At 41.1% G+C, this 59,709-nt stretch overlaps 1 protein-coding gene across 1 annotated transcript; it reads left to right on the forward strand.

The window, feature by feature from the left end:
* Positions 1-20,939: 20,939 nt before the first annotated feature.
* On the forward strand, positions 20,940-48,200 carry LIFR (leukemia inhibitory factor receptor alpha). Its single transcript, XM_010585821.1, has 19 exons — positions 20,940-21,021; positions 21,738-21,858; positions 23,896-24,047; positions 25,786-25,949; positions 26,789-26,963; positions 27,246-27,515; positions 29,611-29,740; positions 31,554-31,717; positions 33,180-33,325; positions 36,069-36,234; positions 36,390-36,460; positions 36,888-37,101; positions 39,966-40,145; positions 41,766-41,867; positions 43,489-43,656; positions 44,302-44,463; positions 45,507-45,600; positions 46,164-46,242; positions 46,924-48,200. The coding sequence occupies exons 1-19, from the start codon at positions 20,940-20,942 to the stop codon at positions 47,560-47,562; spliced, it is 3,279 nt and encodes a 1,092-aa protein (XP_010584123.1). The 3' UTR covers positions 47,563-48,200.
* The last annotated feature ends 11,509 nt before the right edge of the window (positions 48,201-59,709 follow it).

Below are 59,709 nucleotides of genomic sequence, written 5' to 3' on the forward strand. Positions count from 1 at the left end.
GACCGCGGCAGCAGCGTCCCCCGGGGGTACGGGGGAGAGACCGGCGGCTCCTCTCTGCCGCTGCCCGCAGCCTGCGGCTTAAAGAGAGGCTGTGTTTTGTCAACAGCTCGTTCTGCTGGCCGGCAGGTTGGTTGGTTCGTTCGGGCACTGAACAGCGGGTAAATAACGTTTATGCCTCTTTTTGCGCTTTTAATTTTTTTTTTTTTTTTTTTAATAAGTAGCACCCTTACAGAAAAGGGGAGCTTGGGAGGAGAATCCAGAGCCCCTTCTGCGGTTGGGGAGCATCCAGACACGCTGCGCGCCTCGCCGCACGCCGTCTGTGCAGGCACACAGGCGCAGTGGCAGCTTGCTGTGTCTATTTTGAGTGATTGAATTTCTAATGTGTTTAGGGAGTGTGTTTTAAAAAGATCCCTCTAAGCCTCTGAGGTGGTTGTGGAGAGAACGTCATTCCCTTGTTAAAATTCAGCGTGTGTAAAGTGAATTTGAACTGGGCATATTGTGCTGGCATGCTGTGTGTTGCTTCGGTAGGAATTGGTGACGTACGTGGTTTGTTTGTTTTTCAGTTGTAATCGGTGGTGGGTGCCTGGGAGTCTTGCTATAAATGGGAGTAAAGCTCTGGATAGGTGTTATAATCACCTAGTGCCGGGGAGGCTTAGGCTGTCAGCTGTTGTGTAGGAATTGTCACTTTGTTTCTTTTCCACAGACTTTCACACTTAACGTTTCCATTGCAAAAATAGTCAAATATTCATATTCTGTAACGAAGCTGACCATGTCCTGTCAAATTCCTTTCAGGGAAGCATGGGCATTGGGTAGCTTTCTGCTCTACTTGAAACCTAGCTTGTTACCTAAGTAAGGCAATGTGACTTACCTTTGACATCTCACCTGCAAGTCTGTTCTGACTTTTTTCCTTGCTGTGAAAGAATTATTTGAATTCTTCTTAAACCCTTCGTTCGACTCCACAGCATGAATCCAGACTGTTAATCAGACTTAGCAGGTTTAGTAGCTGTGGGGAAGATTGAAGTCCATGTCGTGCCATGTTTCATCTCAAATCAGCATGTGGCAATACCAGCTGAGACAGTATGTTTTTTAATGTAGATCTGTCAGTGCACATGTGCTTTATATATAAAGCTGTGTGCATGTGCTTTATATATAAACTTTGCACATCCTGTAGGGAAGAATGCGTGAATGCCTTGATCTGGAAAAAGCCTGTGCTGGTCCTTAACTTCTCAACCATTGTATGTGGTATGGTTTTGGTGGCAAAGATAAGCTTTGATTTCTGTAGGTTTTTGCTGATTAAGCATGGGCATAGAAGTCTCCCGGATTTGGCCCCAATATCAATCAAGAACAAAACAAAAAATATGATTGATGAGGGGAAGGATTAGGGTGTGGAAGAGACAGAAACAAATGCAGGGAGTGGATTCACAGAACGAGTAGTGCCGTATCTGCAGCTGGTTGGTATTGCTCGGTATGGGTTGCCTGTCATTAGCTGGATAGGGATCTGCAGCTTAGTTACTTCTGAGAAGCCTGCTGAGGCTACTAAGAAAAGACAGTCTAGTATCAGCAGGCTGCAGGACTATGTATCTAAACTGGAAAATATTGCAAAAGTCCACAAATGGAAAGCTTAAAAATCTAACTTGGAGCTGGTTTGGAGTATAGCTTTTAGGCAGTCAGCAGATCACCTGATTTTGTTTGATTTTGCTTTCTGTTTACTTAGTCTTCGCATCCTTTCATCTTATCACTGTTTCACCTATTCAAACTTTTATCAGCGTTATTAAGTGATAACAGTTTCCATTGTGCACTCTCCAAGCATACCTCTTTAGTCACTTAGAGCAACCAGTGGCAAGCACTATCTATGAGTTAGTTTGTGCAAAATCCCTTTACAGGTGTGCTGAGGAAAGGGAGAGACTTAACCTTCAGGTGAGGGCATTCTCATAGACTTGCCAAAGGCAAGTCAGGAATATGTGGGAACAGCCATATGGTTGGAGATGCTCTTCAGGAAAGAGAGAGAAACTTATTTTCACAGGTGGCAAAGCTGCTGCTACTGCTGTAGCAGGGAATTCATGGGGCTTTAACTTGCAAGTGCTTGATGAGTTATGAGCTATGGTATAAGGCTGCATCTGTCTCAACACTGTGCAGCTCAGGGCTTTAGTAAACATTCAAAAAAATCTCAATTTTTTAATATCCATAGGTAATGCTAGAATAGAGTCTGTAAATCTATTAGGAACAGCTCTCTCAGAGCATGAATATTAGATTTTTTAATCAGTGGGTGACTGACAGCAAGTTTTGTGCCGTATGAAAAGATGTGTTTAAACTCAGTACGTTAGTAAGAATTCATCTGAAAGATGAAATGGTACCTCAAGAAGAAAGTGTCTGGCAGTCTTAAACAATCTAGATGTTTATAAATACCGACTCTATCTTGGAGAGTGCAGTGTTTCACAAGGCTGATGCAGATGGATTATGTTTTTCTGCAAATGACCCAATAGATCATGTCCCCAGGTAAATGAGGTTCTTTTCCACTTACACTGTGTTCTGGTGCTCAGAGGAATGTAGAGGATGCTGAATTCAGCAGTTCCTGTTGTGTTGATACATTTGTTGGATGAAAGCAAAAATGATCTGATACAGTTTTAAATGATAGGTTACATTATCTTGTAATGAGCTTATTTGAGCTGTTGAAAGGCAGCTTTTGGATAAGGGAAGGGAAAACAGAAAAAAGAAATCAGGAAACTTCTTGGAGTTAGTTTTGTTCCATTTTCAATAATAGGTATTGATCTAGGACACAGTTATAATAGAAACACTGGATCTTGGATTCAGATTGATGTTGAAATACAGAGACGATTCAAGTGATGGGATGTTAATTAGCAGTAGAAGAAAAAGTCTGATGATGGAGGTTTAAAGATGCTCACATAGGTAGAAGGATTGAGAACTCGAATAAGATACTGGTGGCTCTTTGAGAGGGGATGGTGTTGCTCCGAGTTAGACATTGATGCATGTGCAGGGAGACACAGAGAGCAGGTATGAAAGTCAATTTTACTCCTGTTACCATAACTAGCTAGAATTAATTGAAATGATTCATGTTTTGGTGCATCTTTTCCCCTGAGATTTAGTTATTACTCCTTTTTGACTGTTAGGCGTCAAATTTCTGCCTATGAATAAGAAAATAAATTACTTCTAGATAAGGCTTGAGAGGTGATTGTGCTCTACGCCCCAAAACTGGTTGATGTATTTCATTCTATAACAGTTTAATGTAGAAGATACAAATAATCCTTGGGAGCAGGACCTGGAGCCTGTGGTCCCTTGCTTCCAGTGAGTGCCCTCTCACAAGGACACAGAGTCCCGCTCTAAGCCAGTCGTTACTTAAGCTGCAGAGAGAAATGCCATCTGCAGCAAGGCTGGAGAATTCTCCGTCCTGACCCATCTGTTACTTCGAGCAGTCTCTGGGGTGGTCGGAGGTGTTTCCTATACCCCAGCGAGTGCTGCAGTGGCTGGGCTGCCTTAGAAAAGGGAGCACCACTGCTTTCTTTTTCTATGTCTTTAAACAAAAGCAATGGCTCCTGCTTTTTCTGGGGAACATGATTCTGTGGTTCTGTGCACATTTTATCAGCAGACACAGGCGGGGAATAATTGCTTTGTGAGTCTTGAGTGTCTAAGCATCAGGCAAATGTTGTGGCACTGTCAAAGATGAGACTGTGCATCTGTGCATGCAGTTGAAATTTATCATCACCTCTCTTTTCTTTCCCCCCACACCCACTCCCCCGCCCCCCAGTACTTAGCTGCAGCTAAATGGGATTTTGGAACATTTTTCTTTCAGGTTTAAGCATAAGAAGTTCGTTTTTTATAGGTACTTAAATGTCTCCAGGGATCATCTTCCAGAATCTTATGGTTCTCTTCCAGACTCATTAGCACAGCAATGGTGGGGGCCATATAAATTCCTAGATGTCCAGAGCTGTTTTCTTACCTACCTTTGTGGGGTGCAGGGGCAGCTAGGATACCAATCACCAGCAAATGCAGAGGTTCCTGTGTTCTTTGCCTGCCTTACTTACTGATTTATAAACTAGCAGATGGTAATTAGAATGAATGATATGTGGAAGTTCTGATCTGACACTGAGAAGAATATCCAGGGACTGTTCTTTCCTGTGCACCATCAATTTTTTGCTGATCACTGCTGTCCTCCCTCCCCTGGAAAATTTGAAATCCCTAAATTTGCAGACTGTAGGAGACCTCCTGCTGTGTGTCTGTAAGGTCCTTGCACTTCCTGCAAGAACCAGAAACTCTCAGCAGAGGCTTTTGCCACTTCGCTGCTGTCTGCCTTTCCCTGCTGCCCTCTCTTGGAATCACTCCTAGTAGCAGGTTTCACTGCAGGCAGAAAGTGCTTAAACTAAAAATAACTCCTAACCCATCAGTATGAATGTTGGTCAGGGTGTAAGGTTTTGAAGGGCATATGCCTCCCCTCCTTTCCATGCATGGTCTGGAGCTGGCATTGGAGTGAGGTTGAAGACTGTTGCTACAACAGAAGCGGCTTTCCCTTATCCCACAGGCAGAGAACTGCTGAGTTGTCAGCTGTTGAGTCCAAATTATGCCTTTTACCTCAGGGAGCACAAGTTATAAAAGCATGTGTCATGGAAACAAGGACAGCACTGTAGCAATTCCCCGCTGCTTCTGCCTCGCTGCCTACCCTGCCAAAAATCAGACCCACAGCACAGCCTACAGCAGAGAATGGACAGCCCATGTTGCCAGCTTGGTGTTAGGGGAGCGCTTGGGAGCAGGATGGCTTCCCCCTCTCTTGGGCCATTTGTTGTCAGGGAGCACAGTCTCCTTTCTCACCTGTAAACCCAGCAATTTAGGGGCAGCTTCCTGCAAAACCAAAAAGCACAGCCTTTCAGCTCCTCCTGAAATTTCCTGAAGTCTTAACTAGATAAAGTAGTGCTTTCTTTGGGTTGCATTTATGCTGTGGCATTTTCCTTGCCAGCCAAATGATTTCACTGACACAGGAACACTGGTTAGAGAATTACTGTGGGGTTTTGATTTTTTTCTGGGATGTTTCTATATTGATAAGCAACATTATACCGGTGTTCTTTGCCAGTATAGCTTACTGCATTTTGATCATCAGTCAAAAGCACTTTCTTCTGGAATATACATATACTCCTAAAACAGAGGTATATATTTGTGCTTGCTCTGTATCTATAGCTGCACTGGTAATAGCTTTGTAATAATGACTGAAACTCGATAGCTTTGTATCAAGGTAGCCTAGTAGTTTGTAGTGCATAATCATGAAATTTAAGTAAAGCAATGTATTTGTACGATTTCTTTAGGTGATAAACACTGTCTGAAAAGTATACTGGAATGCTTCTTATGCTTGCATAATTCTGTCATTATTGCGCAAGTTGCTTAAAGGTATAATAAAAGTGCAAGTAACAGGGGTGGTTGAAGGTGGTTTACACTGTCAATCTGGCTCAGAAATGGTCCATGTTTTACTTTTGGGCCTCAGCCATCCATCTAAACTAGTTTTGCTCCCTAAATAAATCAATTACTTCCCTCCAAGAGGAAATGCAGGCTCAGTTGACTGGGTAGCATGGTTAATCATTTATTCTGGATGGCATGGATATGGCCCATGGCAAGCTTGGCTAGCACGGTGAGCAGAGCAAGCCAGCTCTATCCCAGCTGGCTTTATGCCCTCAAATGCCCCCCACGTTGTGCCTTGGGCATGCTACACATTTCAACCTAAAGATTTTAAAAATACTTTCTCTTCATTTCAAGCACTTAGAATGTTGAAGCATAGAAAAAGCTGTTTTGGAGTCAGATGATGACCTGGGCCACTTGCTGCAAAGTGGTCTAGCCCAGACTTGGACATGTTGGTCCCAAACAGTGTGATGGCAAGTCTGTCTGCAGCATTTAGCCTGGGGGTGAAGATACCCCCCCACTGCAATCCATGAGAGTGGTTTGAGCATCTCTGATATTCATGCTTTCTATAACTTTACAAGCTGCATTTCAAATTACTTACACGTTTGAAACACATCCCACATATCTTGGAGAGCCCAGAGCAGAGGGAGATTTGGACAAGTGGGAGATGAGGCATGGCTCTGCTCATTGTGGGGCTGGCCTGGGCAGGCAGTTGCCTTTTGGGGCTGTCTGGTGGTATCTGCCTTAGCCTGGCAGCCCTTCTCCCTTCCAAACAGGACTTAACATGGTCACCCAGAAGCTCTTGTGCCAAGACAGTAATGCTGCTCATCATGTGATGTAACCTTGTTTGTATGGCTGACCATGGATTTGCCCTTCTTGAACTGGGTGATCTAATGGCCTCTCTTAACTATAAAATCAGTGAGGACAGAGCTGCAAAATGTCTTTCTCAAATAATTGGTCTTAATATTACTGCAGGGCAAAAATGCTGCTTAAATCAAATGAACTTCAGAAGAAAATTATAGTGGTCAGTATTATAGGTGGGGCTTCTGCAGACTCTGAAGCCCAAAGGTGAGTGTAACTTATAAGTATTCCAACTACAACTAATTTTCACAATATTTCATGTTTTGGATCAAGTTCAGCACTTGTGGCAAAAGAGATGTTTGACCTCTGAGGTTTTACAGCTACTCTGGAGCTAAAACCAAGGAGATAAGCTTTTAATGTTTAATCCTAGGCAGAGAAAGAGGAGGAGAGAGAGAAAAAAAATACAAAACAAAAATGTGATTTATTTATATTGTAGACTTCACTGTTGTCTTGAGTTATGTGCAACAAGCACTGAAGTACTGTGTGTGTGAGGTATACATAAACATCAAACTCTTTTACTTCTGCTAGGGTTTCTGCTGGTTCAGAGGATAATAATATCAATTCCCTAGAGTCCACCTGTTCCTCTTCCTTTTCCGCTCCTTCCCCCTGCTCCATCTCTTCCAAAGGTCATGGCTATGAGAAGTCTTTAGTGTACAGGTCTCAAGACACGTAACTCGTAATTCATCTGCTAGAACAGCATTGTCATGATTCCCAATATAGAAGAGCCTTCTCCTCCAAATTAAATGTGATTGACCTGTTTCTTTTTCAAAATGCTAGGAAAGTTTTTAAAGAAGATATTTTTGACCAACTGGCCACATATTTCAAATGACAGGATCAGTCTGGATGTAAATCCGGCAAGCGGTCATGTGACCCTCATTTTAAATCTTATCTCAAAATCTGTAGTTTGTCCCCTGTATGTTGTCTTCCTTCACCATTAAAATGCTTATTCATGTGAGATCTGTGCAAGATTCGTGATAATCTAGTCTGATGTTGGTATAATGTGAACCAAAGGCTTTAATCTGGGAGGACTTGTATTGAGCCCGTATTAAGAATTTTTGGGGAATGCATCCAATCTTATTTTTTATTTAAAAAAATAAAACCCCATCCTTGAAGAGCTTTGCCAATACTTAATTATCTTTACTTTTCACAATGTGTACTTTTCAGTGGAGGTCTACTACATGGCATTGACTCCATATCTCATATATCATGGGTTATGTTCAAAATCCTTTCTCTGTGTATGTAATGGAGAACTGTGATCAAGTAACCTTGTTGAACTAAATAGTTGCATTGTTTTAGGCTTTTCAACAACAGACGATCTCTCAAACCTGAACTGCCCTAAGTAATCACTTGATCTTGTGTATAAATTGACTTTGTACTGGATTAAACCATTTCCACTGGTAATGAATGGCTAGTTTTTCTTTTGTGCTGTTGGATCAAGTGCTTTTGTAAGGTAGCCCCATCCATACAGAATAAGTTGTGAGGACTTTTATCTTCAGCATCTTTTATGTATTTGTTTGCTTGGGATCTGATAACTGATACTTTGAGAATTGAATGTTTTCCAGTTGCTTCCCCATATTTCAACTAATGAGTGGTGCAGCTGGTGTTAATATGTGCAGAATGTATCCTTGAAAACATTAGATTCTTGTCTATTATCCTTTTGCCCGGCTGTATGCATGCTTGCTAATCAGTACATAACTCTGGGTTGGAGTTTGGGCAGTGATTACTGCAGACAGAGATGGGAGCAAGAACTCTGTGTTACAATAGCTGCCTGTAGAATTAGGTCACTAACAGGCTTTCAGCAAAGTAGTATTACTTGCCCTCTCTACACACTCAAACACAGAAGGTATATTTATAATTCCACATCTTTTCTGAGTGATCCCCTAGTGTAGCATTCTTCTTGATGGTTTATATATGAATCTTTTAACTTCAGGTACCTAATGTGACTGCTCAGTTCAGCATTTAACTCTCCCATACCGAAGACTAAGGACTGAGCCTGTCACAGGCTCCTGCAGCTGGGCTCCTGCCAACAGTGCAAATGTAAGTTTATGCATGCCTTTATTCATAAGATAGAATTAGTCATATACTTATGTGTTTGTAAATTCAGGAGCTATATATGTATATATGTGGTTACTGAGGCTTATTATCTTGCATAAATCAGCAGTTAGTTAGTCACGAGCAGCACTCCATGGCTTTGAAATACCTTCTTGTCAGAGGGCACAGGTGATCTCTGATACCATTTAGCAACTTGTTTCATGGGACTTGAGAATTAAGATGAATAAGATGCTGCAATTTAAACCCAGATATCTGATGAACTGATCACTTTAATAAGAATTTAGCAAGTACTGGTAATAATTGCCTCCAATTGATCTCTTCTTTTGAAGTAACGTGCAGTAATTTTTACCTTCTTTAATGATAGTCAATTGTTGGGTTGATTTTTTTTTTTTATTATTTTCTTATTTGGAAAAAAGAGATACTCGTCACTTGCACTCCTAATGCGTATGTATACCTCTGATCTTTTTGATGGCTTCTACTGTAGCTCACAAAGACTTTCTGTATATATTATTCTAAAGTCAAATATATATGTTCCTGAGGCATACGCATTGTTATCTAAATATGTTTTGCAAATATGATCCTTGTACAGATCCAGTGTCTAGCTCTTTAATACGGAAAATTGCAGAAATGAGGAAAAACAGAGTACTCTTCAAAGATGTTTGAGGTGGTGTTATTTTTAAATGCTATGTGGGTTCTAGTGACTTGCTCTGTGGTGAGGTTGACACAAGCTTCTGTAGAAGAGGATTTCACAAAAGGAAGAAAAAGTGAGACATTGGTGTTTCATACCATAAAATTTACAGTAGAGGTTTTGCCGATCTCTGGATTTAGGCAGGTAAGCTTATAAGAACGTGCTTGGCTTTGTGAGTCATGCATTGTGTATCTGGATGGACCTGATTAGATGCATAAAGATCAGAAAAATTTTCCTAAGGAATAGATACTGGAAGAGAAACTAAAAATAAGCTGAAGCAGAACATGTCATTCATATAACTACACCAAAGGGCTGGCTGTTCAATTAACTCTCTCTTCTCTGCAGTTATGTTTCCCCTTGCCCCTGCCTTTGCGCCCCATGCCTGGGCACCGCAATCTGCAGCTGCCAGAGACACCACTGAGAATTGTCGCACATCTCTTGTTCCCACAGTTGGACTTGCTCAGCACTTTGGAAACAATAGCTACTTCATTGCTGAGTTGTGAAACAAAAAAGTTAAACATTTCAGCAACAATGCATGAAAAATGTGATGAACAGCCTTCCACAGGAAGAGATTTTTCCATGCCAGTGTGTAGGTATACAGGATGTATTGGTGACAGAAGCTAATAAGTAAGAAATCCTTCTCCTTTTGTACATCATCTGCCAGCTCAGTACTGAGAGAGAAGTAAACCATGAGATTTACTAATAATAGCAGGAAGGAAGAACCCTGTTAAACAGAGATAGCAAAGTTGGAATGACCTGTGTGTGTAAAATCCAAGGTTGTTTTTCCCTCTCCACAGCCCTTTTTTATAGTAACCCTTGAGAATAGAAAACCAAAAAACCCCCCAAAAAAAAGAGATCTTCAGGAGAAGAGTCTTGCTTTCAAGGAAGGATTGAGGGAGAAGAGGCAGATGCAAGTCACAGATGATGTAGTGATAGTCATATGAAAATTATGAGAAGAAGTGAGATGAAGTTCAGTTGTGGCTTTGAAAGTTTCTGTTTTGTATTCTAATTCTAAGCGTGAATCAGGTCAGGAGAGACTTGTGGAACTGACTCATTCTATGTCCTATTAGTAGTAGTCTCAATTTTCTATGAGCTGCTTTCAGTTTTAAATGAGGTGTGGCATCATTAGCCTTACAGACACTGCTGTCTCAGCACTTGCTGGTGGGTTATATACAGGGACTCAACTCACCACTCTTGCTAAGTTCTAAAAAGAATGACAGAAAAGCATTGCTTTATTTTACAGCAATAAAAATTATATATATGGGTTCTAGCCATCTTGCTTAATTTTTTAAAATATTCAGCCCTTCATTGCTTTGTTCCTTTTGCTATGCATTATTTTAATGATGGAGAGTTTGCTCAAGTGTTTTATCCCCCTGCAGAGTACTTTCTAGCAGCATTTTCCATTCTGAGACCTTCCATGAAACAGTTAAAGAGCTGCTAGTTTATTTACATCAAGAAAAATCAAGAAACCTAAAATAAATCCAACCGACAGACAAGATGTAAACTTCTAATTTGCAGTATTCTGAATAAACTTAGGAATTTTTTAGCATCTTTTTCACTATTGTGGACTGAGACATCTCAGTCTGTGTTTGAATTAGATTTGAAGTCATTTAGCAGAAATTGAAAACAAAATTTGAACTTTTTTGTATGTTTTGTTTTAAAACAATGTTCCGCCTAAACTGAATATTGAGCCTAAATTACTTGAAATGGAAAACCAGGTGTTAATTTAATTGTAAAACAGCTACATCTTGTGCCTTTGGCATTGCAGCCACATGATTTATTTCAGTTAGGGCAATACAGTTAAGGAAATGCCGCATGTTTGTAGAGCTGGGGATAACATGAAGGAGTACACTCAAACTGAGCTGAGGCTGCCTGTATTTTGGAGGTGTCAAAGAGAGGGGTAGAAAGGATGACATGAATGTATCAGTTCATGTTGAGGCACTAAGTTGCTAGCTGTGCTGCTATGAGAACTGATCCACAAGTGGACCATCAGTCCTTTGAGTCCTTTGCAGGGACCTGGAGACCTTTGTGAGAGGAACAGAGCGGACAAGGAGGAGTGCTATTAGCTGCAGACAGCTGGATTAGGTGTTCCTGCAAGTCTTTTGGGTCCATGGCTCCGTTGAAGGTTGTGAACAGCAAGAGAATGAGAGGTTACTGGTACCAAGAGCAGGCGTGTGTGTGGTGGGACAGTGAGTCTCAGTTTCCAGCAGCCATGTTTAAGTACATGCATGCACAAGTGCAAGGGTTAATATTTGTTCTTTATAGCCTGTGAATGGTCTCACTTGGGTCTATGACAGTTAATTAGGAAAGAGACCAACTCTGATGCATGTCAACTGTAGAAGTCAATATTTGTATTTCTGAGTACTTAATTCCTACACTTTGGCGCCTTAAAAGGAGGATATGCATGTATATGCATAAATTAAAAGGTGGAGGGGAATAAGGTGCAACTAAAACAGTATGTGAAAGAAATAAATGCCAACTGCTATGTAATTATGCATGGACAGACTTGTTCTGGTAAAGTCATACTAGACTGTAGACCTTCCTTCTTTGAAAAGGTTGGAAGGGGAATGGCAGCGCTTGAGTGCCCACTTGGGAGTGGAGCAAAGAGGAAAGCATTTCCTCACCCCAGTGGAACAGTAGCCTCCACATGATAACATGCTGTGGTACGTCTTCATGTGACACATCTGGTACTTACTAAGAGTGGAAATACAGCATGGCATGAGAGCTTTTAAAGTCTCAAAAAAGATTAATACAATGGGAATTTATCACAAAATATAGATCTATAGTTTCAGCAGTTGCCCATTCCCTCGATTACTAAAACCCCAATTTATTTCTCGTGACTCTCATTCCCTACATTCACTCTAAAAGGATATTGCATAACCGTTGCCCATTATTCTCAATATATTATTTAATGTGAAAGCTGCATTTCAGCATTTGATCTATTTATATACTGTTTGTACACATGAAGACAGGCTTTCTTTGGATTTGGTTCATTGTACCTTAAAAATAATTCTAATACTGCAGGTTTCATTGTAAACAATGAAGGATTCCAACCCTCAGGTCATTGCCAGTTGTTTAAAAAAAACACACTTGGAATTGCTTCAGTAATTATCAGTGTTCTCTTATAAAACTAAATAGGCTTTTCCTGTGATGGAAAGAAGATTAAAGGTCATATAGTTCAAAATAAGTTTTTGGACATTGCCAGATTAAGGAAAATAAACTCTTCCATTAATAAGGTCAACTTCTTTTGTGTTTATTAGATCATAAGGATGTATGAGCTGAAGAGAACCGGCAGGGACAGAATTATGTAGATAACATGACTCTTCTGAGGAGCAGCAACTTTTTTCTGCAGCCATCTTTGTAAAGTCTGAGTGACATGGTCTGGCCCTTGAACTACATTGAGTAAAGTGCAGTTGACAATGTGGGCAAATGGTGTTTTCCTCTGAAGATACGCTATCTTGAGAACTACACAGAGACTAACAGTACCCCTAAAAAACGAAATGTGCTCTTGAATATTTGGTTTGTGGTTTATTTCAGTTATTTATCAGTAAAATGCAGCAAGCATTGGAGAAGTGGGAAATCTCTGTGTATTTTCATTTCATTCTAGGCTTATACACTGCAAAAAAAGTGGGTACATTTGTTTCTGTGCTTTGTACCTGTATTAAGTATTGAAAAGGCATAATGGGTAGCCATAGCATTCATGATAAGAGTTGTTTTTTATATACGCAATCGGACTTGTGTGCCTTTGCTCAGTGTACTTGTTCCATGCTGCGTTGTGAAGCGCAAGAATTCAAGGAAGTGTGTCAACCATGAGGTCACTGAATTCAGGAATATCAGGAAATGTGTGTAGCTGTATCAGATTTATGCAAATACATAAGTTGAATCCTTCACCTTACTGCAATATTAATTTGCCAGTTGTAGTAAGTAGCAAGAAATTTTTTGAATGGGTTAAAATGTAAGTGTGCAAAGGACTCGGAGCCATTTCCTTCTCTTGCACAGCACAATAACCTAGAAGATCAAAATTTCTCTTTTGGCCAGTAGTGTCCCTTAACCTTCACCCCTTTGCTTTGTTCTTTGTTCAGATGATTAGGTGTTTTCCATCTGCACCTCTATGGAAGATGAATCTGTGCTTGTTAATTTGAGCTGACTTCCTAAGGAAGTCGGGCTTATCTGATAATGCTTTGTCCTCTTACCCTTGCAATAACCTTTGAACATGCTGCCCAGGTTCAGTTCACTCAGAACGAGGAGGTGAGGTCTCAGCATACTGCGTCCTTACAAGCTTGATGAAACTCTGCAGCTGGATAAAGAGACCCTGCTGAGGAAATAGCTGCAGAGCGAAGTCAGCCTTTACTGGACTGCACTCCAGGCCTCTCTGGTGTGTCTTCTCTGATGTCTAATAAGTCTTAGGGGGTAATCTATAATATCTGCCTAATACGTGACAACAAGAAATTGTGAACAAGCTTGCAGATATCACAAAACATATTTAGTCTACTTTTGGTAGTATTGGGATTCACTGTGTTTCTCAGAAGAGTTTGTGTTCTGTTGTTACCATCTGGAGAGCAGTGCTGTGTTCCTAGTAGTGATGGATGTGCTTGTATTTAACCACATGCTCAGTGGCTAATTGATATGGGCAAGGACTTCCAAACTCAGGAGTTAGACACCCAATTTTCTTTTGAAAGTGTCTTTGTTTTTCTGAAAATCTCACGCTAGGAACATCAAATGCAAATTGGGGACCACTCTTGCATGGTGTACACTGGGCAATGCATGGCAAATGACTCCAGTAGGACTAACAGTTTCCAAATTAGCATACAATTTAATTGAAAACAGGCATAATTCAGTAAGAACAAAAGGCGAAGCGTGCAAAAAGTATATTTAGCTTGAAAAAACAAAAAATGTCATCTAGTAAGTTCAGTCTTAGTGGTAAAAACAAACCATCAGTTCCTACAGTGTCTCTTGGGTTTGTTCTGCCCTTGCAGTCCACTGCTCTTCCAGACTACTCTGCCTCTTCAGTATCACTGCACTTTTTTCTCTCCAGCCTGACTGTCCCAGCAGTGATATTCTTCCCAATTCTCTCTGTAAGCCACCTGGCTTGTTCTTGTTAGGTGGGGTTTTTTTGGTTGATGTGAGTAACCTGAAGGAGTCTCCCACTGTACTTTCTAAATCCTTCTCAAAATTATATCTATTGCTATGACATCTGCTTCTTCTGTGTATTTTCCTTTCTTTCTAAAGGCAAGTCCTAAGGGTCTCAGTTTCTTTGTGTGTATGTGTGTTGTGCTGTCCAATGGGTACTAAATGCTTTCATAAAATCACCCTTGAATTGTTGTGCTTGTTCATGGATTTCTTAAGCAAATGACTTCAAACCTTTCTGATCCCTGTCCTGTATGTAGTTTTCATGCATCAGCCTCCCCAAGTCAGGAAATCCCATGCAAAGAGTTTTCTCTCATCTCTTTGCCAGGTAGGGGTGCGTCTCATGCTAATCACTACCTGGAAGTACCCACCACCTCTCCAGTCTGCATCTTGCTTATTTGTAGTTCCATAGTGTTTAACAGTCCTGGGACTGGAGGAAAGGAAGATACTGGAAAGCAGGTGCAGCTGTGCGTTGGCCTTAGACCCTGAGCCAGGTGAAATATTTACTCCAGCTGGGGTGCACCTTTACTCTTGCTGGTAAAATTTCTTGCCAGAATGCTTGCCTTTGTAGATGGTGCTTGTGACCAGGAGCTTTGAAAATGAATTGCTGAAGTGTTGATCCTTGTGTTGAGCTTGTGTGTTGCATCCTGACATCTCACATCACTTCATCTTGCAGAGCAGAAGCAGGCTGAAGTGGCTGCAAGGTAACTGTGGTAGCTTCCCAGCATCTCAGAGGTGATGCTGCTGTTTGGCAGCTAGAGGAAGCAGTGAGGAGGGAATTTTTCTCTTCATGCTTGACAGGAAAAAAACCAACAAAACAAAGTTTGTCTCAAAGGACTGAAAATTTGGCTTTGTGCACTGCAGCACATTTACTGTATAATATCTTAACACCCTGTCTTTGTTTCCTTTTCCTCCACTGCAGATTAGGAGAGTGCATTCGGTGCAGATAGGCAGCTTGAATTATTTTATCAGCTTTTGGAAAGCGAAATAGCAGATTCTTCAATTAATTCCTCAGAACTGGGGAAAGCCAGATTCCCAGATGGGATTCAGCCTTCATTTATAAATGAGTTTTAGTGATTCATGTCCTGCAAATCTTTTATAATGTGGAATACTGCCATGTTATAAAACAGAGATGGAAAGCCTGCATTTAGATTACTAAAGAGAGATTTTTGTCTCAACTTCGGGGAATTTTCTTAAGGAGGTGGAAGAATGTACTCTATTGAAAAACAGCCAAACCCCCTCAAATAAATCTTATTAATTCTACTTCCATTTTTCTTATTACTAAGCTAGCTTTAAAGTGAAAGACTGAAGGCTGTGGGATCAGCAAAGCTGTTCTAAAGAAAACCAGTTCATCTTCTGTTTCTGTGTTCATTGTCTTTACTGTCAGCTGTATTGGCAATTTGCTTGGTTTCCCAGAAATGTGTACTTCTGGCATGGTCTTTCAGATAGGGGAATTTTTTTGGAAGCTTTCTGTTGGCAATAGTAGGATATGTAATTTGATATATGCATTTTTATCTGGATATAGGCGTGTTTGCTTTCAGTTTGAAGATTAAATTAGTATCTTTGGGCAGAGACAAGTAAAATGAGTGTTCTCCATCTGCTAAGCAGAATAATTTTTCTTCTATCAATGAGGTTTTGATCTAGGCACATACTCAGCCACCTGCATTTCTGCCTGGCTGTATTTGGGATGATGGCTGTTCAGTATTGCCAAAAATGCAGCCTGCCATCAGGCACTACAATTTTTTGTTGATGTGCTATATAATAATTTTCCTTGAGAGTTTTTAATGTTCCATTTGTTGGTAAATTACAATGATACCTTTAACTGTGGAGAAAAAACAAATAAATTGCAACTTGAGAAAATTTATTGACAAAGAGATTTCTTCTATTATGTTTAATACATATGTTTTTACTGTTTGCGTGGTTTCGTCTAGTATTCTCCACTCACAGTTCCCCTAAACCTTTTGTATAAGCTGACTTTTTAACCGTTTCTTCTTAGGTGTCTGCTTGTGGAGCACAAAAATAGCCATAAAAAGTGTGGCCACTGAACATCAACTCACAGATTTTTTTTAAAACCAAATCTGGAGGGTTGTGACTGGCAGATCAAACTGCAGGCAGAAAGCAGGCCAGAAAGATTTTTATCTGTTTTGTTTGTTTTCAAAGTGGTTTCCAAGCACTTGACAATGAAAGAGATTTGGAGACCAGAAAACTCAAAAGTAGAACAAAGCTTTGGAGAACTTATGTGCTTAGAGAACTTATCTGTTACAACTGACTAAGAAAATACTTTTTGTTGTTGTTGTTGTTGTTCTTTAAAGAGAATCGAGCATTTGGTTAACTCTGCTTTAAAAAAAGATATGCAGAACCAGTTAAGCCAAGAAATAACATAATATGAAACACAGTCAGTAGGAGAGATACCAGTTATCTTCTGTTTTTCCCTTTGAGAGGTTAAGTCTAAAGAGGCTGGTAATGTCTTGGCATGTCAGTGTCAAACAGCCGGTGCTGCCCTAGTTTTCTCAGCTTGTCCCAGAAACTTTAACCTTCTTTACAGCTGACAAGGTTTTGAAGGAAAGCTGTCCACAGCTGCTTTTCTGAGGTGCACATTATTGACTTGGAGTCCTTTCCCTCTCTTTTCTATCTGGCCACCAGTAGGTGCACTGTATGGATCAAAACATCTTTAAAATTCATCTAAAAGTCCACAGTTGGTATTTAGCTGTTTCAAATAAGGGCCACCATCCACTGGCTTCAGTGATTAAGAATCTGAATCTAATTGTTCCTTCGTTATCATATCTGCATAAAAAGCAATTTAAAATGACTTCTTTCTGACCACAGGCACAAGGGTAGTTCCTCTGCACAACATAAAGCCCTGAGCAGAAGTCAGGACTTCTCCATGTACTGTAGCTTCCAACACTTATTGTGGAATCCTGCTTTTAGTAGCTGCTCTTAAATATGGGCAATTATATACTGAAGCCTGCCATGCCTTTGCTGTTGGTATGGCACGAATTTGCATGTGAATATGAGATGCAACACGATGTTGTTCCTTAGCATGGATTTATGTGAGGCTTTTTCCTTATTTTAAAATTTCAAAAGTGAAGACCTTTTCAGGCAAGGCCTTTAAGATGATTTTGCTGTGCAAATATACTCATGCTAAGCCAGGAGGTTTGCAGTCCATTTGAGGATGAGGTTGGAGTCTGAAGTACTAGATAAACAGCTATGTGGCAGCTTTATACAGTAGTATCCAGGGCTGGATCACATGCTGAAACTGAGTCAACAAGGTCTGAATGTTGAGAGAAAAGCAAATATGGCATGGGCTGTGTAAACAAATACTATGCATAGGGTTTGCCTTAGAAAAGTTCCTTCATTGTGCTTGATAATGCTCAGGCCTCAGGGGGCAGAAATATTTCAAAGCTGAGGATACAGCAGATTTGGTCCACAGAGAAATATTTTTTCCAGGAATGGTCAGAAATCTAGAAACTGAGACTGGGAAATGATGAAAAAAATTGGAGTTTTTAAGGGAGGAGCTAGTAGAGACCTGGTATCAGTCATCTTTGTAAGAGGTTGACTGCAAGATGGAGAATAAACTGTTCTTTGTCTGCTGGAGATAGGACAAAGTAATGTGCTTAAAATGGAGCAAGAGATAGTTGTGTAGCACATTGGGAGCACTAATGGTAGTGCCAGTGAAGTGACACAAATAGATTGCCCAAGGCAATGAGATTGTTGTGGGATGTGCTGTTGCTGATGTTTTTTGAGATGGACGTCTGTTAAAAATGGTTAGTTGCAGTTGCTCTTTCTGGTGGAGACAATGGGCTGACCACCTTCATCTTATTTTTTAAAAATGAAGATTTACAATATAAAGACATTTACACTTAGTGACAACTGCTCCTGTTGCACTCCAGCCGGCCCTGTTCAAGGTTTTGCCAACGTTGAGCTCTCTTGTTCTAAATAAATATCTCTGACTCTTATATTGTCCTATCCAGCTTTAGAGTATATCTGCCTGGAGGGTAACATGCTTTTCGTGTCTCTCCAGGGTACAGAAAAACCTCCATGCCTTTTTTGAATTAGTCTTGAACTGATGGAAGGCAGCTTTCATCCAAAGAAAGTGAATTTCCTATTTTTAAATTGCTTAAATTATTTTATAACTTTGTAATTAAAACAAGCCTATAAATGGGGATCTTTTCTCCTGACTAATGGCATTTAATTACGCGACATGAGGCTTCAAATTGCCAACTTTTCAGCAAGCTATAAAATGTGTATGAGAAGACAGGAGCCAGGGAGTCTACGCTTCTTACGAAAGATTGTGGTTTACAAGACACTCATCATGCTCTGCATGAAAGTGCATAGGTTCCCTTTGGTGCCTGACTCTGAAACAGATACAAAACTGTGCTTGAGTTAGGAGAATTTGGTATGACTCGAATTTCTTGTAATTCACTGCTATGATGTTACTCTTAAAAATTCGGCAGTAGAGGGACTACTCAGTAAGTGGTGTTTTAAAAGAATTTGCAGAAAATCAGAAGATTTTCTTGAACCACAGACACACACAGGTATAGTTGCTGAAATCTGCCTCATAAACCTGGCATGACCAAACAGGTTTTGCACAATCCTGTTCAGATAATGTGTTTAAAAAGTGAGAGGCTTGGGATTTAATTAACTCCACAATACAGTTTTCTCTCCTTCCAGTGGTATCAGTGCTTTCCCTTTTTTTCATTCTTTCCTTGGCTTTTGCTAACTGATAAGGGACTGTCAACAGATTTTGATGTAAAACTTGAAGTTCTGATTTTGGGCTTTCCTGCAAACCAGAAATGGCCTTTGAAGAAGTACTCACAAACAAAGAGATATAATTCACAGGTACATTGCAAATAGCAATCAGTCTTTTTATTCATGTAACACCCAGGTCTGTCTGAGTGCTTTTCACATTTTTGATGAAGTGAGAGGTTTGTGAACAAAGTTAAGCCTAGAGGTAACATCCCATATTTTCATTAGTAACATGGATAATTAGGACATGAAGACCCTGAAAAACACCAAAATGCAGTGGGGGACTTTTGGCACAGAGATTATTATATTTTATGTGCTGGTGGGTTCTTGATTCATCTTTACCTGAACATGGATTTGTCAAACTTCACTTTTGATTTGGCCTTTAACACCTTGCACGGCATGGATATTACAGTTTAGGAATATGTAAAAAGAAGAACTGAATGTGTCTAGGCGTAATATAGCTTAAATTATGTTTTTAGCGAGGTCTTCAGGTAACTTGAGAACACGGTGAAAATAAAATAATTGTTAATTTTTAAGGGTATTTCCTCCCTCCAGATGTAACGCTGGCCTTTATCATAGCATCTCTTTCAGCTCCTGTGCTGCCTAGGCCTTTCCCTTAGTCTGGTTATTGCAAATGAAGAGAAAAAAGAGAACTGACCCCTTGTGAACAGCTCTGGATTATTTGACATAGTGCTGATATGTTTCTTCTCACACAGTGCGGATTGGTGAGGGACAGAAGAGCATTTCAGACATTCCCAGCTGTCCTTTGAGGGAGAATTCCTTAAAAAAAAAAAGTAATAAAAAATATACAGTTGTATTGCAGGGATGAAGGAGCATACTCCTAGTGGCGCAGAGGACTTCAGTGAAGAGAGGTTTCTTTCAAAATTACAGAGCCTTTTAGGCAAAGTCTGTTATTCTGACAATGATGTACATCTAGCTTTGGAAGAGACTTCTAAGACAAGGTCAGGAGCCTTTCCACTTGAGACTTTCAAAAGAATTAGGGACAAAATGTGAGTTTTGGAAAACTACTCTGTAGGACAGGCTGGCTCAGCTATGTTCTTATGTGAAAGTGTCTGAGCTCCTGCTGTTGGTCACTGAGAGGAGGCCCCTTGCTACCTGGGAATTATGGTCTCTGGGAGGCTGCTCAAGTCTTCAGAGCTTTCAGATCACAGGGAAACAATGCATCAGGGATTGGGTGGGCTTCAGGATAAGCTTTTCCACAGTTTTCTCTTTGAGAACAAAAACTGACAGCAGCCAATGTGTGGGTGGAACTGAATGTGTACCCCTGATCCAGCTAAACAGTTGAGCTTCTCTTTGGAAAACATGCAGCCCATTAATCTTCAAAAAACTCATTAAATGTAATATTCTAGACAATTTTTACCTTAAGGTCAGTATTTACAGCAACAAGTATCTTCTAGTAGAGAAATGGCTCTCATTTTTTCCTTTTTTTTCCTCCAGACATTATTACTTAACACTGGATTGAACCAGTGATCCTGGGTGATCAGATCTGGTTCTGCAGTGTCTCAGGCATCCCATAGCTTTGAATAGCAGCGATATGAAAAGTGAGCAGCAGGGAGAGGAAAACAGATGGGTTCTCCTGTACCCTTAAACCCGTATCCGAAGCAGGGGACATTTCCATTCATGGTATACAAGACCCTTTGTGAATGTGACATTTCATCTAAGTTGAAGAGACCTGTTCTAGGGGAATATCTTGTCATGTCTATTCTGTTCTGGCCTGATAGTCCTGAAGGAGGCCTGTGGACACTTAGATTTTACATGTCTGTGATTCTTGAGGTTGTGTTTGAAATACCTCGCTGAAGACTTATGCATCAAAGAGTGGCTGGGACAGGGAAAAGGTTTGCTTGCTAGACAATGAAGAGAAGGGATTTGCTACATCTGGGTGCAGCACTGAAGAAGAAAAGTACGTGGAACAAAAGTGGTGTTTGTGGAGTACCAGCTTTGGAATTTCAAAGATTTTTTTGTTTTTAATTTTAGAACTGACCAGCTTGTTGGAAGATGATGTTTATTCCTGCTTGAAGCTGCTGTTCTGAAAACAAACAGTAGAAGAATGTGGAAGAATTCAAGCCTTCGCTGCCTTTTAGCCCTAGCTATTTTATGTTTGAGAAGCTTAATATATAGCCAAGAGATAGGTGAGTCTATTGCAATGTAATTCACGAATTATTTTTTCTTTGTAGGTTCTGTACTGACACCATTTAATTACATTGCTTTCCTACTATATGTATGTTCAAAAACTGTTGCCTCTGTGGTCCCACACCATCCTAGGGATGGAGGCGGTACCAGAGCTGGTCTCTGCTTTCCAGCACCCACTAGCATCTTGTAAACCAGTGCAGAATTTGGTGTTAAATTCTCCATAATGCAACTGTGATAGTCTGCATATGCAGTTCGTGTAAATGTCCGCATTGAGACCTTCTTGCTCTATATGTTGGCTGTCTGGGACAATTTCACACATTATCATTAATTGCCCTTCTGTCATTAATTGCCCTCCATGTGGGACAATGGAGGAAAGCAAAAAACTCATTAAGTTTATCATCAAAGCTTGCGGTTTTGCCATTGGCCCAAAGCCTGCTTATTAGGCTAGGCTAGGAACGTGTATTGTGGAAAGAAACAGCTGCCTGTGTCATTACACACAAGTACAAACCCAGATTTTAGGTACTTCTAGAAATCTGGCAGTCTGTGGCTGTCTGTAATCAGGCACACAAATCATTCAACAATTTTAAAATACTGGCTAGACATGCATGCAATAAAAACGTAAAAAGAATGGCTATAGGTGTGAACATTAGCGGTTGTTTCACAGTTGGTTAGTTTTGACCTGCAGTTTGTGACTGTATTTTTTATATGATTTCAGGTTCTCTGGGGCACCCCCAGAATTTGAAATGTGTAACGCACAATTTACGTAAAATGATCTGTACTTGGGATGTCTCTTCTAAAGGAAGACATGGACAAACTGACTTTTGCTACACTACCAAGTAAGTTGCCTGTATACCTGGTTGAAAACTATCAAATTATGATAAAAGCATAGTTATTCCTCAGTCACTGCCCACAGAATTTGTGACACTGTTGTTTCCCAGCATCTCCCCATCAGTTTTCCTTGGGTGGTGCTCCCTACAGGCACTGTTAACTGAGGCAATAGTGGGGTTTCTGGCAAAGTCTTGTTTCATGCTAACAATTCTCCTGCCAAAATCTCCTGATTGCTCTCTTCAAAGGACTGGAAGATGCTCTCATTTATTTAGACTTCTCTGTGTGTCTGCCTAGCCCTTGCTGAGAGTTTTCATGAGGGACATCTTTAAACCAGGATAAATCCAAAAGGAAATGATAGTTGGAAGAAGTGAATCCTGATGTTATGGGCCAAAGTGGTAGAATATATGACATAAGTGTTGAGATTCACATGTGGAAAAACATGAAAAATCTCTTGGTGGCTGTCTTATAACCTTTATAAATTTTAAGCTGTCTGGAGAGCATTCTATTAGAGGAAATGTAAAAATTATTCCACAATAGCTTTTCTGAAGTGAATGCAAGTTGAAAATTTTGAGAGACATTAAAACTTAAATCTTCAGTGTGTTTTTCACTAACGAGAACTACATGTGCAATTCCCCATGCTGTGGGTCTGCCAAATACTTATCATGTGCTAAGGATGAGTTCAAATCCTTTTTGCATCTTGATCCTGCCCCCAATCCAGATATTTGTACTGTCGTTTTTCCTGTAAATTCTGCAGGCAGCCCAGACTTGTCCTTGGGGTCCCTGGGCTTGGCTGCACTTCTTCCACCTAGTTGTTTGATTCTCTGTGTCTAGTTATTCCTCCTGTGTTGCCAGCAATCATTTCTACACAAAAAAACCCGCATATATGTGACATTGTGGCCCAAGTTCAGGAGTGTAGAGTTCATGAGGTACTGCCCTCTAAACAAGAACAGTCATGTAGCTGCTGCTGTTTCTCCTTAGCAAAGCAGAACAGGCTTGGGTCCCTTAAGCAAAGAGGCTGAGGGCTGAGCTTAGTGCAGACCTCCCTGAGGGAAAGAGATTTTGTTTTTCAGTTGCCCAAACATCCTTTAATAATATCTCAGTACAGAAGAGGAATAGCCTTTCTGAGCACTCAAGTCTCAGCTGGCCTTTGCTAGCCCAAGAGTCTTGCATGAATCTTAAAAGTTCAACCCAAGCTCTTGACTACAGCTGATGGGAGCTCCAGTGGGAGCTCCAGGGTCCTGTTCCAGTTCATAAGTGAGTAACAGTCCCTCAGCAGGAAGTCTGGCATTGTTCTCTTTGCTTTCCTTCCTCCCATCTTTCCCCCAAGAGGAAGGTCTGGATTTTTCCAAACTTTTTGCCTTTCTAGTTGCATATCAATGATAATGAGCAAAGGGACTTGACCCATCCATTATTGTTTCCTGTATGTATCTGCAGCCTCCAGACAAAGGCCAGATGACATTGTGCCAAGCACTGCACGAACATTATGCGCAGACTGTATTTCCATCTGGGATATTAGCAATTCTCTCCCCTACCCTCTGCTCTTTCCCCATGAGCTGAGCAGCAAAAGGGAGCTAAAAGATTTGTTCTAAGATGGGGACACAGATGGGTAAACTTGCTCTTTGCACCCGTATGCCATCACTTTGAGAAGAAGTGGAGGGAGAGGGGGAGGTACTGTTGGGGTTGGGGGGGGTTATTTTGCTTATTTTGAAATACTGATTCATGGTGACTGTAGGTTTCAGAAATGTGTTTTTTGGTTAAAAAGTCAGTTTTTCACTTTGAAGTGTTCTCTTAACAACTAGGTAGCTGCATTATACAAGTAGTGCACAGCCTTTCACTATGATAAAAGTGACTTGAAAGATGAGGGAATGCCTGTTAATCTGATACTAACCAAAGCCCATGAAAGTCTTACTCCTTCACAAACATAATATGGAGCGCTCTGTTATATTACAGAGAATTTGTGTTTTATTAGTGTCCTAGGAATAGGATTTAACTGCCTTAGCTTTCTATCAGCTGAAATACCTGCTTAATCCTCTCTGTCTTTTCAGTGACCTCCCTCCTCCAGTGTGTTTTAAAACTAAGGAGAAAAGGGTTGAGATTCCAGTCCCAGAGAGCTCCAGCATGGTGACAATAACCACAAACAGCATTTCTGGAACTGCTCTTGCTACCAAAGAATTTGAAATTCGCAAGGAAGACATCTGTAAGTATCAGGTCTTATGTGTGCACATAAGGCCTTTGTACTATGATTAACAATGCTCCAGAAGTGTATATGCTTGCACTTTTCTTTGGCAGTGTTCCTCTATGTAAAATGTTGACGTGCTGAGTCTATATGAATCTACCATACATAACAGGTTTTTTTCTCTCCCCCTTCAGGGGAAAGAAAACCACTCTTATCCATAGCTCAGAGCAATCAAGGGCAGAATGTGAGGAGGAAAACTACGTATAACACTGTTACATCCCCCTAAACACTCTTCACCTTTTTTTTTTTTCCTAATTATAAATTAGGAGGGATTTGTAAACAAGTTCATGGTCTACGTACTGAGGTACCTGCATGGGTCATAAAGTGCATTTGGTCAGACCTGGCTTGGGAAAGGCAGAATAAACTTCCTAGTGCCTGTTCTCCCATTTTAAATGCTGAAAAGCTACAGAATGAAGTAGTTTATTCCTGCCATTTTACAACATTTTAAGGGAAGTTATATAATATGTCACTCCTGGCAGGATCGTATTTTCTTAATATATGCCCAACTTACCCATTCTGTTCAAATGTATACCAAACTCAGCAAATACATTTATGCTTGGAAGGTAGGCTGCATCATGTTGGAGTCATAGATAAATTAGTTTCCTCCCAGAGGAGGAAGTTGTAAGCTGAAGATGGCATTGACACCATCTGTCACACTTGCTCATAATTTAGGCATTGGTTTTGGTTTGCCTGATTTTTCCTTTAGTGCAGTCAAAATCTAAAGTCAGTAGCGCTTCTTAGCCATGGCTCAGTTTTCTCTTCAGTTGAGAGCAGCTGAAGAACTGCAAGGAAACACACCTCAAAAATATGTGGGCAACACAGTGGGTTCTCCAGCATTTTGCTGATTCCAGGCAGGATGAGTCTCTCAGGTTCATCAGACTTTATCCCAAGTAGTGTGTTGACTGTGCCGAACACTTTGCAGGCTCTCAGAGCCTTGGCCAGGACCACAGCTGGATAAATCACACATTTGAGAAACAGGATTTATCCTGCACCAGGCCCAATGAACTGCCGTAACCCTTGTACTGCCATAATCCTTGCCTGCTTCTCAGCCTCTTGCTTCACCACCATCCATTCATAGAAGAGATGCTTCTGTTTAACCTCCCTGCCCTGTCCCCATCACTATGTCATGCCTTTAATATTTCTTCTGGTTTAAAATCACATTGCCCATGATCCTCTTCAGAGCCTCATGTGAGCTTCTTCTATCCTCTGCTTCTCCTCTCCTTTCTCCCTACTCTCACTTTTGTTGCAAGTCCCCTCTTCCCTGCTGGTCTCCAAATCCCACTTCTTCCTTTGGGGGATTTTCAATCATCCTCCCTAGATATGTTCTCATGTACACTTCAGAGACTGCCGCCATGTTTCCTTTATCTCTGTGGCGTTGAATGAAGGTTGTGAAAGATAGGATGTCTTCCTTACGGTGCATTATGAAGAGTCATATTCATGATCAGTTACTCATACATCTGCATGCTGAGATGTAAAAAGAAAATGCTACCTGGTGACTCATCAGCACCTGTGCTTTCCTGGGAACTTTCATGCTCAAGTAATGACAGAGCCCATCTTGTTCTAATTACAGAGGTTGAGTTACGTGTTTGTATGGCTACTAGCCAGTTCAGAGCAGAGAGATGTGGCTGTTAAACACCTGTAGGGCTGGTGTTGCTGACTAATGACTCAAATATGTTTTTTTCCTCCTCTCTTTTTCAAGGGTTTGTTCCTCTGACTCCACGCATTCTTAGTTTGACACCTGACTTTTCAACTTCTACATTAAATCTGAAGTGGAGTGATAATGGATCAGTCTTCCCATATGGACTGGGTGCCTTTTGGCAGATTCAGATACTCCGCAAAGAAGCAATGGAAAAAGTCACACAAGTAAGTCCTTTTCTTCCTTTATGAAAAATATATATACAGTTTTTGCCCTTGGTAATATCTGGGAGGTCATTTGAAGAAAGCTGAGAAGAATGAAAATTGTAGAGCTTTGCAGAACCTGAGTGTAGTCATGCTTCTGGTAGGTAACTTCTTGTTAAGTTTCAAAGTTATGAGGACACTGGCTACTATACTGTCAGTACTTATTCACAGTCACAGAATTTTTATTTTTTGTAATTTAGTACAGGGGGTTTTTTTAGTTAGAACTTGCTTATGAATTTGGCAGGTATTTTACACTGTTATCTCTGCTTTACTTCTCCAGTAGTGTCTCCAGTCTTGGTGATCTTTGAATGTTCAGTTTGAGGTTTTTTTCCTTTTTTTTTTTTTGCAACCACAGTTACTCCAGGCCAATTTGTAGCTCTGTTCTATAATTTTTAGGAATGGAGGAAAGATAAAATCTGCAGCATGGGACTAATATTAGATGATTTTCATTTTGGAAAAGTTGGAACATTTCACTGCCTGGGAGAGGCCCAGGATACTGAGATGCAGTATATACCTTTTGAAATGGTTGGCGAGCTTCCTGCTTTTTCTAAAATGTCTACCCTCTGGTATTTCTGGCTGGCAGTTATACCTGGCTGGTGGGCTGTTTAGCATCTTAGGCTTTTGTCCAAGTAAATTCACAACACAACTGAAAGTTAGGTGGGCCACTCCAACCATCTATCAGGATTTTATGATTTACTTCAGTTAATTTGCCATTCTGTTGACATCTGGGAGATTATATGTCATTACTAACAGGTATTCATAAGCTCTCTCTTGGTTGTTTTTTTGGGGGGCAAACTTTGTAGGTAACTTACTATTCAAAACTGACTCATGAAGACATCATTCTGTCTTGGAACTGGACATCAGATATGCCTTTGGAGTGTACATCACACTATGTGAAGATTCGCTGTTACATTAATATAACACAGTTTGTTGGCCCCAAGGATTGGAGTGACTGGAGCCCAGTAGAAGAGGTCCCTGGTATGTTTGTTTCCTTGCCACCACATGGACTCTGATTGCTTTATCAAAAGTAAGCCAAAATAGGAGGAAAAGCATTAGGCAGTGATGGGCTGCTGCTTTTGGGGGTGTTTTGATTAGAGAAATAATGCAATCATTAGTTATGAAACCTAGTAACCGTTGATTTGTATGCATTGGAGGGCTCCTCAGTCACACTTTTGCTGATCAGCACGATGTATATAGCAAATTGTTGATGTGGGTTTTTTGTTTGTTTGTTTTTATTTTCTGTTCTTCCTTCTCTCCTAGGAAAAGATACCGAGCCCAACGGGAGTGGGGTGTTTCCTCAGGACACTGTGGTGGCAGTGGGTTCAGATGTGACAATTTGTTGTGTCCATGAAGAAGGACAGCAGATAAAACGGATGACTTATGGACGAGAAACATACCCAATGATACATCTGAGCAGTCGGAGCAGTGCAATCAGAGTGCTAAATGCCAGTGCTTCAAATACCAGTGGGACAAATGTAGTGTGCATACTGTCTAAAGATGAGATGGATGGAACTGTCCTGTTTGTAGGATGTATGTATCATTATGTTTACTAACCTTAGGAAAATCAAAATAATTTTGAGACTCTTAGGGTTCTGCTAGGAAACAAATACTATTGTGGCTTTTTTTTTTTCCCCTGGCTTTTGGTTTCTAAGGATGAACTGGGATTGTACTTGTTTGATTTCACTGTGGAAACTACAGCCCATGGAGAAGACACCAAGGCTGAGAGGATGAGGAGGTACCCATGTAAGCCGCCTTCTCTTAGAACCTGGCGCAGTGCTTGTCTCCTTGATCTCTTTTTCTAAGGGACTTCTTCATGGTCTGGAATACTTACTAGTTTATTGCCATATGAGGATTCACCCTCAGTCTTTATCACTTTAGGTTTACATCTGTTCTAGTTTGGTCCCTGACAAGGCAAGAGTAAGAGCAAGAATTTTAAGTGAAAACATTCATTTACCAACCAGTCAAATGAAGACAATAAAACAGTTAGACTTGCAACAGCAACAGATGCTCATCCAGGGCAGTAGCTCCCTGGGAGCTAATTACAGCAAAGGAACACAGCTGACAGTTCATCTTTCCTGGAAATTCTTCTAAACATTCTTTTAGTATTTTCTTTAAAAATACTGAATCACTGTGTATCTTCTCTGTGTAACCATGCCAGCCTCAGAAGTCTCTTTGAGATACAGATACCTCTTAAAACAAACTACTCAAAGTACCTGGTTCTTCTTTCCTGTAATTGGTCGCTTTAGATCTTTGTGTGTTTTCCTCACAGGGGTTTTGAGAGTTATCGTCTTCCAATAGCTGCCCATTAGAATCCTGTTCCTCATTACAAATGCCTGCCTTTGAACTTAGGGTCCTTGGGGATTTAAGGAAAGGAGAGGGAGACCGGACTTATTTTGAAAGTGTGTTCCCAACGCCAGCCTCTGCCTCCTGTCATTGACTTTGTGGCTTAAGTGTGTGATAGCAGATGCAAAACAGAGTCCAACCTTTTATGACTCAGCAAGATGACATTTTTACATTATTTGTGCAGTATTTGCTTTTGTGGGAGAATCCTCCAGGTAACTAAGTCTGTGGTTCATGAATGAAGGTTGTGGTAATCCTATAGGTTTTTCTCATACAGTAGTTTGTGAAGAGCTGGGATGTGGTGAAGTCTGTTTCCTGCCAGTGTTGCTTCTTGTGGTACCTGCTTAGTGGGAGGGGAGAGGACTTGTCATGATGCTTTTGCTGATGAGAGACATTCGGGGAAGTAAAGGTAGAGGAAGTAAATGTGTATGCACACCACCTTGGTTAAGCCTAGGTCTGGCAAAATAAGTGTTCTTTTTGGCACGCTGCTCATAATCTGGATTAAGCCTGTCACTATAGCCTCTTATGTTAGTGCCCCTTCTCTAGGCCAGCTATGTGAATATTATTGTGCTACCTTTTGGAGAAAAGTGTATGTGGCTTGAAATAAGTGCTCTGCTTAGTCCTACATTAGCACGGTTACCCTCTCTGTTGGGAGCACTGCCCATCTTCTCCAGTAAGGCACTCAAAGCTGCTTTAATATGGGAGCAAAGAACAAGCTTTAAAAGAGCAAAGAAGGGCACTTCCAAAGCAACAGTGAAGAGGATGAGCCATTTGGGGCTTGCTTTAACTTTCAAATTCAGTGTAGAATTCATGCTAAAGGGAACATCTCCTTGACAAGACTTGCTTGGAGAATTCAAAGCAGTGGTGGGGCTGGCACATAAGAAAATGTGACGCACAGCCAACAGCATTCCTACATTGCTCAGCAGCTAAACTGATGCTCAGAATTTTGAAAAAGTCTTGGCAGAGTTTCAGTGAAACACTTCCAGGTCAGAGCCTGGAGCTTGTGAACATATTTGCATGTGATTTACCAGATTACCCACCCACTTAGAAGCCTAGAGTCAAGTCTTAGTCAGATGGGGCTGATAATTCTCCATCTGCTTAATTAGGATTTTTTTAAATCATATTATTTATAGGTTGGAGTGTAACTATTACCATGTATTGGTGAGGCATGCAATCTAGACCCAGCAAAAACAAATGGTGATACTTTCAGGAAACTAGTGGCCCAACTGCTGTACTAGGATGGCAAAACGTTGGCTAACTGTTTTGGTTTCCTTTTATGCTACAGATGCCCCTGATATTCCCCAAAACCTCAGCTGTGAAACATCCAACTTCCTGAATATTAAATGCACCTGGAAACCAGGCAGACCCAGTGGACTATATGGAAAACGAAGAACAAAGTATAGTTTATTTGAAAGGTAAAACCATTCCCCACTAAAAGGAGTAAAAAGGGTGGAACTGGAATATGTCCATTACTGCCTGTGATTTTCTGCACCATGAAAGAGCTTGTGGAAGTTGAAACTAAACTAAACTTGGAAAACCGTTGTCTAGCTCTGAAAAATTGCAATGGGAATTAAGTATAACTTTTCCCAAAGACTTAATGCCATTATGAACTCATGAGAAAATAAAGGGCTTAGTGTGTTAGGCTGCTGCCAACATGTAGATAAGACCACTACGAAAATACAGGGAGATATAGGAGTGATTCACTAATTTTTTAATTTTTTTTTATATGCAACCTCTGTCAGGTCATCTGTCAGACATTTACTGAGCTTCTGCTATGCACGATGACAGAAACACACTGAGGAACAGTTGTAAGGGAGGCCATGGTGCATTTCCCAAATGCTGCTAGGGAAAGTAGCAGTAAGCCTACATCCATTCTCCTCCCAGCATTAAGAACTGGATAGTGTAGAGCAGGCAAAGTACATGTTAGAAGGAAAATGTTGAAAGGGACAAATAACACTGATATCATCCACAGAAAGAAGTGAAGACTGGTGTCCTACTAGTTTGCCTTACATCGTAGGCCATGTAAAGCCTTAAAAGTGAAGAATTGCTGTTTTGGAATAGCACTTGCAAATGGGATTCCTTGGTGGTTATGATTAGAAGTTAGTGAGGAGTTAACAAAATTCCTGTGGCGAGGAGGCTCCCCCATAATGCCAAAGGAACAGTCAGGGAAAGGAGCCAGGAGAGGCCTGAGTCACACAAACTGATGGGAAATGGAGTCTCATGGTGGCTTTGAAGCAAGTCAGAGGCAATGAGGATTGAGTTACAGTCACAGATGTCGTCCAGAATGCTAGTGCTAAAAAAGTCATTAGCTGGGATGCGAAGAGGTGGACAAAACAGAGCAGGTATTCAAAGGAAAGGAGTTGCGTCGCTAGCTGCCCATATTCAGCTCATAAACAAGGATGTAGTTCAGACTTGTTTCACTCAGCCCAAAGCTGTGAGGAGATTAATGTGATGCATTTCAGGGTAAACATTCTCATCCTTGTTCTCAGCCTACACTGAGCTATTGAAATAGAGAGAATCGTGTGGAGAGAGCTCAGAGCTCAGCTAGAACACAATAAAAATGCCCAAAGGAAGAAATTAAACTTGTGCTACTGAATGAGAGGTTTACACAGATTGTAATTAAAGCAACTTCTATATAGGTACATACATACAGATACACACTTTAGATTTCACCCCTTAAGATGTAACTCTGGTCTTGGCTGTTACCAGACTGCCTCTCCTGCTTTTGATTTAAAAACGTCTGGGACTAGTGGATATATCCCATGTAACGAACTGTAGTTTAGATTTGGCAGGGCTGAGAGAAAGTAGTAGAAAGTAGCGCTGATAGTAATGTGTGTCACATCTCCCTAGTTCAGAAAGCAATTAAGAACATTCTTTTAATGCAAATATATGCTGATCTGAAGAAAGATACTTTAAGTCAGAATCTCAGTTGTGACTTGTGAGGTGGTTTTACAGGACCTACCTGTTTTCCAGGCTTTTGAGAAGTGAGAGGATGGAAATGTTATGCTAGTGGAAGAGGAGAGTTTCACGTGAGAACAGGGCAAGTCATGACTGATGCCACTTTAACCTGCGTTGTGGTGTTAGATATGCCTCTGCAATCAAATCATTCTGTAAGCCATGTGTCAGTGAACCCATCGTTCTTTACTGTGTTTTCAGTCTCGACTTCTGACTTTCTAGAAATTATGTTATTCAAAAATTAAGTTGTTCCCCCTTTTTTTTACTTTGTAGAATATCTGGTAGAAATGTTTCATGCGAAGTCAATGAAATGAACAGAGAACGTGTCTGTGGCTTTCCAGTACTGGCTGATCAAAAAACCTACGATTTCATATTAGGTGTCTCCAATCCTATTGGGCAAACGGAGTCATCGCTTTTGGTTGACTTAACTCAAAGAGGTAAGACTTAAGAATTACAAAGGCAAAAAGATATGTTTACTGCATGCTAACCATTTTTTTTTGTTTTGGGTTTGAACAGCTCTGACATGGTATACTTGTCATTATTTTGTTTTATTGTCACCAGTATTTTGCTGTGTTCAATAGTTTGAACTTGAAAAGAAAATAGCTTAGGACATGTCCTGAGGGAATGATTAGGTGTACAGGGAGATGCCAGTTCTCAACAACAATGCTACCAGATTGGATACACTGCTGTGGATAAATGCTACTTGTGATCTAATAATTAGCCAGCTGTTGTTTATGTATTACTTCATATTCTATTACACATCAATAATTAAAATTTAGGTGTAACTTTATGAACTGTTAAGTGACCCTGTATTTCAGTGTCTGCTTACAGGGCAAAATACTATGCAGTTTTACAACAGCAGGATTTGGAGCATAAAAAAAGTAGCAGTAAAAGTTAAAAGGTAATAGTAGGAGTATTACCTGCTGTTGGTAATAGCCACGATCATCTGCTGTCATGGTTTGTAGAAAAAAATAGCTTCTTTCATTAGGCCTTCAGTTTAAACAAGGAAAGGGAGAAATTACCACCTTTCTAGTGCTGTCTTCCCCATCCTTTTCTATCTGCCTCCACAACCACAGCTGAGGATTCAGGGGTTCCTAATGTTTACAGCATTCTGCCGTTCTCTCTGAAAAACTGAATTTAAACATGAAGATGGTGCAGATTTTTGTCCATGTCCCAGTTCAACTAGCCTGAGGTTAGAATTTTCAGAGTAAATCGGCAAGTCCTAGAAAAGCATAATTTGTTTCTGTTAATTATAAACTGGGTTGTTTTGCACCCAGTCAATATGACTGCTATTTCCTATTTGTTTCATTTCCTTTCTTTCCCTCACTGTCCACTTAATTCCCAACATAGAGTACATATTTCCTTAAGGGTAAGAGGGTAACTGGAGCAATTCCAACAGTAGAGATTTTCTTCTCTGATAGCTATGAATAGTAGTACTGAATATTATTGAAAAATTCTGCGAAGGGAGTTTTGGGAAGGGAGAGGTCATTTAGGAGTCCTACCCTGTCCTAGTCTGCAGATTTCAGGTTCTAACTTTAAAAGTTCCCAGAAGGTGAACAAAGTTGAGTAAGTTTCATCCGTCACTGTAGTTCTCTGAAATAGCTCATTTTTTGCTTTTTTGATAAAGTCAATAGGAAGGGAGATGTTTTTCTGTGTCTCCAGCTCCTTAGCACACATGCCAGTATGCTCAGCTTTAAGTAAGTCTGTTTCCATGTTTGATAGCTGAGAAGAGCGTCAGGAATGAGTCTGTGAGTGCCTTCTCAGCACCAGCTGTCCTAGTTGCTGATCGGATCACTTATTTATCCTTCTGATTCTCTTTGATCTTCTAAAGTCAGATTTTTCTGAACTAAAATGAATGTTTTTTTCTTAGAACTGAGGGGGTTTTCTTTGTTTTTTAAGTTCATCCAAAAACTCCAGAAAAGTTAACTGTTTCTGGGAACAGCTCTACAAGCGTCCGTCTGCATTGGTTTATAAATGGCAGCTTTGCTGAAATCAGGCTTCTGTGTCAAATTGAAATTCGCAGTGGTCACTCTGAGCGAAAACTGGTAAGTTGCTTTTAGTGGATTTTTTTTTTTTTTGGCTCAAATGTTGATCTTTTTCACTGAACTAATCACATTTCAAATTCTTTTCTCTCTAAGAGCTTCATTCTGATTATCTTATTAAATGATTAATGTAGTAATGACTACAAGTTCATCTACAAAAATCAGAAAAAGTTCTGCTTATCTCTCTTGTTGCCTGATTTCTTTTTTATTGGTTGGTTTTAAACAATTTAGAGGAAAGTCAAATTACCCACCATGTTATTTGGTATTTGGAGAGGGTGCGTAGTGCTTCATGCTGACCCATTAGGTAACAATCCTTGTGCTTTGTGCTTCCTGGTGCAAAAGGTATTAACACACACTTGTTCCAGGATGCGCTGCTGCCCTGCAGACTTCCTTGGTGGTTGTTTCAGATTGCATCTTGCAGTCTGTAGCTGATTTTTTTTTTTTTTTTCCCCCCTCCCCTCAGAGGACAGTTCATTTGCTTGCTGTCAGCAATTGATATGCACCTGGCTGTAATATGGAGCTGCTAAACCTGCTTGCGTGTCAGTGATGTAGAGGCAGGATAGGGAAGGATTCTCCCACTGGGTGTATCAATAGGTAATCCCCAGTGAAGACCTCTGGAGCTGGAGAGAAGGTGGTATTTCTGGGTGGGGTTCAGATTTTCCAGCATTCAGGCTTCCAGCTTTTGCCTGGCTTTGGTGCTCTGTGTCAGTGACTCGAGCTGCATATTTAGTCTGCTGACTGTCAGAGGAGTTTAGAATACTAATTCAGACACCAGCAGCAGATACTGAGTGTAGGTGGTGGGAATATATCCTCTTCTTCCGTATTGCCTACTTTGAGTGGGGTGATCTATGTCACTGGGGAAGCCTAACTGCATATTCAGTTGGCCTGAGATTTACCCCCAAATTCTGTGTTTGTACGTTTAGATGGAGTATCTCTGACCAGCTTGGGTAGGCACATGCTGAATTATAAGGTCTTGCTGCACAGAGCCTGAATTTGTAATTTGAGCATATTAACCTCAGAGGCTGGGTTTTATAACACTTGTTTGATTTTTAGCAGTATTCTATTACCCACTGCATTTACTTGCCTGTTTGGCACAGCCTTGAATAAAGTCATTCAAGCCACAGAAGTGATGCAGCTGAGACTGAAGATAATGGTTATATACATTGCCTCTAAAATAATAGGGTAGTAGTTAATGCATGCTCTGTAAGAATATTTTTAAAATGCTTTCAAAGCACTTAATGAGTATGAAAGCCTTAAGCTTTATATTTTCACTGTAGTGACATGTGTTAAGTAGTACCCAGAGATTAGGTACTGCAAAGAAAATCATATATATCTTTGCAATTAACAGGAGAAGGAACTGGCTTTTAGGTGTATGCAACAGCTCTGACAGATGAGCTGAGTTGGATTTTGGTGTATAGTCTGGGATACCACCATCGACAGCCCTCTACATTTCTGTGCTCCCAACAGTTACTGCTTCTGGTGCAGTCAGAAGGGGAAAGAAGCACCCAAGTGTCACCCAACCCCAGCTCAGTTAGGTTAAACTGCTAAAAAAGTAGATTTGCAGGGCTCTGTCTAGCCAGCGTTACGCTGCCTGAAGCCTGGGGCACACACTTGCTTGTGAGCTCTGCTACCAGGTCAGTCATCTGGGGCAGTGGGAGATGGAAAGGTCTTATGCTGCCACAGCAGTTTGATTCACTGCACCTGTATCAGAGCCCACAGCTACAGATATTTTGAAACACAGCAAACAGCTTGGTAGAAGCTTTTACAGCCTTGTTATGTCGTCCTCCACAAGTTCTCTGTAATAAAAAAAAGTAGCTGTAAAATTGTTATGGGGTTTTACATGGCATTTTGAGGATGTTTTCAGAAGCTTTTCCATCTGTATGAGAGATAGTTGGCTCTTTTTATATTTTTCAAGTTGTCATTTGGCTTTAGAAATGCTCAATTAGTTGCATCTTAAAGTCACTTGGAGTCCAGTTTTTGGCAGCTGTGATGCATATGTGTTATAATTAGATTCAGTAAAAAACACTCCCAGCCTTAGGGTTTCTTTAAGTAATCATGAAACTGAAATACTCCCTGGAATCGCACCATTTTAAGAATAATAGGAAAGGCTAGTCCAGTCATAAGAGCTGTGAACAGAGATCACTGGGTACTATCTTTTGAAGGAAAAAATGACTGCCTAGGAAGAAGACTGCATGATAAACATTTTGCTCAGACAGACTGTCTTTAATGTGCTCCTGCACCTGTATCTTAGGAAAAAGGCCTCTGTCTGCCCAGTTTGATGTGCACATGCACAGTGGAAGTGCAGGTTCTGAATACCAGAGGTGAAATCCTGGCCTGCCTCATAAGAGCAGTTTTGCTGCATGTGGGAGAGAGGGGGACTGGACGGGATACAAGGGAAGCAACCCTGCTACTGTGTGCAGAGCTCATCCTGTTGAAGGGTTGTCAGTGTTATCTCTCCTTTTCATGCTTTACATCTCAAAGGTGCTAACTACTGTCATATTCCAATTCCTGTGCTGCATATGACTTTATTTTGGCAAACATCTGAAAAATTTTCCTTTGTTTAGGATGACTGCATAGGAAATACTTTTCTTTCTTATTAATTTCTTTCTAGGGCTTGACTGCAGCTTTTTTTCACACTGTTGATATTCTTGGGGAGAAATATCACCTTTTTAGGTGTTGACTTTCAGCATAATCTAGGAGAAAAAGATATATATGTATCATGTCAATTTCTGTAAATTTTTAACAGCACAATGTCTCCATGCCTGGTGGAAAATTCTCAACTTACACAGCTCAGCTGAATGCATTGCGCCCATATACCAAATACCACTTCAGGGTGCGCTGTTCGGCTGCTGACCACTTCTGGAGGTGGAGTGACTGGAGCATGGTAGCGGAGCACACAACACTGGAAGCCCGTAAGTTTATTTAATTATTTGATGATAAAATGTTGAACTTGTGAAGCCAAATATTTTAAAATTAGCCATCTAAAAAACTAACTTTTTAGTAGATGGTAAATTGTCTACTGTGCAACTTGGAAAAAAAAACCCAAACCTCTTTTTTTATTTCTTAGCTCCTACAAGAGGACCAGATATCTGGAGAGAGAGAAGTCCTTCTGGAAAAAGTCTAAAAATCTTCTGGAAGGTAGATAGGACACTTAAAGTTTTAAAATATTATTTAATGTAACTGAAGAAAAACTATTTCCTTACACATTTATAAATGAGTAAAGTTTATAGTCAATAAATCGGACTGCTTTTCTTAACTTTTTATAGAAGCATCCATTGAGACAAATATTTTTCCCCAAATGAGAATATTATTAAATGTTTATAATTTAAACATTGCATTGAGAAGCATTTCACATGAAGAATTGAATTTTTAATACATCCTAGCTGAAAATTAAAAATTTATGAACTTATGCATTAATCCTGAAAGTCACACTTGAGTAACTGTCTCTTCTGCCTTGTAGTCCTATACATTTATCAGACTAGATCAGGACATTAAATTTGTAATATCCTGTGTCTTCTTTTGTTTATTCCATTTTGGTTTTAATGCGCTCTTTGTCTGCTCATAGCCTTTATCCCTTTCTGAAGCCAATGGAAAAATAGTGTCTCATGAAGTGTCCTGCTATGTGCTAGAGACACCACTGGAATATAAAGAAGTCACCGAACCCTTCAACAGCACTGAGATAAAACTTGGAAAAAACGACTGTGTAATTAGCGTTGTAGCCAAAAACCACGCAGGTTCGTCTCCTCCTTCGAGGATAACGAGTGTAGAACTTCCAAGCGGTGAGTGCTCCCAGCAGAGAGCTAAATATCTTCAAAGCTTGGGGAGTACCTGGGCGAGTTTGTTTATTGAAAAATAAGATAGATACATGCTTTGTTTGTTTGTGTTTGGTTTCTGGTTTATTCCCTCCCCCAATCTACTGGGCGGGGGAAGAAGAAAATTGCTGCTTTGCTTTTAGGGTAGCATCTTGCCAATTAATTGTGCTCTCTGCATAAAAGGAAGGTGATAGTATGCAGTCTCTGCAGCTATTTGCCCTTTTCTGGAGACCTCCCAGGAACAAGAAGAATGAGGCTTCAATGCATTAGTGTCGATCTCTGATGTTTAGGGAGCTCAGTTTATTTCTGTGTGTTCTTGTTGAGAAGCTGAAAAGTGTTGCATGCTAAAGAGAATGAGAATAAAGTTTTGGGGTTGTTGTGTGGCTTTTTAAGGGGAGAATTGTTAGTTCAATGCCTGTGAGCTCTGCAGGAGAATATTAATTGGGCTGGTTGGGAAAGTGTTGGCATCCTTGTGCTAGGAGCCAGTGTTTGAAAAGGAGATAGGACTTTAGCTCCCCAATTAAAGCACTGCCACTCTTGCTGTGGGCTTTTGTAAAGGGAAATAGCTGAGCCAGATAATGATTTTCTGCCACTAACACTGAGCTTGTGGAAAAGATAATATTGCATGTGGCTATTGAGAGTCCATGCTTCCCTGCACACCAGGAAGAGTGTAATCTCCTAAGGCCCAAACCTTTAGCTCTGGATCTGGACGATGCTCTGCAGGGAGGACAGATTTACACAGTGAGGCCCCTCTCTGCTTGTTTGCCAGGAGCATGTATGGTGCTGCTTCTCCTTCCCCACCCAGAGAACAGGTACCACAGTTTTCCGTCTTGCAACTCAGGTTCTGGTAAGACAAGGCCATCTCTCATAGGAAGAAATGTGCTTTGACTGAGATTCACAGTGGGAGAAAAATGAGCTTGTTCTATGTAAAGGAAAACCATTGCTCTTAATGTTTCTTTTGCCTCTCCAGAACACTGATAACTAAAAGTATATTCTTAGTCTGCTCCTTGGAGAGAAAAGTAATTAATTGTATGGGACAGTTGAATGAATAAAAATGCTTTCATAGCTCTCCTTCAGCAGTGAAAGAACGAGACTCTGGGAGTCGAGGAGGTCTCTGTAATAGGTTTGTGGTGTGGGACAACTGATGGCAGCTGGAGTTTTGCATTCATGTATAGCTTTCTGTCAGATGTCTGAGGTTCCCTTTGGTGTTACCCAACTTGTACTTGTTGAAGACTTGCTCCAGAGTTGGTATAAGAATTGTCTGAGTCACTGACTGGAGTCATGAAAGATGACTCATTCACTGAACTGGATGACATTTCTGCCCAAACATCTTTTCTGGCTGCTTCCTGTGTACAGTCTGTAAGTGCTTTTAATGTCCGTAAGAGAGCAGTGGCTCTGAAGCTTGAGATCTGCTGAGGTTTTGTGAAAACTGAAAACACAAACAAAGGGTACTCTGCCTTAATTAATTTCTCACTGTCTCTGAAAAGTGCTCTGTAGAGAGTCAGGGCATATAATCTGGCTGTTACAGACTCCCTTACCATTGTAGTAGTGTAGTGCTAGTAGTTACTTCTGCTAGTCTAGGTTGCAGCTATAAATACACCAAAATGAGCAGTATTGCCCTGGGTGAATTTCTAGTCATCTGGCACAGGAAATAAAATCGAGTGTGGTGTATTTAAGCATTTTTTAGAGAGTATGTGCTCACTGTCAGTAAAAAGTCTCTCCTGTAAATAGAAGAATTAAAGCAGTCTAAATAGAAATATGCTCTCTTCCAGCATCATAGAAGTGTAGTTTCACTGGATGCGTAGTAGTTTAGGGAAAGACTTCTGGAGTTGATTTGTTTTTTTTTAATCGTGTGTCTTTCTCACCATGAGCAAGCTAGAGAAGGATGGTATGCTTAGCTGTATGTTAAGATTATTTAGAAATAGGCAGTCCTTCAACATTCACAGCACATCTGTGAGAGTAAAGTTTTCACAGCACTGGTTCTTAAAAACTGCCCTTGCCCTTCAGCTTTCCATAGTTTATGGCTTTAATAACATGAAATAATAGACTCAATAGGGAGCATAAATGAGAACACTGAAAAAGGAAAAACTGAAACCCTGAGATTGTTTTTGCAGATCTGTTGTGGGGCCACCACTGTTGTTGTGGCCTTTGGAAAACATCCCTTAGCTCAGCGGGGTCCCATCTGATGGACAGCTGTGGAGGGAAGCTGCAGGAATCAGAAGTTGTTCCCAGATCTGATCACTTCAAGGGCAGTAAACCTTTGATAATCCAAACCAATAAAAATAGACTAAAAGCAAAGCTTTTATTTTTTAAAAATTTACCCTTGGTGGACTGGAGCCTCCATAAAGTTCACCAGGGACTTGACTTTTGCTGTCGATTGTCAGTGAAAAATGGTTGTCTGTGGTCGGGCGAGTGACAGCAAGACACTCTGAAAGAAACACAAAGCAAACTGTTTGATGAAATGACAGCAGGAATTTATAGCTGGAGGCTCCTGCCAAATTGGTGTCAAGTCAGATTTGAACCTGCCATCTACTGTAAATCCTTACCTTGAAAAAGTGCTTTTTAAGCCAGTCCTGAGATGCAGCACTTCTCGTCATCATACTTAAGGCTGGCTGAGGGATTTGCTGCAGGCTACGTCTGATTCCCAGCACTTCAGAAAGCATAGCTGCGTGCACCGCTTCAAATTTCACGGTACCAGGAGCGTACCTCTTGTTCTTAGAAATGACTACACTTTATAAAACCTTTGTGCTGTGACTGAAAGGCTTTCTTCCAGCTTGGACTACAGATAAGTGTCTGCTGTCTGATGGATTTTTATGTCGTCTTTGTTGCAGACAACGTCAAAACAGATCGGGCTGTGGCAATGGGGAATGGAATTTATATTTCTTGGAATTCTTACCCCAACATGACCTGTGGCTACATAGTAAAATGGTGTCATTCATCTGGGTCTGAACCCTGTAGTGTGGACTGGCAGAAATTTCCTTCAAATACAACAGATGCAGTGATAAAGTCTGGTAAGTCAGAAATAATTTTTTGTGAGTCTTTCTGGTTGAGAGCCTGAGCAGCAAGTGGAATGAGAGCAACACCAATACTCTTAAGTTGAAGATTGTTGCATTGCTGTGTGCTTGTGTATATAAATGAAACCCTTCTTGGTACTGTGTTTATTTTAATTTCTTATACAACCTCGCCAAATCCAAATATCAGTCTTTACTTGACTGTTAACATACTATGTTTATTAACTGTTTCAAAATTACCTCTTCTAGCTATACCCAGCAACTTCCTAACTCAGCCTAATGCATAATGGTTAATCTACGGTTTGGGGTTTTATTTGGATTCTAAACATAAACAACGCTGCTCAGGATGGGGGGGAGACTAATCCTTTGTTTTTACATGAGGCAGAGTTTTTTAAGTGTGACCTCCATGTGTTGGCTTGCTGTCAGCGATTGAAATTTCCTGGAACAGGGCACATTTCAGGTCTCTAGATGCTGGTGGGCAGATCAGGGAAATGAAACTCAGCTGTGGTTGGACAAGTAGGAGCAGAAGAAGAAAGAGAGGACCCAAGAAAGATGTAGGATTTTTCTCTGCTGTCTAAAATAGTACATATTTGCTTTTTAGAAGAGTTGAGTATATAAAGTCTCTGTTAGAGAAAACAACTTGGAGCTGTGTACATAGGACAGCTGGGGGGGAGTGGGACCTGGGAGGGGGGCAATATGTTTTCGTGCCTGTAATTACAACACTGTGTCCATGTTGTTTTCCTTTGCGCTGGCTAGAGCTTGCTTTTTTCTAAGCAGACAATGCTATGTCTGTCCAACAATGCAGTGCTCTAGTTCTGAGCTCTTCCCTGGGATGCTTATTGCAGCACATAGTGGGAGTTACCAGGCCGCTAGGACAGGGCTCAAGCTAGCAGATCCACCTCAGTGCTTAGTCCTGCCAGGAGAATCTCTCGGGCTGGACCTCAACTCTTGCAAACCCCACTTGACTTCTGTAGAGTTTCACAGTGGCATCCTGTTTAGAAAAAATTTTGAAAGTAGTGTACACCCCCAACTTGAGAAAATCCCAGGAGATGGTAAATTATTTACACATTGTAGTATTAAACACCTATGCCTCCACCAAAGACATGTGAACTGGAAATATGCTGACTATCTGTGTTTTGCAGAGTCAGTTCAGGCCTGGAGTTCATGGCTAAAGTGCTTCACTATCACTTTTGAGAATTCTCTGAATTTGTTTTGTACTGTTGCTGTAATAAGCTTGGGTATTTCAAAATACATCTGTATTTCTGAGGAGGCAGGATCTACATGGCTACTGTGGGAGGAAAGGAAAGGGGTTGTTTCTGGTAACTTCAGTTAGTGTTTCCCCATGGAAAGAGCAATTTATGAAATTTGAGTAGCTTGTTTTGAATCCTATTTGTTTAGAATCAAAATTTCTCTGGGAGCTAGATTTGCTTACTGCTTCTAAGCTGCATCTGATGGAATACCTTTTATAGGAATTACAAGCAGAGATAGTGTTTATACCTAACAGCGTGGTCTAAGACTTTGTAATTTTTGAATACGTATTTATGTAAGTCTGTGTCCCATGAAAGCTAAAAGCATCACTCTTCATAAGTGAAGTATTCTTACAGCAATGTTCTCTTGCAGCTCTGTTTAGACCTGGCGTGAGATACAACTTTTCACTATATGGCTGCCAATCCAGTGGATATCAGTTACTGAAAAACATAACTGGGTATATGAAAGAGCTGCGTAAGTGCACTTTATCATTCAGGATCTTTACAAAGTGGACTTAGACTGTGTCTATTTTTAGCTCAGTTTTGGCAGAAGAGGATTGAAACCAGAATCCCCATACAGTACTACTGACTTCTGCTTGTTCTCTGTATATAATTGTGATACATTTCTCCAGCCAATTCCAGTTCCCAGCCTGGAATGACCCTGTGTTCCCCAGCTTGTGTGGTGGCACAGAGTGTCACAGAAGTTTTCTCTGGAGACAGTGGTCTTCAGAGCTGAAGGCACAGGCATAATTTGAACCACAGGCCTGCAGTCACTTCTGCAGGAGAGGAGGCAACTTACTTTGATTTATCAAGTCAAAGTAAATTTCTGAGCACATTTGGTACAGCTCAGCAAATATAAAAGGTGTCTACAACATTTCTGTTTAAAAGCACTTCTTAGACCAGAACGAGATCCTAGAGTATAAGCCGTTTTGAGAATTGCACTTGTACTCCCTCCTGTACCAACCCCATCTGGGTAACTGCGGTTTGATCCAAGGCTGAGTTTTCCTTGCCTGGAGATGCATTAGTGTCTGAATGCTTTCTGTTCGCAGGTATCTGAACTTGGCTTTACCCTTTAACATCACAACTGTACTGTATTGTAACTGCAGCATGCATTTCACTTTGAAGTTTAATGTGTTTTCTGCTAAAATAGTTTGCTTGGAAAACTGAGCTGCTGACATAATCTGACCCCTTGGAAATGCCATTGTTTATTTCATTGCTAAGGTTGAAGGTGAGATTAAGGCAATTTTACCAGAAACTCAACTTTCAGCCATTTGTATCTCTGCAAAAATCCTTAACAGTTTCCCAGAAGGTTCTTCCATATGTGTTCTCAACAGATTGGAAGCTTTCAAGATGAAAGGATAAAGACTTTGGGGGACTAAAAATGCATCAAACATGCAGAAGAAACTTATTAGGAACTGAGAAATGTATTAATTTTGCACAAGAGCATAGGTTCATTCTAAAACTTTAGATTTTCCTTTGGACATAACCATCAAGACAAAAATAGATGCATTGTTAAACATGAGTTCAGCACTGGTAGATCAATGCCAAATGTCAGACTAAGTCCTGATGCACATGACCTTACACAGTATCTGCTCTAACACTTTCAGTGCGGTGCAGGTATTGGAATAAGGAATTGTGATGCCTGTTAAGAGTAGTTCTTTTAAACTGAGATAGATTTCCATGATAGGAATGTAGAATTTGTTTAATTTGAATACAAGCCATGAAGTCACAGGGTTAAAGCCTTTAAAAGCTAAGTAATTTGTGTGGTCTGGATGTTTATGCAATCTTTTGGGATTTGTAGCAGGAAGAAGGGTATTTACATGTATGGATCTGTAAGAAGGTTGCCCAAGGAGAGATTCTTCTTTCAGCCTCTGTTAGTAGATAATACAGCAGTAATTAATAACAATGAAACTGACATGCTTGTATTTTTGTAGTATCACCTGCTAAGTCTTTTCACATGTTCTTGACAAGGAGGGAAAAGTATTCAGGAACAAGTTGAAAATGCTAGCCCTGAAATGAAACTGATGAAACACATGGATTCAGCATTTAATAAGGTGGTTACTTACTAGCTTTTCCCTTCATAATTCTCCCTACAGCTCCAAAACGTGCACCAAATTTTACTGTAGAAGAAACTTCTTCAGATTCTATATTGGTAAAATGGGAAGACATTCCTATTGAAGATTGTCAGGGGTTTTTAGAGGGATATCGGCTTTCCTTTGCAAAAGGTGAAAAAGATGCTTTAAAGCCTAGGCTTTCGGAATCAGGTAAATGAAATCTATAGATCACAACTTTCTTGCTCAAGCTTTTTTTTTTTTTTTAATAATTTAGTTTCACTTTAAAAAAAGATGCTTTAATCATAATTCAGTTGCATTACTTACTGGCATAATTGGCCCCTGATATGTGACAAAAGCATTTGAAATAATCAGCTCCTTGTGTGGTTAGCATAGTAGTTTTTTAATATAAGGCAAAAGTCAGAGAAAACCCTGGCTCACAAAGGCCATAAAGCTATACAGTGACTAAGTGGCAATGTGGCACACTGCCCTGCATACAGATATCCTGGGTGGACGAGACATGGGCGAGGTTACATGGCTATATTTAATTGAGTTTATTCTTCCAGTACCCATCTTGTAAGGGCATCTCTGTACAGAACTGAAGCCTGAGTCACATGAACATAAGAAAAGCAGGAGTGTAAGAAACTGAAGCCAGCCTGCAGCAACAACACACTCCTGTGCTGTTTGGTGCTGTGTAAGCAAGCAGCATTGCTAGGATTCTTTATTTCAGTTTTCCTTACACAGACTGTTCTTCAGGTTTCATATGCTGACTTCGAGAAAGTCTTGCTAAAGCTGGGGTTGTCTTTGTGAATCCTTTCTTACAAAGTTACGCTTTTCTTATTGCTTCCAAACAAACAGGGAATCCAGAACTTAAAGTTAAGAATATCACTGACTTAACAAAGAAGTCTTTGAAAATACTTGATCTTCAAGGCAAAACAAGTTACCAGCTGGACCTACAAGCCTACACTGCTGGTGGGTTGAGCCCTCCAAACAGCCTCTATGTGGTGACAAAGGAGGACTGTAAGTTGAATATCCCTGTTCATTAATAGTCTTCAGCACAGGGCCTGTGCAATGTATATAAAGCTGAGCTTATTTTGGTTTTTTTCTGGTCCCCTTAGGTAGTTTGGGCCTACAGTCTAATTTTTAATTTATTTACTTGATTATTTTTAAATACAAAAGATTGGTACTGTTCAGGGTGAGGAAAAGATCCTTTCCTATTACAGCTACCTTGTAGTTCATGGTACTGTATACAAGAAAAATAACTTCTAAGCTACTACTAAGTATGGTTGAGTCTGAACTTAGTATTCTCAAGCAGCTAGCTGTTTTTGTCACATTCCCCATGATGAATATCTGCTAATACATGGTGGGAAGAAAGACACTGTGGAAATATTTACCAGTTTCAGAATTATAAACAGATGCCTCTCTGCTTTGAATTCAGTTTTATCGATCCCCTGACAGAAACAAACCCAGAAAGACAGTTAGAAAAAAAAAAAAATTACTTTAGGGAATGAGGGGAAAAAAGAAAGTATTTCATGAAAGACTAAACACTGGGGTACAACTAAAATACATGAAAAATCAAACTTGAGGCACTTAACATCAGTAGAGGAAGGCAGTGGGAATGTATTGGAGCTAAACCCTGGAGATTAGAAGCATTGTAAGGCAGTGCAGTTTGTGCAATGAGTTGTTGGCCTATAAGAGCCATTAACGGAGATTTGGCTAGCTCAAGTAACATGAAAGTGCAATTCCAGTGCTTACTGAGAACAGAATTACAGTGGCAATCCGTCTTGTGTTGCACATGAAGCCTTTCGCAATTGAGCAATCAGAGAGAAGTATCTGCTGATTCCTGTAGTTATCACTGAATCAGCTCTGTTTATGGACTTTTGCCCTTCCAGCAGAGGGAAAGTGTATGGTATAGGTCACTGTTTGCAGACCACTGTTAGATTGAGTTTAATGAAACGGTCACTAATCTGTGGGAATGTTAGAAAAAGCATAAAACTCGCTGGTAACTTTGGATATACATTTACTGTCTTTTCTTTTTTTTTTTTTTTTTTTTTGTCCCTCAGCTGTAGGATTAATCATTGCAATTCTCATCCCCGTGGCAGTGGTTGTGCTGCTTGGAGTGGTGGCCAGTGTCTTTTGCTACCGAAAGAGGGAATGGTAAATACCTGCATTCAGTACTGGTCTTTTCCTGGATGTGTTTGCCTCAGTGCTAGAGTTTTCCACAATTTCAGTTCCTCTTTGTTTTCTCCAAGTACCCAAAGATGTCAGTGGGCTTTGTTTAAAGGTGGGTGGCAAAAACACATTGTAGAAGGTGAGGGAGAAATTGAGTTGGAGAGAGGTCAGAGTGAGGAATGCAAAAAGGTTTTGCAGGAGCCTGTCTCCCAGTGAGCACTGTTTATAAATAGTTCCCAAATGGAAATAAGCTGGCAACAAACTATAATTTGTGAGCCATCCACAAACATTCAGGTAGACATCCTATCTTCAACTTTTCGTAAACGTGGCATATCGAGTTCCCCAGTTTAAAAAAAGAAAACCAAAAAAAAAAACCACATTTGCTGTTTTTTCCATTAAATACTCAGTGAAAGTGTAACACACTAAATATTTGTGCCAGATGTCTTCAGCATTCTGAATTAAAGGGAAATGTCCTGACTCCTTTTGTGTATTCGCAATCTGTTTCAGGGCTTGGTAACTTTAAAAAGTTTGTTCTTCCCTCTTTAAAGGATTAAAGAAACATTTTATCCAGAGATCCCGAATCCTGAGAACAGTAAGGCACTGCAGTTTCAGAAGAACATCTGTGAGGTAACCCTATTTTAAATCTGGTATTTTAAACTTCTGAAAGGTATCACGAGTAAAGAATACTTTTGCGAGCTTAGAGTCTTCCAGTTGTAGAAATAACACTGTGGCAGGGAGGAACAGGGCAAGTTACTGAGTAACTTTTGTCACCTGTTCTCAAGAGCTTTCTTGTTGTTACTGTAGTTACTTGCAGTGTTTGAACTTGGAAAGGATTGCTGCATTTGTGTCCTCCCACACTAATGAGAAGTGTCAGTACATGATAACGATGTGGGAGTAACAAACCCATCTTTGTCGTAGTGTTAGGAGTAGAAAGTGTGGAGAAGCGTACATGCCATATCCCCAGCCTTCTGGTAGACATAGTAGCTGGAACTGAGTGTAACATTTAAACAACGTTCTGGAATGGGTTATACAAAGCCAAGATTTGGGGAAAGAGTGTTCAAATACTTACTGCAAGATCCGGAGTGTCTTTAAGTTGGCTAAAATACTTTTAACATTAACAGGAATAAGTGATGAGCCAGAAAATGAGAACTAAACCACTTTTTTTTTTTTTTTTAATACTGTACTAATGGCAGTGGGATGAGTGCAAGCCACAAGCCAACATACTGGTTTAATTTGGGCAAGTTGTTGCTTTCAGGATTTCCAGGTCTTTTGGCTTAGTCTCTCCCCTTCTACTTTTTGTCACTTCAGGGGAATAAGACACTTAAAACACTGGAAATGAACCCATGCACCCCCAATAGTGTTGAAGTGGTGGAAACACGGTCTGCAGCTCCCAAGATTGAAGACACTGAGATGATGTCCCCAGCAGCAGACACCACTGTGCCTGAAGATGGCTCTGACTCAGAAACGGAGAACCATGTGGTTGTGTCCTACTGCCCACCTATCATTGAAGAGGAGATCTCAAATCCCCCTATGGATGAACCTGTGGGGTCATCTCAGGTGGTTTACATTGACATCCAGTCAATGTACCAGCCTCAAATTAAACCAGAGGAGGAGCCAGAAATAGACCTAGTGACTACAGCAGGCTATAAGCCACAAATGCAGCTGCCTATCAGTGCTCTGAAAATAGAGAGTCGCTCACCTGCAGAGGAAGAATTGGATAAAACTGCAGGTTACAGACCTCAGGCAAACACAAACACCTGGAACATGGACACTCCAGACTCTCCTGGATCAGTTGAAAGCAACAATGAAAATGCATCTTTTGGAAGCCCGTGCTCCATTAATTCCCGACAGTTTCTGCTTCCCTCAAAAGATGATGAAGACTCTCCCAAACCCAGTAACATAGGGTGGTCCTTTACACACTTTTTTCAGAACAAACCAAGTGATTAACAGTGAGCCCTCGTTGCACCTGAACCTGTCTTCTAAATAAGCTCTTATTCCTGATGTTGTAAAGAAAGGAAGAAGAAAAGTGCAAAAGGCATGAATTATTCTTGGAGACAGTCAGCAGAGGTTCTAGTGAGCTGAATGTTACCATGTTTAAGTTAGTGGAAGTGTTAATGTTCCATTTTAATAGAGGCCGAGCGGCCAAAGTTATAGCAATTTAGTTATTACTCTAGTAAGATATATTGAATATAAAGGGTATTAAGTATAGAGCTCCTGATAATCATAGTCAAAGAACTCTGCCTATCTTCACATAGTGCTCCAAGATTAATATTGTCTCATGCAACTTATAACTTGGAAAGATTGCTTTGCTTTGTTGTAGTTGTTCTCAGCTGTGCGTACTCAAATGATCCAGCCCCGACAGGTTTCCTTGCTGAAGGTTTCATTTATCACAAACCTCAGCCTAACACATGGAAACAATGTGGTTGGAAACTCTTGAGATCTTTTACCTAGTTATAAACTAAGAACAAATGAGAGTGCTATTTTTTTTTTGTCCTCTCCCATACGGAAGGGTATTGTCACTGTTTAACACTTCTGAAGCAATGGCCATTTGAATCTATTGCTTTTTAACTAGACACTAGTTTCTGTACCTACTGTACAATGTTTATTCAATGTTTGACTCAGGGGTACAAACTTGGGGAAAAAAAGTGTAACACTGATTTAAACCTCAGCAAGAACTGCATAAAGTTTAATTTTTATTTTTTTTTTAAACTTAGAATGCGCTATATTTTTTCTATCCTTTGGTTAAGGAGTTAATCTTTCCTAATGTATTGCACTAATGCATTTTGTATTTCATAGCTTCAGCTCCAGATCTCTTGCTTCAAAGTGGTACAGTAATCCTCGCCCCCAGTGTTCAGCAGTCTTTGCACTATACAGTAATGTAAGCCATGGGGAAATCTTGTCTACTAACACTAGCTGTCCAAGCAGTGTGGCATGCAAAATCAGAGGTAGTAGTACTAGCTCCTTGAGAACAAATTGCTCTTTGGATGATCTTTATTGTATTAGCTTTGCCACCTGCTGCCTGGCTCTTCTCGAGTGTCTAAACAACAGGACCTTCTCTACAAATCGTACCTGAGAGTACAAGGTGGGATTTCTCCAGTGGCAGGGAGAAACCCAAGGAGGTTTTAGTGCTGCTAATTCTACCTCTCCTTTACCAGACATGTGATGCAAAGAAAGCTTAAATAATGTATTTGTGTGCTTAAAGGAGTGTTCAGAACAATCATCTTTGAAAATGCTTGTTTTCATATATGGATCTCTAGGCAGCTGTAATTGTAACATTTCACTGTGTAAACTTCATATTGTGGCACACATGAGTTTCACTAGCTTACAGGAGAAAGTGCTTTCTAACTTACTTGTTCCTTACTGTAAAACACAGTGGTGAGAGGTCAAACACTAAAGAGCTTGATCAAAAAGGGTCTCCATAGAGTCCTAACCTAATCTTTTTTAGATTTCAATCTCCTTATCTACTTTGGGGTTTTTTGAATAAATAAGATAGGGGAGTGGTTTTCTAAACAAGATCTCAAAACAGATAAGGAGGGTGAATTGGCTAAGCTGCTAGTTGTAAAGGTGTGAGAGCAGACCAGGAGGATGGCTAGCTTGGCAGACATTTGTTCTCCAAACCACATGATCAGGCCATCAGAATAAAACCAAGCATTAGGTTAAACCTAACTGCAGCAAAGGATGCTGCAGTTTCAGATGTTGGTGTGTCTCTGCCATCACCATAGAATGAAAATACAGAAGGATTTCAAAACTGACAAAACAGCAAAACACTAACCAGCATTCAGTCATCATCATCAGTAACAATTGCCTGTGTGTGCCTCCTGGAAGAGTGAACTGTGAAGGCAGTAAAAATAAATCTGTCTGCAGATCTGATAGAGTGCAAGGTGTGTCTGAAAGAACAGAAAGTGCAGATAGGATTCTGCTTTTGAGTTTGAGTCTTGGAATTAGTGGAGCTGCAAGTGAAAAGACAGACAGGCAGTGCGAAGAGCTGGTGTCCATCTGTCACCAGGCATCACCACAAGAGAAAGTTTCATGCCTAATCTATTACTGCCTATTATTCAGAACACTAACCTAATACATAAAAGGAAGCAGGTTTGCCCTTTGTGCTTGCTAGCTGGGAGGTGGCTAAAACCTAACAACCTTTTCTCACAACATGTCTTTTAGAGCAGATTTCTTTTCACTAGTGCAGATTTGTCTTAATGTGTTTATCTCCTAAGATGAATTTTAGATTATGCTGCCATATGCTTTTAATTGAAAGCAGAAGATGCCATGGACAGAGTGTATGGGTAGTGGTTTGGGGTTTTTATGGAGCAGTTTCTCAATGCAGAGGAGCAATCAGTATTGTATAGTGATCCAAACAAAAAAACCCCTCTGTAGTGGAACAGCTGATTATGAAGAATAACCGTGCTTTCATACAGCTGTGTGTTGCAAGAAATAAAACCAAACTAAAGTTTGAGAGTACTAGCAATTTTTGATTTGGCAGACTGGAAGCTAGGGCAGCTGCTGAGAACACATAGAGCTTGCAAGGAGCAGCCTAACACCCTTTGCAGTGCTCCCACAATGAACCACTTAAACATATGCATCACATACTCAGGTTTTCCTTTGTGCTGCTCTTCCTATTCAGTAAAGGCAACAGCATTTTAAATTGCTTCATTTCGTAGTGATTAGGCAGGGGAAAGGTCCACAAACACAGGATCTGCCTCGATGTTATCAAAGCACTCTCATCTAATTATCCATCACTTTTTTTAAGAAAAAAACACCATGACTGTATATTTTATTTGACTGGTGTTTTGATGTAGGGCAGAAGAGTCCTGTTAATAGCAATGGCTTACTGTACACATCATCTTGTATCAGTATCAGAGGAGTGGGGCGAATGGGGGAGAGACACAGGCTTGTGCAGTATATGTAGCATCATTTACTGTTGCTTAATGGTTATGAACCAGTAAGCAGTTTCCATTCCAGCACTTGAGAGCTCAGCTGCTTCGCCTCTGTGGTTTCCTTTGAGCCTATTCAGTGCTGCCAGTGAGGACTCCTTTCCAATGCCTATTTTAAATCTTCAGCAGTGAATCCAAATACCAGATGGGTAGTGAGAGGTTGCGTGCTAATTTAGTGATCGTGTGAAGACATCCCTAGGTGCATGGAGCAGTAAGAATGAGTGACAAGGACTGTCAGGGAATGGACATGCTTTCTGAGCCCAAGTGCCATGTTAAACTAGTGAAGTGTCTTTAGGAATGTCTTCGTACCGAATTCACTTTCAAAGCATGGTGCTCTTTAGCCTCTAAATGCATTGGTAACAATTGTAAGACTAAACTTTGGGCTTCAGACTCCTTGTACTAGTGCCTTAGGGCTTCCTGGTGAGCCTCTTCAGTCAAATTGTTTCTGAAAAATGTCTTAGGAAGCAAAGTACTGCATTTTCTAACCATCATTTTCTGAAAGATCTTACTCCTTTATTGAATATCTATTTTGGGGCTTTTTTGCTTTTTTTTTTTTTTTTTTAAATAAGACTAGTTCAGCATTTAAAAAACAAAACAAAACAACAACTTCCAGAAGGGATATGACCAGAAGGGATTGTGTCTGTAACACTGTTACTCCTAACTTAGTGCTTCAATCCTCCAGTTGGATCAGTGTTCAGAGGTGTAGGGTGTTAATGCCAAGCAATTGCTTTCTGAAGCAAATCATCGGTGCTGCTGCTTTTTATTTTTGAGCCATGCCTGTCATATGTGACAATTTGGGGTTTGTAATAGGTTTTTGTGCTGTTCGCTGTATGCATGCAACCTCAGTCACATTTGATGTAACATCGTGCACTCTCCTATCTGACACATTCATTATTTTTATTGTTCTGACATGTGGGGGGATCTGGGATCTTGGTTTTGTTAAATTTTGGGATGGTAGCTCTGCATGTGATATACCTCACAGAACTACTAGTTAATATATCAACAAAATAGTAAGCTAATATTACGGGCGGGCAGTGAATTACCTCCCCTGCTATGCAGTGGCTGCATAGGCAGACTTAGAACCCAATGACTGACATTTGCTGTGGTAGCTGTCTTTATTATCTGTAGTTGCTGCTTTCATGGGTAAACCATTTCCAAAGGGAACCAGTAGCCATGTTGTCTGTCACAACACAATTGGCAAATGTGCCATGTTTCTTCATTTTTGGTTTATGTGGGGGACCAGAGCTTTTCCTCTGCTGGGAACATGGCAGCAGCAAGCTCCTGCTGACCTTGAGTTTTAGGCTGCTCTGAAGAGGGGTTTTTAAGCCGCCTTTTTTTTTTTTTTTTTTTTTTTTTTTTTTGATACATTCAGCTGGGTAAAGCTTAGGGCTGTGGCGTTTCCTGTGATCTTGTCCTCCAGGACATTCAGCTGAACATGAACAGTAGCAAAAATGAAGGCAGTTGAATGCATTGGAGGTAGAAGGTGTTCAGACATCACTCTGAAAAGGCAATGAGAAATCATGTGCTCTATTTTTAGACAAATACTGCTTTGTAAATTGAATATTTGTATACCTACAAGTAGATAGGAATATAGTAAAATAATTTGAAATATATAGGAAAAATGTAACGTTTAAAGGATCAGATTGCTAACAAGGCTCCATGTACCATAAATCTATCAAGAGCTTCCCATGTAAATAGCATCTTCTGTTCTGCCACAGACTTTGATGAAGACTTCAGTGCAAATGGCATTAATATTTTTAACACTAAGAAAAGTCCTAACCCTTTATGCACATATGTGCTTGCATCATTATGTACCTAGGTGCATATTACAGAGGAAGTTGGTTTGCAATTCCCAAAGTGATTTTTTTGGAGCCCTGTATTTAAATATACGCATTTTGAGATGCAGTTTCATCTTAGAGGAAATAGCTGCCGTCTTCACTCCTCTGACACACTACATGAGTTCATGCTGCTGTGCATTAAGCAGTGCCCTGTGTGGCTGATGCTCAGAGATGCTGTCGACAGTTCGCAAGATTTGTTGTTGGCTTTTTCTTTGCCTTTTCCTTAGCAAGCCTGGAAACACAGTCCCAGACCCCAAATGCCAGACACAGATTCAGAAATATTGGAATGTTTAAAAACTAATTTCCTCATGCTTAGGCCCGTCTTAAATTTTTAAATATTTCTTAGAAGCTGGAAAACAGTTTCTTCCATAATGATTTTATTTCCTCTCCTCCCCCATTTATATAACTCTGGATTTTCCCCAGTGTTTCTAAGATAGCCAGTGTTTGCTTCCTTTTTGCATGTTATGCAAACAAACCTCAGATGATATTGGCAGGGGTTTCTGTAACTTTACAACTTGTCCCAGGGTGCATGACAATACTTTTTCCCCACAAAAACGTCTATTAATTCCTTCTGCTCTCACAACAAAAAAGTCCCCAGAGAACTTCTGTTGTTTTGGATGGCAGGGGCTCAGCATCGCCATGCAGGTGAGCTGGTCTAATGGCAGGGTGCCGCATAAGAGGATGTGGTTAATCCCTCTCCAGTCTCACCCTCTCCCTGTGCCAGCGCAGCCCCGGTGACTTTGTGGTGCAGCAGAGCAGATGACATCCTTATTTTTTGATGTGATACCCAACAGAATCTCTAGGTAGGTTTTTTGACAGTCCCAAATCTGCACTTCAGCTGTTGTTACATGAAAGCAAGCTCCAGTGGAAGTGTACGCACAACTTCCACAAGAAGGTTCAATACCGTTGCAACTCATTTGGTCTCATGGTCTCACGTTGTGCAAAGTATAGGAAGTAAAACTTACCCAGGGACAAAGCAAAAAATGAAATGTTCACATTTTCATTCTTTGGGCTGAAGAAAATTCAAAAAAGAAATAGCTCAAGCAGGGCAAAGTAAAATAGAATCTGGCAAGGTCTCACACTTTTTAGTAGTAATACAATAAAAAAAAGAATCCTTGAATATAACTTTGTCAGTGTTTCCTTAATGTGACTCAAGAGTGGCTTAGGATGAACAGCATTTTATGCTTCATAGCATGTCAGAAAAGTTTGTAATAGTAAAAAAAAGGGGATAGTAAAAAAATAAGATAACTGAATCGACTCGTGTGTGAAATCCTACTCGAAGGTAACAGTAATTTGGACTTTGATCTTGTGGCACACAAAACAGCGGAGCTGGTGGAGTCATACAGGTCACCTGAAAAAAAAAAATGTTGTACTATAATGCTGTAACTTTTAAAATATATACTGTGAACAGGTCAATGTTTTTTTTAGCTCTTTTTATACCATATTTTTTACAGCGTAAATAATTTGTTTAGAGATGTTTTTATGTTGTTTTTACAAAGATTTTAATGGACTTCTGTTTAATACTAGTGAAAATATTGTTTGCAATTTGAAAGTCATCTATAGAAATTAATTCTGAGAATAAATCAATAAATCAAGCTGACAAAATAGTCTTCCTAACACACTAAATCTAATCAGTCATTTAACATATTTCTGTTGCTGAATGATACTGAAGTTTTCCAGCTTCCAAATCTGCTACTGAAAAAACACTTCTTTCACAATTTAAGCAAAATCATCACAAGGCACTTTAATGAAGTTGTAGCATACCAAGTAAAATACTGATTCAACAAATTGTATCAACATGAAAATTTATTAGCTAAGCAGTTAAATAAATGCATGCTTGAAAAAGGAAGTGTGGGATGATATTGGGGATATAATATTCCAGTGTGGGAGGTGACATTTAAGACTAACCTAACACTAAGATACCAACTTTGCATATGTTTTAAACTTAGTTTGCTTGGCTGCTGTAACTCCTGTTGTATTGCTTGGGTGTCTAAAAATACGCATGTATTTAACAATTTTACCATAGTATTGCCATGGAATTTAATAAATATATTTTCTTACACTCTTACATGTTTTCATATTCCTTGCTTGCATGTTTATTTTTAAGGAAGAGTTAAATTCTGCTCATGCTCCAGTACAAACAGAGTTATTTTAATTTTGTGCCAGAGTAAATAACGACATGATCTGGCAAGCACAGCCTTGGCTTCTTGATCAGCATAGCGGGCCGTAACACAGATATTCTCCGAGCAGCTTCTCCTAAGCACAGCATGCTATAGTGCGTACATACATGGTCCACTGAAGCTCTCCTGTGCCTGCCATGAGAGGTGATGATAGGAAGAAGGCCAGCTGACTCACCTGTGTCCTCCTTGGCTTATGGCTGTAACACAGCTGGGGTTTTGAGGTGTGATTTCCCTGCATGCTTGGGCTGAGGGCTTGCAGCAATGAGCAGCCAGAGGCTCTCCATGGAGGGCAGGTCTGTGTGGCAGACATCCCTATTTCAGGATGAAGGATATAGCGGCAGGAAGGAGGGGCCCAGGCTGTGCACTGTGGGGTCGATATGGGTTACATAGGACACTTTCTCAGTGTGTTTTAGTGGAATGGAGATGATCCGTTTCTATGGTGGCTGTAACACGGGCCTTCTGTTTGAGGCCATTTACGCCACAGTACTCACTTGTCCTGGGAATTTTGTGGCTCATCTAACCATGGCGTCTGAACTAGGGAGTGACACGTGGGCTTAGCAGTGTGCGGACAGACAGGTGCCACATCACAGCATGTCATGTGAAGCCATCATTGCATGGTGGCACTGTGCTCTCTCCATGTCTTTGGATGCAGTCTCGAAAGTCGGAGTCAATTCCTTGTCTTGCAGTAGCAGACTGGTGCAGCTTATTGGTATGACAGCAACTAGGCAGGCTGTGTGAGCTCCACTGAGCGCTGGGGAGGTGCGGGGCCAAGGGTACTAAGTCCTTTAAGCAGAATTGAAGAGTACTGCTCTGAAAAGACTGAAACACATAGAGCTGTGGGAAAGAGGAAAGGCTTCGATTATCCCAAAAGTGAAATCCCTCAGCTGCAGTCTCAAGCCCTGCAACTGCTCTGGCCAGTGCAGGAACACCAGGGATGAGTTCAAGACAGGTCTCACTCCATCATCTGGGCCTCAGGTCTAAAAGAAGTAAAAGGATGATAGTTTTGCAAAATCTTCTGAAGATATTGCAAATTGTTCAGGTATAGCTTGCTCAAACCTTGGCAAAACTAGGCTAATCCTGTTGGGTTTGGTATTTAACATAGCTTAGGAACAGCTAGGGCTCCCCATCCTTTGGCACGGAGGTACTCATGCGACGGCAGCACCAGAGGAACAGGGAAGCAGCAGGTTTCTTTGCAGGGATGAAGCTGTGTCATGCCCACAGTGGGTGCAGACCAGTTAGCCCAGGCTGTGCTCTGCCACTGCAGAGCGAATGTGTGAGAGAGAACGGCTGCGAGCTCCGGCCCTGCGAGAAGTGAGATGGGTCTGACCCCTCAATGGACACTGCCATCCCTGCCCTGGTGCAGGACACTCAGCTGCAACGAGTGGCCCTGCCGTGTGCCTTGCCCACACACAGGGTGTGCCTGCGGGGTGCACGGGTGTGCAGCCCCACGCTGGTGCTGAATTATCCCGGGGCAAATTGGGGGGGATTCTAGTCATGAAGCCACCGCAGAAATCGGTTGCTGATGATATCCTGCCATGTCGTATTTAGAATGCACAAGCACTATAGGTGAAATACCCCAAGCAGGTTGCAAGCTTGAGCTTTTAATTTTGGGTGCATTTATGAGGTACCTGGGAACTACAGACACAGGCGCTTCTACAACATAATTAAAATCACAGAGTCTGAGTTTCACATAGCGTTGCAGCCATTCGAAGAAAATAAGTTATGCTACAAAATCCCAGCAACTGAGATTGAAGGTTGGGTAATGACAGAGCACGTGGACTGCCCTGTTTTTCCACCATTGGGACAAGGGTGGGGAGAGGGACTTGAACCATCGTGTTTCCTGGCTCTGTTGCAGCACACATCCTTACCTTCTACTTACTTACACTTGACTCTGCCTGTACTGTCAACACTGGCTGCTCTTAACATGGCACTAGCTGTAGCATTAATGTCCAGCATTTCCCTGCATTTGCAACGGCAAAAAGTTACTCTCAACACATGAATAAAGGTTACAGAGTCCCTGTGTATGAGACATTTGTTAGTTCTTTAAAAAAATCTCTGTTTTTGCAAGAACAATCTGTTCAAATGAAAACTGCCTAAACATGATGATAAATTGGTAACTCCATTTTTTAATTCTGCTCTGCTGACACCAACATTAAAAGCCGTAGTGAGGAAAGAAATGGAAGCAAGAGAAATTGTAAAGAAAAATATTAAATATTGCCCCTCTGGTGTCTTTAAAAGACAGGAAAATTGAGGAAATTTATAGAATCATAGAATGATTTGGGTTGGAAGGAACCTTAAAGATCATCTAGTTCCAACCCTCCTGCCAGGGGTACCACACAGTGTCCACAAAAAAAGCGACTACATACACTGCAGCTATTGCCACTAGAAACTATTTAAGGGTCTGTAAAACAAAGAGAAAAAGGCTGGAAAGCCACTGGTTCGTGAGCCTGAGTATGGAGTGTCCATACTCAGCAGCCCCATTTCTTCCACACTGTCCCCACACGTCATGGTAACGTACAGTGCTGGAAAATACAAGCTGTGGGGACGAGTGTTGAAAGAACCGGCACCGTTGTTTTCCTAGAAAGGAAGACTGAGGGAAGCTTAAAAAAGAAATAGCGGGAGGGGGAGGGGAAGGGAACAATGTCATCTTTGTCCTGTACACAATAAACAAGGAAAAACGCTCTGACAGTGAATGGATATTCGAGAGAAATAAGGGCAGTCGGTCACAGCACTGCCAAGCAGTCTTTGTCACAGGGGGTTTGTGAAGAGGGCACTCGCAGATGAGTCGGGTCCTGTCCATGCGGGCAGAAAGCCAGGACCTCGCAGAGCTGCGGCGACCGCAGGTGCCGGTGCCAGGCTGTTACTCATGTGTGAGATGCCCGAGCGCAGGGGTGGGAACACATCATTGCCCGGCAAGGGGACCAGGGGTGTCTGCAGTGACTCAGACTGATGGAAAAATGGAGTGGGAGGGAGGGATGCACTTGCTGGAGCAGGCGATGCCCCAGCTCGGACATCAGAGCAAGGTGTTGCTCTGGAGAAGAGAAACCCCTGCTGTGTGCACACGCCACTCCCCCAAGAAATAAAATGGTGATAAAAAGACACATCTGGCTGATGGGATGTGGCTGCTGCTCTCCATGAGTAAGCCACAGCTGCATTTTACCTAGTCCTTTAAAGTGAGGAGATTTGTTCTTTGTGGGGTGATGCCACCATGGAAGGAGCTGCACGTGCAGAGCTGGAACAATGCTTTTCCCACCTGGGTTATTTTGCTTTATCAATAGAATGAACATGCTTTTCTCAAAAGCAAAGCCTGGCTGACAAAATAGTAACTTTTAACAGTCACCTATGGCAGGCCAATGCCCCAGCAGGGAATAGGCAGTTTCCCAACCCTGGCAGCCCCTCCTCCTCTTCAACTCTTTGCTTCCTGGGGCCAGGCAGGGAGGACTGGGATGGAAAAGAGCTCCTGGCCCCTCACCTTGGACCACCCAGGAAGCACCAGTGCAGGGAGAATTTGCCTACCATAGGGACCATTGCTAAGTCTGGCTTTAGTTCCCCTTGATGTCTCTTTTTGCTTGCCTTTTTTTCTTATTTTTTCTTTGGTTTTTTTGTTTGTGGGGATCTTTTCCTTATTTTGCTTTGGGATGACCTGAGTAAACCCAACTGCTGATTCCCAAGTGCCTGGTCCCCAGGGAGATGGAGGAGTGGTGGAGAGCAGCGAGGTATTCTGTTCCCTGGGCAGAGCAGTGGGCAGGCAGGGAGCAGCTCTGCCCGACAGCCAGTGCCCAGCACAAATCCCTGGCTGGCACCAAGGAGGGTGTTTAGCCCTAGAAAGTGGAAGGGGATATCTTTGGGGATTAATGTGGAAAATTAGGAAGAAAGCTAAGAACTGCACGTTTAGGAAGGGGATTAAATTGCAAAGAGAGGCACAAGCACCTAGGACTGCTGGCTTCATTGCTGGTTTGCACAGGTACCTGTGGCAAAAAGGATGCTGGTCTGTCAATGGGCAAGAGGTCAACCTGCAGTGCCACCAGGCTCATGCAGAGCATCTGATATGGCCCGAGCAATAAATAACATGATTAATAAACAGCCTTGGAGACAGTGAGCTGCACATCCAGGCCAGTTCCTGGGAAAATGACTAAGCACTCTGCCATGCACTGTCTGCCTTTCCCCTCTCCTTCCTTGGCCCAGCATCAGGGGGGCTGGGGAAGAGGCCAAGCCTCCACATCTGGTTAGACGTTCCTGAGCTTCTGGCACCTATTTCCTGCTCAGCCCCTTGAGTGGAAACCCCTGCCTCTTACCTACCCCAAAGCTTCACCAGAGACACTGGAGATGTGGATGTGGGATTCTTCCCTCTTTGGAAGTTTCTCAGACTGTCTTTGAAAGGCTGCAGAAAGGACCTTGGTGGTTTTTTTCACTAAAGGATTCAAACCCCACAGCATCTTTGCTATCCCCCCACCCGGCACCACACAGCTGTGCCACTCGTGCTCAGTCTATGCTGCAGTGGGGTGATGCCGCCAGCTCTGAAATCCCGCCTGGTGATACACAGAGTTGGAAAGAGGCATTTGGGGAGCTGCCGTATGTTGCTCTTCTTTTTCCACAACAACAACATAGGTATTTCCTACCCGCTCCCCCCCTACCCTGCGTTTCAAAGAGCAGCTTTTGTTCTGGAGAAGTATCGCCTTGTACCAAAACGCCTGTTATTCTGCAGTAAATGATCTTAAAATAGAGAACTATCTCGCCAGATGTTTGTCTTGGAGCCACTCTCCAAACCCTGCGACAGAAATGAAAGGATGGGAAAGGCGAGGCACATGGGACAGAGTGGAGGCTGATGCCGTTTCTGGACCAGTGTTGTCCCCTGCCACCAGCAGCATGGCAGGTCCCCAGGATTAGGGGTACAGCTGGCCAGATCTCCCTTCCCCGCCCCAGGTCAGGACAGGTCACTACCATCTGGGAAACCCCTCAAACTCATAAAACATGAGTCTTCCCTCTCCAGCAGCCAGCAGCTGAGATGCAGCCCAGGTGCAGGCTGTGTCTGGCCACTGGCACAGGGCTGCTGCAGAGAGCAGCCAGCACGACCTTCAGCCTCCAGAGGCTTTAGTTTTCACCCCTTTTCAAACTCTGCACATTTCCCCTTTACATCCAATGGCA

The sequence above is a fragment of the Haliaeetus leucocephalus genome, unplaced genomic scaffold (assembly GCF_000737465.1).
Source record: "Haliaeetus leucocephalus isolate CR32 unplaced genomic scaffold, Haliaeetus_leucocephalus-4.0 Scaffold120, whole genome shotgun sequence".
Taxonomy (NCBI): domain Eukaryota; kingdom Metazoa; phylum Chordata; class Aves; order Accipitriformes; family Accipitridae; genus Haliaeetus; species Haliaeetus leucocephalus.

Coding starts and splice junctions, on each gene's coding strand:
- LIFR (XM_010585821.1), top strand. CDS start 20,940: ATGTGGAAGAATTCAAGCCTTCGCTGCCTTTTAGCCCTAGCTATTTTA. Junction 44,464..45,506: donor TGTGGTGACAAAGGAGGACT/GTAAGTTGAATA, acceptor TTTGTCCCTCAG/CTGTAGGATTAATCATTGCA. Junction 45,601..46,163: donor TGCTACCGAAAGAGGGAATG/GTAAATACCTGC, acceptor CCCTCTTTAAAG/GATTAAAGAAACATTTTATC.